Source organism: Sceloporus undulatus, chromosome 2, assembly GCF_019175285.1.
Source record: "Sceloporus undulatus isolate JIND9_A2432 ecotype Alabama chromosome 2, SceUnd_v1.1, whole genome shotgun sequence".
In the NCBI taxonomy this organism is placed as follows: domain Eukaryota; kingdom Metazoa; phylum Chordata; class Lepidosauria; order Squamata; family Phrynosomatidae; genus Sceloporus; species Sceloporus undulatus.
This window is the reverse complement of record NC_056523.1, coordinates 6037276-6109364: the sequence shown is the minus strand read 5'-3', so window position 1 is coordinate 6109364 and position 72089 is coordinate 6037276. Positions and strand designations below refer to the sequence as shown.

The 72089-nt window shown below is 43.5% G+C and overlaps 1 protein-coding gene across 1 annotated transcript; it reads right to left on the bottom strand.

The window, feature by feature from the left end:
* Positions 1-12558: 12558 nt before the first annotated feature.
* LOC121924277 (zinc finger protein OZF-like) lies at positions 12559-31082 on the bottom strand. The gene is made up of 8 exons (XM_042455593.1): positions 30933-31082; positions 26476-26583; positions 23304-23378; positions 21914-22000; positions 20706-20798; positions 19794-19877; positions 18908-18997; positions 12559-17023 (listed from the first exon to the last, which is right to left on the bottom strand). Exons 2-8 carry the CDS (start codon positions 26507-26509, stop codon positions 16095-16097), a joined length of 1392 nt encoding a protein of 463 aa, XP_042311527.1. The 5' UTR covers positions 26510-26583; positions 30933-31082; the 3' UTR covers positions 12559-16094.
* Positions 31083-72089: the final 41007 nt, after the last annotated feature.

Genomic DNA, 72089 nt, shown 5'->3' with positions numbered 1-72089 from the left:
GCTGAGTCAACCTGGAGCCCTGCAGGATTGAACTCACAATCTTGTGGCTGCAGTAGCAGCTGCACTACCAGGGCTCTATTGGAAACCAGCATTGATAAGTTGACCCTGGTTTTCATGGTTAATTTTTGACTAAAATTTCTCAAGTTACACATGAGCATATATGGTAGGAACTTCTGTTGGGAGGGTTTTTCTTTTGAGCCAGCATGGTGCAGTAGTTTAAGTATGGGACTAGGGTTCAAATCCCTGCTCTTTCAGCTCAAGAACATGATCTCCAAATGTCTTTCTCTGTTCAATGACTAGTATGCAAGGATAAAGAGAATTATTACAATGATCATTGCAGAGAAATAAAACAACAAAAAAGGAAGAATGAGAGACCTCTTCCACAAGATCCGTGAACATAAAGGGAAATTCAAACCAAGGGTGAGGATGAGCTACCATCAGAAGAAGAGCATATTAATTACATGATGATGATTAAATAAAAAGACGATAGAAGCAATATACAGAAGAGCTGTATAAAAGAGATGAGAGAACTAGTGACACATGGAAAGAAGAATTATATGAAGATGAACCCCAAATTTTAGAAAGTAAAGAAAAAGCTGCACTCAAAAAAATTGGAAGAATAAATCACCAGGAACAGAAAATATTCTGACTGAATTGCTACAGTCCACGCAGACAGAATCAACTCTAGTGCTAACTAAAAGCTTCCAACAAATATGGAAAACAAAACGGTGGCCAACAGACAGACTCCCTAGCCAAGCTGACACAGCTGGCCTTGGAGCTGGTGCTGGAGTTTCCCAGGCTTATGGTCCTGGGGGACCTCAACATCCCCTTTGAGGCTGACTTGTCAGATCTGACAGGTGCAGCTCGGGAGTTCATGGCTTCCATGACAGCCATGGGCTTGCCCCAATTAGTCTCAGGACCAACACATTGTGCAGGTAATACACTCGATGTGGTCTTTAGTATGGATCAGAGATGTCCGTGGGCAGAGGTGATTTGCATCTCTGCTCTGTCATGGACGGGCCATTTCTTGGTCAAAGTGGAGCTGAAGGCTATCACCCACATCCTTCTCGGAGGTGGAGGGCCTATTAGAATGGTCCGCCCTCGAAGGCTGATCGAACCGGTTAAGTTCCAGGAAGCCCTAGAGGGTTTATGGTTGGGAACGATGGCGATTCTGTCGAAGCCTTGGTTGATACCTGGAATGCAGTGATAGCGAAACTTTTACAGTTTGCATGCCAGGGGCAGGGCTTCTGCCCCCCTTTTCCTGGCGTCCAGCTGTCCAGAGAGCAGGGAACTTCTGTCCCCGAGGAGACACTTCAGGACCAATAAAGGCTCATGAGGGAGCCCAGGACATGGCAATCAGCCATTCCTGAGCCCCTCTGACTTTCTTCACCCAGAGCTCTCTGTTGGGAGGGAGCCCTGGGTGAGGAAGGGCCTGTGAGGGAGCCCAGAAGCCAGCACGCCGCTGTTGCTCCTCCCCATGGGCTTTCCTTGCCCCCAGCTGTCTTTCCAGAGACAGTTGGAGGCTGAAAAGGTCTCTGAGGAGAAGGAACTGGCACATGCTTTTGCAATTTATATAATGGGCACCATTATCCTATCCATTGTATTTAATGGGACTTGAACATCCATGGATTTTGGTAGCCACAGGGAGTCCTGGAACCAAACCCTAGTGGATGCCAAGGGCCCACTGTACATTCCCATCCATAAAAAAGGAGACACAAAAAGATTGCAGCAACTACAGGACCAATGCATTAATTTCCAACACAAGTAAAGTTATGCTCAAAATTCTGCAGCAGAAACTCCAAGCGAGAAATCTTAGAGATGCAAGTAGGATTAAGGAAAGGAAGAGGCACTAGGGACCACACTGAAAACATACAATGGATAATGGAGCACAACAGGGAATTCTAGAAAGAAATCAATAGATTACAGCAAAGCCTTTGACTGCACAGGTCATAAAAAGCTACATAATGTTCTTAAAGCAATGGGAGTGCCACTGCATTTGCTGAAAAGCCTGTACTCAGGACAAGAGGTCACTGTTAGAACATGGAGAAACAAAATGGATCCCAACTGGCAAAGGGGGTCAAGAAAGTTGCATCTGATTACCCTATTTGTTCAACTTGTGCGCATAAAATTTTATACGCAGGGCAGCATTAGACATGGAGGAGTGAAAATATGAGGAAGGAACATCAACAATCTAAGACAGGAGTGGGGAACCTACGGCCCTCCAAGAATTGGTTGTACTGCTCCCCTTATAATGGTACTACATGCATCATATATTTATCATAAGGGGAACAGCTACAACCAAGTCCTCTTGAGCCTAGCTAAAACTTCCCTTGGCTTGGCAGGTGGTGAGCCATGATGGGAATGGTTGTTTGTCAGTTCCCCATCCCTGATCTATTCAGATGACACCACACTAATGTAATAGAAAGCATTACAGATTTGAAACAATTACTAAGAAAATATAATTAAAACAAAAAAATAATAACCATGGAGGATTTACATAAATTTACCAACCTAGATGGTAAATAATTAATTCAATAGAAATAGAAACAGTTAAAAATTTCCAAACCTTGGACCAGAAATTGCAGTCAAGCGATCACAAGAAGACTAAAACTGAGAAGTGCAGCTATGAAAAAACTAGACAAGAGACTAAAATGTAAGATATATAACTGAACACTAAAGTTGGGATCATCCAAGCCAACTTGGATTACTATGTAGGGATGTGAGAGCTGCACAGTGACAAAAAGCAAATAATAAAAAAAATCAACTCATTTGAGATGTGGAGATGCTGGAGGAGAATGAGAATACAGTACTATGGATGGCCAAAAAGACAGACAGAACAGATCAAACATGAAATCTCCCTGGAAGCCAAGATGATAAAGTTGAGGCTGTTGTACTTTGGCCACAACAGGGAGGTGGCTATGTTTAGCCTGGAGAAGAGAAGGTTAAGAGATGATAAGACATCCCTATGTAAATATCATATAAGCAAGCTTGTTTTCTGCTGCTTCAGAGAATAGGCCCTGGAGGTGCAATCTACAGGAACAGAGATTCCACCTCAACATTAGGACAGTAAGAGCTGTTTGACAGTGGAACACACTCCCTTGGAGAGTGGTGGATTCTCCTTCTTTGGAGGTCTTTAAACAGAGGCTGGATGGCCATCTTCATGGGAGTGCTTTGATTGTGTATTCCTGCATGACTTTTGGGGCCTTTCCAGTTCTATAATTCTATGACTCCCTTTTTAAAATTATTATTTTATTCATGTATTATCACTAGAAAAAGCAATGCAGCAATGCTGGAGGGGAGCAGAAAGCAAGGAAGACCACACACCAGAAGGATGGACTCCAGGAGCTCACAGGACTGAGCAGTAGACAGGAGGGGCTAAGTTGGAGATGTTGCATTCACAGGATCCCCATGAATACATAGAGAGATGCATGAAATGGGCAGGATCCCCATGAGTAAAGGTCAGCTTTGTTGTTGTGTGCCTTCAAGTCATTTCTGACTTATGACTGTGGGGTTTTCTTGGCAAATTTCTTCAGAGGGGGTTCACCACTGCCATCCCCTGTGGCTGAGAGAGTGAGACTTGTCCAAGTGGGTTTCCATTGCCCTGGATTCGAACCCTGCTCTCCCAGAGTCATAGGCCAAACCCCAACCCATTACACCATGCTGGCCCTCACCTACAACTGCAAGGCAGTTAAGAACAAAAGCTTGGCCTGCCTGTGAGTAACTGAAAGTACAGGTATATAGTCTTCTGTGGCTGTAGATATGCAGAGCCAGCTCTAATCTTTCTCTGAGTGCCAGGCTATTAGAAGCCACTGAGCAGCTCTTTTCATGACAAAAAGGAGCATCTGCACTCCTCAAAGGTCTTCAGAGTTCACATCTGGCAACCTCTCCATGGCTGGAAATTTAACAGGAAACCCATTTGCCTCCTCAGGATTTTATTTTTTTTACATTTATATAAATCAGAAAAGAGGACCATCACCCCCATAATCTTTCCTTCTACTTAACAGTTTTATATGTATTAATTTGCTGAATGTCACTGAATGGTGTAGTGAACATCTAGGGGTAGCCATGTTGGCCATATAGCAAATCCAATAACATGTCATTTGATTTGCATGGTGTAGTGGTAGTTTGAGCTTTGGCCTCAAACTGCAACTCTGGAGACTAGGATTCAAATCCCTATCCAGCCATGGAAATCCACTGGGAGACTTTGGACAAGCCACACTCTCTCAGCCTCAGAGGAAGGCAAAGGCAAACCTCCTCTAACACCCCTGGCCAAGAAAACCCCATGACAGGGTTGCGTGGTGTAGGGGTTTGAGTTTCAGACTCTGGAGACCAGTGTTTGTGAGGTCGTAAAGAGATCTTGTGGCACATTTGAGGCTCACTGAGAGGAAGAAGTTGGCAGCAGGAGCTTTCGTAGGCTTATGTCTGCTTCCTCAGGTGCCTCTGCAAATGCATCTGAGGACTGAAGTCTAGGCAAGATCCTGTTGCCAACTTTTTTCTCTCAGTGAGTCTCAAAGGTGCCACAAGATCTCTTTACATACTGAGTTTACAGACTCACAAGGCTGTATCTTTGGATTCTTCCACTTGTGAGGTAGATCAGGCTGAAGGAGAAGAGATGATGATGTTGATGATAGTTTATATCCCACCTTCCTCCCAGTACAGGGACTCATGCTGGCCTAATGTCAGCCATAGTATTTCACAGCTCTATAGGGATTCCAGATCTCCTTATCCACCCAATATCCCATGCTGCTTTCTCCCCTTCTTTCTCCCCCTGGCCTGTCTCACCCACCTCTCTTTGCATCTTGCAGGTGAGCAACACCCAAAATCCATCCAATGGATCCTCCTAAGTCAGGAAGGCAAGGCTTACTCTCCATCTCACCGATGTGGTGCTTCCCAGCTTGTACACAACATTCCCCCTTAGAGTGAGGTGCAGCATTGCTGGTCTTCCTAGGGCTCCAGCTCCCAGGATGATGGGAGCTGCAATCCCAAAGCATCTGGTTCTTTAACCCTGATTTATGGATGGTGAGAGATCTTCTGCCCCTCTTCCCAGAGACTCCCTTGCTTTACTCCTCCAGCCCTTGGATGGGCTCTGAGAAGGGTTTCAGCTGGACTTGGGAGGCTTGCCTCTCTTTCTCCCTCCATCAACTCTCTCCCACTTTCCCTTGCACCCAAATATGTCAAATTGGAGGGGAGTTAAGACTCACCAGATTCCCCAAACTGAGAAAAACCAAGAGGGCCTCCCTTTGCAAAAGAGAGGCTCACCAAAGATGGGTAGCTTTGGCTCCTTTTTTTGCAAGCTGATCCCAATCCAGCTCCTCTGCAACCTCTGGCTTCTCTCCAAACTGGAGCTGTAGTAGAAGTGGGAGGGGCTTTGAGTTCAGAGGACACGCCCCTTTCTCTAGACCACGCCTCCCCAAATTCCCTTCCTTTTTGAGCCCCTTTGCAGTCATGATCAACCCTCTGCAGCAAAGGCTCCCAACATATATGGCCATATATATGTCTATGTTTAGGTATATATGGCGTCTAACATGTCCAAATGCATCTGAGGAAGTAGACTTAAGTCTAGGTTAAAGCTCATCCTGCCAGCTTCTTTCTTTAGTTAGTCTCAAACGTGCAACAAGATCTCTCTCTCTACATATATGGAGTGAGATCCCAGAAGCACAAGCTGGGTTCAGGTAAGGAAGAGGCACTAGGGATCATATTGGAAACAGACTCTGGATAATGGTGTGCACCAGAAGAAAATCCACACATGCTTTGTTGACTACGGCAAAGCCTTTGGCTACATAGATCACAAAAAGCAATGTCACAACACTGGACTGTCCTGCTGTTTTAGCCATCTATGGTTGTACTTGGAAACCTACGGTTGGAAGAGACCCCAAGGCTCTGTCATGCAGGAATACACAGTCAAAGCACTCCCAACAGATCAGAAATGTAGAGTTGGAAGAGATCCCAAGGGTCATCCAGTCCAACCCCGTTCTGCAATACAGGAATACACAATCAAAGCACTCCTGACAAATATTAAATATGAAACCTTTTACACTGGCATTTCGTTTTAAACTTACGATCCATCCTGTGGAATCTTGTGATCTGTAGTTTAGTAAGGTCTATCATCTTGGTCTGTCAGGAAGCTCTGGTGCATCACCAAACTATAAATCTCAATATTTTGTAAGATAGTCATGACAGTTAAAGTGATATCAAGCTGCATTAACACAGCTGTGTGGATACACACCCAGTGTTTATCTCCTCCTCCCACTAAAGTGGTGTTAAACTGCTTTAATTCCACAGCCTGGACCATTTCATAAGCAACTGAAAAAGCAGGACAATCATTGTGAGGATTAAAAGGTGGAAGAAGAAAGTAATGTGTGTTGTCTTGACCTCTTTGGAAGACAGGGAGGATGGAAATGGAAATTCCAGCATCCCTTGCCATTGGTGATGCCAATAAGGGCTGTTGAGAATTGCAATCCAACAACATTGGGAGAACCATGGGATTCCCACATTGCTAAAACACATACAAAAATGTTCAGCTTCTCTGAAGAAATATTGCCAAGAAAACCCCACTATAGGTTTAGCATAAGTTGGAAACAACTTGAAGGCACACAACAACAATCTGGAGGCAGCATATCTCTGTATATCAGATTCTGGAAATTGGAATCCGGAAGGATTCCCGGCAGAGTATTACAAAGTGTTCTCCAATGAGCTAATAGACCCTCTTAAACAGGTATTGAATAATATTCTGAAAGGGAAAGCTAACACATGGCTTGAATCTAATACAGCACTCATCCCCAAAAGTGAAGATGATATTCTTGAACCCAAAAACGTTCGCCCTATAGCTCTGCTTAATGCAGATTACAAGATCTTGGCGGCTATTTTAGCAAAAAGACTTAAAGTAATTCTAAAAGACTACATTAGCCCTGATCAGTCTGTTTTTTTTAACCTGGAAGAAGAATTAAAAATATTTGTCATATGATAAATTTAATTGAATTTCATGAGAAGTGTAATGATAGGCAGTTATCGCTTATCTTTTTGGACTTCAAGAAAGCATTTGACAGGGTGAATTGGGTTTTTCTAAAGGAAACATGTAAGAGAATAGGGGTTTTTCCCAACTTTGAGCACTGGATTGATCAAATTTATCAAAAACAATATATGAAATTAATTATAAACAGAGAAAGGACGAAACCTGTAGAAATTTGTAAAGGCACCAGGCAAGGGTGTCCCCTGTCCCCGTTGTTATTTATTTCGATCTTGGAGGTCTTTAATGACGATATTCGAAGCAATGTCGGTATAAGGGGAGTTAACTATAAAGGCAAGGAAATGAAGCTTAAGGCGTACGCTGACGACTTGGTGTTGTCGTTAGCAAATCCAATAGAGGATATTTCGATAGTTAACAGGGAGTTGAGTCAATCTGGAAATGTGTCTGGTTTGATTGTAAATAAAGATAAAACTGCGTTATTAACTATGAATTTGAATAAGGAGGGAAAAGAACAAATCCAGAGATGCTCTGGTCATCGAATTGTAGATAAAGTCAAGTACCTAGGACTTTGGATATCTACAAAGAACTCTGAAATATTCAAAAATAATTATCGTAAAGTGTGGCAATCGATTAAAACAGATTTACGTCGCTGGGATAACATTGGTCTTTCCTGGATGGATGGGGAAGATAGCGACTGTGAAGATGAACATTCTTCCCAGGATTATGTTTTTGTTTCAAAATATCCCAATATTAGTAAATGAGACTCAATTTCTACAATGGAATAGGGACATTTCTAGATTTATATGGGGGGGGGGGGAGAAACCAAGGGTGCGTTTTAAAATCATGCAAGACGATGTACAACGAGGTGGCATGGGACTCCTGAATTTAAAGACCTATTTCTATGCTTGTTGTTTTGAATGGATGGTTGATTGGTTTAAGTTAGAAAATCGTGATGCTTTAAATTTGGAAATGGCTGGAGTTGTATTTGGGACACATGCCTATTTGTTTTACGACAAGCTTAGAGCTAATAATGTGTTTATGCAACATTCCCTTATTAAGGTCTGGAACAAATTTAAACCATTAATATATAAGAAGCTTCCAATGTGGGCTTCTGTTAATGAGGCACTTCATAGAAATGATGAAATTCACTTGGAGAGATGGGTTACATATAAAGATCTTTTAAAAATAAATAAAAATACTAATGCTTTGACTATGAAATCACAGGAAGAATTAGAAGAAGATGGGCTAAATGTAAATTGGTTTTTATATCGCCAGATTAAAGAAAGATTCATGTTTGAAAACAATCAATATTGAGCCAACAACTCAGGATTTTGATAAGATAATCTTTGCAAATAACGTTGGGAAAATCTCAATTAATTTTAAATTTTTTTGTTAAAATTGGAAATGTATGAAGAAACTGTTCAAGTGCCAATGCTTAAATGGGCACAGGACCTGGGAGAACCCCTCGCCCCAAACCAATGGGAAAGAACTTGGTGCCATCGATTACAGTATACGGCTTGTATTGCTATAAAAGAAAATTGTTATAAAATGCAGTATCGCTGGCAATTAACTCCCCTGAAGCTTTCTAAAATATATAAAAACGTAAGCCCAAAATGTTGGAAATGTGGGAAGGAACAGGGATCATTTATACATATGTGGTGATACTGTGACTTCGCCAGAAAATATTGGATACAAGTACATGGAAAGATGCAATTGATATTAAACTGTAAATTTAAATTTGAACCCAAACTGCTCTTATTGAATATGATTTTAGATGTTAATTTGGAGAAAGCTCATGGGAAATTATTATTTTATATGATTTCTGCAGCCAGAATGGTTTTGCAACTCACTGGAAGGGTGCTGCTCAACCCACATGGGAAGATTGGATTACAAAGCTTCTTGATTTCATAGAAATGGACAGACTTACCAGTTATGTCAAAAATCTCAGTTGGGAAAAGACCAAGAAAATATGGAACCCATTAGTGTCTTTTATTTGTGTTGAAAATATAGCCTCTAATTTTGAATGGTAATATGGTTGATTCAGTAATCATGATATATAATATTGTGAGGCTAAAAAATAAGTTCGAAGTATATACATAAGATAGTAAGTGAGTCTAATCAAGATTTTGGTTCTTTATTTACCTCCTTTTGAAGGGATTGTAGAGAACCTAATTAAGCAAGGAGTGAAGGTAAAAAAATCTGATTTGAATGTATTAATGGTTAAAGCCTGGCAATTTTGTGTCTCACTGTTTCTCTTTCTCTTGGAAGTCAATTTGTTTTGTTATATGTTAGTTCGTAATAGGTTAGTTTGTTAAATTGTCAATAACTAATGATGTGTTTGTTACATGTTTGATATTGTATTTTTGTTATGTGTTTTTTATTCTTATCTATAAAATACTTGAATAAAGATTAATTAAAAAAAAAGAAAGAAAACAAGAGCAAACGTTAGTAATAAGGAAATACACACAAAACCACAATTTTAAGCAGGGAAACTCTGGGATTTATATACTGAATTAAGGAAAGTCTGAAAACGACGACAAATGATCCTAATCATAAGGACAAGAGTTTGCCTCCTCCTCTCCTCTTCCTCCTGCTGAGTACACACTACATTTGCAGGCCTGATTCCTACTACCTTTTAAACCAGATCGCAAATCGGTTTGAACCGGTTCAAATGACCCCGGTTCCCATTTGAACCAAATCACTGAAGCGATTCGGAGAGGAGGGTCATGCGTTAGATCCATTTAACCTGCGTCTTTTTGGATAAATTGATTCCGCGCAAGTGTGAACTAAATGCAGACTGGAATCAATTTAAATTTGCCCTTCGACTGGCTGGAGTGGGTCCATTCTGAATCAATTCATTTATGAATGTGAACCACAATGGGTTATTTTACAGGGGAAAAATTCAATTGGGGCAAATGTAGTGTGAACCACGCTCTCCTGTTGAATCAATCCATCAATTCGAATCACAAACCAATTTATTTGTAAGTGGGAATGAGGCTCTGAACTCAATCTGCAGCAACTGTAGTAAGCTGAGGATGAAGAGGGAGGAGGAGTAAGAAACTGGGACATTTGAAAAACATCTGAAAAAGTGGGATGACACAGGATTAACTGGAGCTGTCCCTGCTAAACCAGGATAATTGAGGGCATGCTTGTACAATCATTTACATGTAACATTCAGCCAGCATACCCTATACACAAAGTACTATCCACACACACTTATCCAATTAATTCACATATAATGAGGTATACATTTTTTTACGAAGGTTTCTGTTTGACAACACAATAAACTTTTGCCATCAAAGGGCATGCCTTCATTTGGAAGAGCAAGCAACAACATATATTAACTCTTGTATTGCTTTCATAATATTAAATGTTAAAACATGTTAAGGCATTTTTGGATCGTGAGTAAATTGATTTGATTTTCTTTTCAAAAATCAAGCAATGTCTGCATCTACCCATCCAAAAATACCACCGTGAAATGCTGAAAAACGGAATTAAAATGTGAAAGGCAGGCATACTAATCAGCAGGAATTTATTTGAAATTGAAGGGGAGAAAGAATGCAAACGAAACTACTATACAATTTAAAGTAATTTTCAAAACAAAGTAATAGGAAAGAGGAATTCAATACCCAGTTACTCACCAAGGCCTATCTACCTAGCCTTGGGGTCAGATTGTTATTTCTTGGCAAATCCCTAGAATAGTTTTTAAGGTGGAAGAGCTAAAGGCTGGCAGGCACATCATTTTGAATTTTTACAAAACTGTGAAAACACAGAATAGGCGGTATTAAAAATAATAAATCAACTGAAGGAGTTAACAAAGAGCCTACCACCAAGGCAATGACACAATTAGAAACAATATATTACAAAATCAATTGAAAGTATAAAAATTAACATATCAATACAGGGTTAAAAAAAATAAGCAAGATCCTATTATGTGAATGCAATGATAGTTATACAAACTCCTCTAATTCGTCTTCTCCTCCAGCACACTACATACTTGTGAGAACAAAAGCTGTGGAGAGGCATTAGTATGAACAGGATTAATATTACAAACCAAATACTCTGAAGAAAATTTTTAGTTACCCAGCCTGAGGTGTAGAGAATTTCCTGATCTACGACCTGGAGTTATGAGTGAGCAGTAAAGGGAGTAAGTCATCTGCTGATGCCCCTTAGGGTTGGGGGGATAAAAAAAGACATTTATGATGTGAAAGAATGGGAACTCAGTTGAAATTACAAAGCAACACAGACTGGGGCAAAAAGTATTATATCCTATCTTCATGATGGAATCTGAGCTTGGAATAATAATAATTTGGAATACTATGTACAGTGGTCCCTCCACATTCGCTGGGGTTAGAGGTGGGTGCATGACCCTCACTGGAGTGGGAAAACTGCAAATAATAATAAAAAAACACTCTTCTTTTTACCTAAGAAAACATCATACTAGGAATCTCCAGGTCCTTCAGTGTAACTCTTTGGACAGTATCTGTTTTATACCCTTGTTGTAACCCACTTTGATCTCTTTTGGAAAAGCGGGCTATAAATAAACATTATTATTATATTTATCAAATCTGCAAATGTGGAGAGGCAACTGTACTATGCAGTTTAGATCAGTAATCTCCAATTGCTACTGATATGGAAAAGGGCACGCAAGGGGTAACCAAAATTATCAACCAGGGCTAGCCATAGGGGTGGGTGAGCTGGGTGGCCACACCTAGGTGTCCAGCCAAGCTGTATTGCTTTGGATAGAATTGCCTTATAAACCACTGTATATATACAATGGGCTCTTGGTATCTGCTGCGTTTAGTTCTAGGACACCACTGGGGCCATCAAAATCCATGGATGCTCAAGTCTCACTATATTCAATGGTATAATCAAATGGTATCCTTTACATAAAATGGTAAAATCAAGGTTTGCTTTTTGAAATATATGTATGTTTTTAAATATTGTCACTCCATTGATACAGAGGGCTGGCTGTACATCCCTGTGACAGGTGGAATTAGCTGTCCTGAGCTAGGAAACTAGCTGGCAAACAAGGCAGTTGCTTGATGGGGTGGTTATTTTTATTATTATGTAATTACTACAGCTCTGTATTTTGGAGGAACGATAATTTCCAGTTTAAAGAAATAGTCCAGGAAATGGTAGCCCATGGTAGTGACAGGATTCCTTTAAGACTACTTACATCTAATTAACAATTTGTAAGCCGCTCCGATAGCCTTTTGACTAAAGAGCGGGATATAAATAAATTGTTGTTGTTGTTACACCAGAGTAAGAATGGTCTTGGAGTACTGGACTAGGATTCTGGGAGACAAAGGTTCAAATTTACACTTAAAAACGGTGTGTGACCGTAGGCAAGGCATACTCTCTCAGCCCAAAAAACAGGCAAAGGGAAACTGCCCCTGAAGAAAGCTTGCCAAGAAAACTCTAGGTTGCCATTAACTCAGGAGTCAATTTGAAGGTGCAAAGCAGTAAAGTTTATACAGGTTGAGTCTCCCTTATCTGAAACATTTGGGTCCAGAAGTTTTGGATTTTGGAATATTGGCATATATACACACACCAAGATATCTTGGAGATGGGACCCAAATCTAAACATAATTGTTTATATTTCTTATACCCATTATACACATAGCCTGAAAGTAATTTTATGCACAGTATTTTAAATCATTTTGTGCAGAAAATAAAGTCGATGTACACTGAACCATCAGAAAGCAAAGGTGTCCTTGTCTCAGCCACAGATGTGGAGTTTTGGAATACTTTAGAATTGCAGATAAGGGAGACTCAACCTGAATTTTCAGATCTGGTAGCATAGGTCATTTAGCTTTCAAGACCTGGTTTGGTACTTTGAAGCCCAGTATTTTAAGACCCAAGAGCCAGTGTGGTGTAGTGGTTTGAGCATTGGACTATGACTCTGGAGATCAGGATTCAATGCTCAGCTTAAGCATAAAAAACCCAGAGTGACTTTGGGCAAGCCCACTCTTTCAGCCTCAGATAAGGCAATGGCAAACCCCTCTGAACAAATCTTGTCAAGGAAACCCTATGGTACATTCACTTTAGGGTCACCATAAGTCAAAAATGACTTGGGTGGCCCACATAAACAAATTTTAAGGCCTGGTATCTTGTAGTGTACAAGGACCTGGCGTGATCAAATCTCCTCAGCCACAGAAACCCACTTGAGGGGAGGGGTCTTGAGTAAGTCCCCATGCTCTCAGCCTAAGAGGAAACAACTTCTGAATAAATCTTGTCAAGAAAACTGTGGGGTTCACTGTACAGTGAAAGAGTTGACCTGGAGGCACATAACACGGTACACCATCAAAGAGCCTCCTCATTGCTAAAGAGATTTCAGAAAGGGCAGTCTGCAGCAGGAGCCATTGTGGCACAGTGGTTAAATGCCTGTATTGCAGCCACTCACTCAAAACCATAAGGTTGCAAGTTCAATACTAGCAAAAGGGCTGAAGCATCGCTAAAACGAGTTACCAAATTGTTGGGAGCAATTAGCTTACACTTTGTAAACCACTTAGGGAGTGCTTAAGTGCACTGATAAGTGGTATAGAAATGTACTTGCTATTGTATATACTGAACAAAGTTAAGCACTAAATACAGGAAATGAGATTCCATCTCAACATTAGGAGAAATTTCCTGACAGTAAGGGCTGTTCACCAGTGGAACACACTCCCTTGGAGGAGGATGGAGCCTCCTTCCTTGGAGGTCTTCAGAGTCTGGATGGCCATCTGTCAGGGATGCTTTGATTTGGATTTCCTGCATAGCAGAAGGGGGTTGGACTGGATGGCCCTTGTGGTCTCTTCCAACTCTATGATTCTAAAGCACATAAACCTATAGCACCACAACAGTTATCCTGTGAGAGCCATCCCCAAAATAGGATCTAGTACTAGAGCTGGAGCAAAATAAGAAATCACTCATACTGACCCGTTAGGACCCTGCTGGGGACAAACAGGGCCAGGTACGCTGCTCTGTTTGGCATTTCCATGCTATATTGGATTAAGATGACAATGAATCTCAGCACTTAATTGGGGTATAACGGGATCATTTCTCTGACATGAAATATTTTACAGAGCTCTCTGTTCAACAGAACAGGTGTTAATTTGAGGATAGTAAAACAGTATCCCTTATATAAAATAGCAAAATCAAGGTTTGCTTGATGGAGTTTCTGAAAAATATTTTCAAGCCATGGATGCTTCAAACCATAGATACAGAGGGCCGACTGTATATGCATGTTGTGTGCGCATATTATTTGCTCCGTGACTCAAAATTCAGCAGGCTATAAAATGTTTTAATTGGGAGACTGCTGCCCAACTGTAAGTGTCGACTGCCAAAATGAAAAACCTTTCTATTATAGGAGCACCAGAGGTAAGTCTGGCCAGGCATGCTTATGTAGCCCAGGCCAAGGAATCCTGGTTACAGAGCTAGCTATAAAGCACTTCATAAAGCTTTATGAAGTGACTCTCTTGTCCAAGCAGATAGCCTGTTCCTGTCAGAGGAAGAATCCCAAGCCTGACACCAAAAAGAGACCAAGAGGTAACTGAGTGCAGCTTGAGATGCAACTGGAGTAATCTTCCATAGTAGTTACCACATAGAAAGGCATTAAGAATGGTGTAAGGCTGCACAACAGGGGAGTGAGAAGTGGAAAAGACTAGCACCAGGCCACAACCAGAAGACAAGCAAGACTGAGCTCCAGGGAGCAGAAACGCACAAGGAGAGAAGCAGTTTAGAAATCGAAGGAAGTACTTAGGGGAAGAGGAGCTGCAAGCCAGAATTCTGGATTAGTCCACATATGTTGACATTCCTGCCCCAAATGGATCAGCAGGACCACTGTACTACCTACCCCGGAGTCCACAAATCTGCCAAGTAGCCCTGCAAGCTATAAAGGGCCACTCAAAGACACTCCTTGTCCAGTGCACCATATTCTAAGTTCATCCCCAGAAGCAACTCACCTAATGAGGAGAGGTTGCAACGTCTGTAGCTGTTTATCTCGGGAAAATGGCAAGTAAAGGAAGATATGAGATGTGTAAAATTAGGCATCCCTTACAATACATGACTATTACAACCTTTTCTTCAATCCCTCTGGATCCTCCTTACTAGTGCTAAGTAGTTTATCCCACTAAAAGACTGGTTCTGTGATGCTCATGTTGTGATCAACTATATACTGAACAAAAGCGAGGCTTCAATATGCACTGGTAGACTGCACTTGGGCAGCATTTCCCGTTCCCCGTTATCGCTAGCTAGTTAGTGCCTTTTATTCAGATTTTCTGGTTCCTTTCCTCTTTCAAATCTCCCTCAGACCTGCTTCACCAACAACACAAAATGTGCCACAGAATTTCCTCTGGGACAGCATCAATGAGAAAATGGGTTGCATTCTGGGCAAACTCTAGGGGACTCAACTAACCCAGACCCATCCCACAGAGAGCCACTTGCAAATCTGCATGAATTTTCTAGAACAGAAATATACAAACTAACTCCCCCCAAAATACATGAAATAACGTGGTCATTGGTCATTCGCTGTACTTCAGGTGTAGGTGGATGTCTGCAAACTTCAATGACATTTTTAGAACAAGGGAAGGGGCCACTAACAGATATAACTTGAGAGCCTGCATGGTGTAGTGGTTTGAATGTTAGACTATGACTCTGGAGACCAGGGTTCGAATACCTGCTGGTCCATAAAACCCATTGGGTGACCTTGGGCAAGTCACATGCTCTGTCTCAAAAGAAGCCAATGGCAAACCTCCTCTGAACAAATCTTGCCAACATTATGGTAGGGTCATCTTAAGGTTGCCATTCAGTCAGAAATGGCCTGAAGACACACAACAACAAACGAAAGATACTGTATAACTTGCAGCCCAGAAGAAAAACAACACAGGACACAGCTGTATCATTGGAATGAATGAAGCACAGGAGGTTCCACAACATCAGCACAGACCTAAAGATATGGTAAGGGGTCCAGTGGATGCTAAGCACCCATTTGGAGGTATCAATTGTACTCTTTTACAGCAGGCAGTACATATGGAACCTGGGATGGCCAATTACTGGTGCGTGAGTCTCTCCTGCGTGGATAACTGGATGATTACTGGGGTTCAATATCCAGCTGAAGTTCTTTACACATTCCAGGTCTTGGCAGTTAACCAATATGTTTCCTCTGATGCAAAATTAGGAGTCTCTTCTCAGCATAGCCCTTTCCACACACAAAACATACATATGATTTTTCCCCTGAATGAATCATTTGGTGTCTACTGAGGTTTGACCTCTGAGTGAATTTCTTCCCACATTCCAGGCACTGATAGGGCTTCGCTCCTGTATGAATCAATATGTGTGCGTTAAGGGTTGATTTTTGACTGAAGGTCTTTCCACACTCCAAACAAATATAGGGTTTATTTCCTGTGTGATTGAGTTGATGGGTAATGAGGCTTTTTTCCTCAACAAAGCTTTTCCCACACTCTTGACATTTATATGGATTCTCCCATGCATGAATAGTTTGGTGTCTCTTAAGATTTGACTGATGACTGAAGGATTTCCCACAGTCTAAACATCTATATGGTCTCTCTCCTGTGTGTTTCACTTGATGTAAAATGAGTCCTGAACTGTAACTAAAACCTTTCCCACATTCCTGGCATTTATACGGCTTCTCTCCTGTATGAATTGTTAGGTGTGAATTGAAGATTGACTTCCGAGTGAAGCTCTTTCCACATTCCCCACATTTAAAAGGTTTCTCTCCTGTGTGATTCATTTGATGTCCAACGAGGTCTCTCTTCTCAGAAAAACCTTTTCCACATTCAGGGCATTTATGTGGTTTCTCGCCTGTGTGAACAATTTCATGTCTCTTTAAATGTGACTGCTGACTGAAGCTCTTGCCACACTCTTCACACTTATATGGTTTATCACCAGTGTGATTCATCAAATGTGCCGTGAGGTTTCTCTTCTCAGTAAAGGCTTTTCCACACACGTGGCATTTATAAGGTTTCTCGCCTGTGTGAACAATTTGGTGTCTCTTGAGGTGCGATCGCTGATTGAACCGTTTCTCACACACCTGACATTTAAATGGTTTCTCTCCTGTATGAACAAAGAAATAATAAACATTAACATAAAGAATAAGTGGAGACAGCACACAATACAAATGGAAACAAAAGTAAAAGCACAACATCATAAACACTAGGGGTGGGAACCATGTGGCCATCCAAATGTGGGATTGCAAGTCCCAACAGCGCAGCCAACATATCTAGTGGCAATAAATGAGGGGTGATTTAGTCCAACAACATCTGGAGAGCCACATGACTACCATCTTGATATAAATATTAGGTAATATTTTAAAATAAGCATTTTCAGTTACTAATTGTTTTTCAAATTTTTCCTGCACAGGGGAATGAAATGTTCAACAAGGCTCTCTTGAGTCATGATTTACAAGATACTTCTTTTTGAGACTTGTAAGGTTTTGCCATGATTAGAGGAGAGCTAGAGATGTTGCATATGACACCAAACCATTCCAAACGCATTTAAGGGGGAAGAAACATACCTTTGCTGTCAAAAGAGAAATGAAAAGGAGTTTGTTCAAAAAGTCCATTCCAAATTCCAACATTAGCCTTAGCCCTAGCCCCTTGGAAAAAGCAGGGTATAAATAATGGGAATGGAACAGAAAGTTCTCTACAATCTCCATAAGTCTAATACAGCTTCCAAAATACTGTTGTGGATTTAAGTATAAAGCAGAATTGGAAGATACAAGATTTGTAAAACTTTTCAGATAATCTTCTTAGTGAAATGGGAAAATCCTGAAAATAGGGGTAGACTATTTAACCTGGGCTGCAGGGCAAAGGTTCCCTGAAGGGGACAGAGACATAGTTACATAAAAATATAACGGTTGTATGTCCCTTCCAGTATCACAGGCAGAAAGCTTCTGTTGCTGAGAAGCATTTCCTGATGCCAGGCTTCCCCTAGGCAACTGATAGACCACTGTGTGAACAGAATGTTAAAACTAGAGAGGACTTTGGTCTGACCTAACATGGTGCAACACTTCTTAGGTGTTCATGACTAAATTACCTCTACCCAGTTCTCCACATTTCCAGTGAGGACTCTACAAGAGCTCACAGAGCCATAGCACTCTAGTTGCAAAAAGTGGAAGCAGCAGTGGATAATATCCGTTACTTAAATACCCCAAGAAAATGCAAGTCTAATGGGCTCTGAGCAGTCTGATGGAGATTTATTATACAGACTCTACTCAGAGGGTGTTTTAGGATTTTTCCCTTGAAAACTCTCCAAATATTGGAGAGCAGCATTTACAGATGCTGTGGGCAACTGTAGAAAGCTAGGGGGCCACATTAACTGCTTGGGAGACTCTGGAGGGCTGCACCTTTCCACTGCACCTGCAAAAAAATATTCAAAATTATTTTGTTCCCAAATGCTATTCAGGGGCATTGGGAGATTTCATCATGTTTTGGGGCCTTCCTGGGCCATTTTAGACACAGGAGAGACTGTTTTTTTAACAATAGGAAGCGAGTACAAGTAAAAAAGTTTCAGAAAAAGGCCTTTCCTGAGATATAAGGACTGGGAATCCAAAATGTGGTGGAAATGCACTTTAGAGGGCAAAACAATTCTTTTAAAGTTTTGAAGGTCTTTTTGCAAAAATTATTTTTAACTTCCGGGAAGTTTATGGGGTCTCCAAACGTGGAGGAAATGCCCTCCACACCCCTTAGAGCACATCTGGAGCATTCTGTAGAAAATTTTCTTTCTCCTTGTGGAGATCCTGGGGCCACAAAAACAGCCCAGGAGTCACATGCGGCCCTATGGGCTGCATGTTGCCCACCTCTGATTTACAGATAAATCAAAGAAAATGGGAATCTATATCAACAGGGGCTCCCACTAGATGTGATGCATGGCAAAAAAATCTACTCACAGCAGCCACTCCAGCCCAAGCAGGAGTGATCTGCAAAGATCCTAACCAACCTGTTTCCAGGAAATTCGAAATTGACTCTTCTGTGGTTGAGGAAGTTGGCTCCAGCTCTTGAGTCCCTGATTCAATGCAGTTGCTGCTATCTGCAAACAAGACGTGATTGTGATTGTTTTGCTTTTTATCTGAATCCTGGTGTTCATTCCGGGAGCGGAACACATAGGGAGCGAAATAACAAACTGCACAAAATAAATCAGTGGCTGACTCTGCATTTTCAAACTGTCTGCATTTTCAAACTCTCTTTTGCACCAGTCATGACTTCAGCATCCACTTAAGAAAGCCATCCTGTTAGCTTTGCTTCGTTGTCTTTAGTCACAGTTTATGCTTTCGAAAAGGATAGGGAAGAGAAGGAGCTATTCAGGAGAAATTACCATTAACCGCTGTAATTCTCCTGTAAGTGCAAGTCTGGAGAGGCTGTAAGGAGATCCTAGGACCCACACCTCATAATAGAGTGTTTAATATTGTGGTTATTGACTCTCTTCTTTATTAAAGCTGTCGGAACAGTGTTTTACACAACAAGTATAAAAACTGAAAGGGATTTATACAACTGGTAGGTTAAGACCAAAAAGGGCAATTCCAAAGCTCTTTCAAAGCTATACTAAAGAAAAAAAATCATTTCTGGATAGCCTAGGGTATATTTAAGAAGTTCTGGTGGCTCAGTAGTTAAATGCCATGAATAATTATTATATTTATTTATATTGCGCCTTTTCACCAACGAGGAAGCTTCAGATTGGAACCTTTCAGGGAAGAGTTGTTTCAGTTACCTACTGACTGCTATGTTAAGCTGTTAAACCTATCTTTTTACAACCCAATGATTTTTAAACGGCAGGCTGCTCTGTGGTATGAGGCGAGCTGCAGAAGGAGAGTTAGATCTCAACTCACCAAGTTCATCATCACCTAAACTGTCATAGGATGATTGAGCTGCCAGTGAATTGGGGGAGTTGTCTGACATGGTGATCACCTCACCTAAAGGACAAAAAGATGCAAAGGGAAACTTGTGTGATAGAAATCAATGGCTTTATGAGTGTATGCTATAAGATGTGTGCAGACACATTAATTTCACACCTTCAAATCACTTAATGACATTTTGAACAATGGTAAAAAACCCATCACAAAAACAGATATTGGAGATGTGGTTTACACAGTTTCAAGAATCAATGTAAGTTGATTCTATGTAGAGAGATTTTGTAGCACCTTTGAGACTAACTGAAAGAAAGAAGTTGTCAGCATGAGCTTTCGTAGACTTCAGTCTACTTTTCAGATGCATTTGGTAGAGTGGAAAGCCAGGGTCAGACCTATATATACCATTAGTTCTCACACAGATTCTCACACACTAATGACATATATAGGTCTGTCCTTGACTTTCCACTCCACCAAATGCATCTGAGGAAATAGACTTAAGTCTACAAAAGCACATGCTGGCATCTTACTTGTCTGTATATTTGAATTCTACTGAATTCTATGTTGTTATTGTGTGCCTTCAAGTTGTTTCCAACATATAGTGAACCTATGGTGGGGTTTTCTTGTCAAGATTTGTTCAGAGAGTTTGTTATTGCCTTCCTCTGAGACTGAGACTTGCCCAAAGCCACAAAGTGGGTTTCCATGGCCAAATGGGAATTTGAACCCCAGTCTCCAGAGTCATAGTCCAACACTCAAACCACTACACCATGCTGGATCCTTTGAGATTCTAAGACAAGTGTTTAAACTTTACTTTTTACAGCCTAATTCCTTTCTACATGGATCAAAGTGGAGATTTGAAACAAGTTGAAGAATTCTGTTCAGATCTTGACTTACCTGGTCCTTCATCACCAAAACTGTCACAGGAAGACTGAGCTGCTGGCGAAGTGGGAAAGCTATCAGACACAGCACCGAACACATCTGAAGGACCTAAAGGGGCAAAGGTAAACCTAACATAACCAACAAACAATATCATTATAGCAATGCTGCATCAATAACTGGATGATGTGCATGGGACTGGACCAAAATTGTTGAAACAAGCTGTTCCAGAGTTTTTTGTGGGTTTTTCTTTCTGATGTTTTGCCAAAATCTGTGGCTGGCATCTTAAGAGAACTATGGATGCCGGCCATGAAAGCCTTCAACTTTAAACTGTTCCAGTTTTTACAGATCTTAATGTACAGCAGGAACATTAAGATCCAGGTGTTATAGAAGACTATATATCATCCAAGCTGGAGGATTTAGAAAACAGAAACAGTAGAGTTAGGCGCTGTACATATTGGTCATTAAGGCTGGCATGGAGGGTGAAGTCGCGCCATAGCATCCTTATGATGCACACCCCAAATCAGCCCCCCAAGGTGCTGCGATTCCATGCGCCACTCCACATGGTGCATGGCATCATTGTGCTGCGTCCATACGGTGCAGTGCCAAAGGAGCACCATATAGCATGGCACCGTGGCTATCACACCTTTTCCAGGGCACAGAAAGAAGCTGCTTTTTGCAGTTCCCTTTCGTGCTCTGGAAAAGATGGATTGCGGCCAAGGCGTGCAGTTGCCATGGCCCTGATCTGGCTGAAGAAGGGCGGCCTCAGGGCTGCTTGTGCAGCCCCTTAATTTATGCTTTGGGGTCCTGGAGGGAGAGGAGGTGGCACCATAATCCCTTTGTTTTCCTCAATTGCTGAAACATGCTATGATTCAAAATAATCAGCTGATCTTGATTTCAACCATAATGGATTTGGTTCCCATTTGCAAGTCTTTAATCAGGTTAGGAACACTGTAATACATTTTGCTGGATATAGAAGAAAAGTTTGGGGAGGGGGTCAATAAAATGCCTAGCACTGTATTGTATAACTGTAAATCTTGTAAGATGTTTATTGTGAAATTCTGAAGAAGTGTAGGGGCATAACATTCCTTTCATTGAAAGATTGTGAGATAAGAATACATTACCAATGGCTTTTCTCCATTAAATTGCTGGTTTTTCATGCCCCCCTGAAAAAGTTTATTGCATATAATATGTCCCAAACAAAAGAAGTGAAGTGTTTAATATACCATTTTTAAAAACTCGAGAACCAGCTCTTTCATTTGGAACTTCCCAAACTGGGTTTCTGAACTTAGAGCCATGGCGGATGACAGTTCCTGTCAAACAGAAAAAGTAAATAAAAATTAGGCTGTCATGTTTTAGGTGCCGCTAATAAACTGGCAGTTGTTCTCTCAATACAGCTCCTAGTAGCTGTTCTACATTATGGATCGGCAAAGAGATTTTTGATTAATGTAATCAAGTCAAGTCAAAGACTTCATCTTTGTTCTGAGGCATGGACCTTAGACAGTTTGGAATTTTCCTATAAGATCTTGTCCTTCCTCACCTAACACATGAGAGGTAAGCAAGAAGCCCCTATAAAGCGCAATCCTATCCAAGTAAGGCCCACTGAGTGAGGACTTCTCTATTCAGAGGTGGTGTCGTGAGTTTTCCAGCAAAACTAAAACTGGAAAATCTTCCAGTGTTCTAAACTATGTTATCTCATGTATCACTTTTGGTTATTATATTCAAACACACTGAAAATTCTATGTGGCAATTATTTTACTGGAATATTTATAAGAATGTAAAGAGAACAGCATATACTCCCTTTACATTTAACAATGAATTACTACATCTGAAAGAACATTTCTAAAGGTCACATACTTAAAAAGAGCTGTACCTGATAGATCTTATATCAACAGTTTAATTTTCTTTTGCTGAGGTATAACTGTAGTACCTTCAGTGTCATTTAGTCAGTATTTGCACTACTTATCAGTCCCATTTCAAGGGGAGAAAAACCAATTTAAATTCAATTGCTTGAATATTTTACTTATATCAGTGAGCACAGTTAACGTATCACATTTGTACTACTTGCACATGTGACAGATTGAGATTTTGTAAAACTGAAGCAAGCTTAGCAGTGTAGTCATTTGTCAATGTACTCCTCTGCAATGCTTGTCTCTAGAATATTAACTAAAATGTCATATCTTTTAATTAGAGAATATAACATGATTGAGTAAAGTACAACAGCCCAGACAACTATGGATTTTCCATGAAGAAATATAGCATTGGAAAATCTGCCACTGCTCAGAGCAAGTATGTCCATGAAACTAGCTCCTCAGGAACATCAACCACAGATGAATCATGGGATGATGGAACCATAGTTTGCCAACTGACAAGACAACTGCTTGAGGCAATAGCTCAGCTCAGCCAATTTTAAAATTATCTTTTTTTGACTGCACATCACTTCCCAAGTTTCACCTGACTAAGGAAATGAAATGCTCAGTAATGGATTACTTCAGTAGTGGATTTAGCACCAAAGGGATTTCCCTTTCAGATTAACTGTGATACCCAACACACACACCACTTATAGCAACTATTCTGGCTCAAGCAGTTGCAGTATATTCAAAGCCTTTGACCTACTTGTATTCAGAGAGTTAGAACATGGCTTCTCTGCTGTTGAAGCTAGTGCCACCTCTCGGATTGGATAGCCAGCACCTGGAAAGAAGAACAGATTAATAAAATTTATTTTTAAAAAAGAAAGAAGAACAGATCAATTCACCATGCTTTGTCTATTACCTGAGTCTTTGTCAGTTATGGAAAGGAAAAGCTAGAAGAACAGGAATACGGTATGTGGCAAGTTAAGAAAATCAGCAGCCATCTTTGTGCTTTTTTAGATAGTCTTTCTGTGCTAGTGAATACTTCAGCAACCACTTCACAAGTCTTCTCAAATGGATCTACTGTAGTGGGCTTGCATCCATTCACTTGAGTCAAGGCAGGCTGGATTTACTATTAGGGGGAAATCAGTCTTATTAATTTCAGTTCCCCTATGGGTTGGAAGGCCTGAGTTGGGTATCATACAGAATGGGTATCATGCAGAATGAACACCTTACATTCACCCTCTCATATTGATATTTTTAGTTTCGGCTACTAATTTTTCAGTTTGTTAAAGATGTTTAGTTATCAAGATACAGAATTTGGTGATCAGCATATACTGAGATATATACAAAAGTTGGAAGTTACCATAATTTATTCAGTTGGCAGGTTGAACTAATGTTATATTTTCTTTCAAAATTATACTAAAAAAATTACACACAGAGAGAGAGAGAGAGAGAGAGAGGTGAACATTAATACCTGGACAGAGATGTCAGATAGATACAGAATTCTAATTATTATTAGTGCTCTAGCTTGCAAGAAAAATATGGGATAAAAGTGATGCCTTCTCCTCTAATACTAGGGTATTGACTCAATCATATACCCTTCAAATTAAATTAATCCATTTATGAGTAGGTGAGAAAGACATGACAGGGAGAGTGTGTGACATTTCATAGGGGATCACCTATGATGTTGGAGAGCCAGAAAGTCAAACTGGAGGACCTGAAGGTTTCCCAGCTTCAGAAAATGAAAGGACTGACTCTGAAAGGGATTCACCACAGAGAAAAGGAATATTTACATCACTGACCTCTCAATTATTGTGTATCAGATATCAATATTATTAAGGGGTTAAATGTCAGCTGGCTGGCTGGCTACAGGTGTATTTGGAATATTTGTCAGGGTGAAGTTTCTCTGGGAGATGAGATCAACTTGGGAGCTGAATTCATTAAGCCAAAGTAGAATAAATTGAGTTAATTGTCCCATGTCCTGGAGAATGATTTGAATCAATTTTTAAAACAAGTTTCTCCTGCCTGTTGGAGAAATTGTGGAGACCCTGTACACCATGTACTGTTCATCTTGCTGTACATGTGGCCTCTGTAACTTAAAGTAATTTGTTTTGGAGACCAACAGTAAACTTAATTGGGAAATTCTGATGGCAGAGTACTAAATTTATAAAGTTTTGCTCCTCCTGTCAATCTTTCTAGGGATAGTGCTTTTGGTAGCAGTTCATTTCAAAATCACTACTGAATATTGCAAACAGATAGAGGAGAGAAAAAAACGAGAACAGTGCCAATGGTGTGAATTGTAGTACCAAACAAATTACTACACTTCCAGAATAACCAGGGAAACAAAACATAAATTAGAGGGTGTCCACATAATGTGGTGGTTCAAGGTTTGCACAAGGCATCTCAAATACCACTTTCTGAAATACTAAAAAACATGAGATGGACCAAAATCCAACCGTGTCAACTGTAGACTCATTTGCAATCATATTACCAACAGTTTGCAAGGTTTCATCAAAAAGCACTGGCACACAATTCACCATACACCAAGTTGTCAAGAAAAGCCCCAGGTTTCACTTAGAACATCCAAAAACATTACAGGTGTTTTGGTGAGTAGCAATTTCAGGAAACAGAAACAAAGGGCTCGTAAAGACAGGCCAAATTAAAGCTGATTCGGGTCACTGTGGAGGTTTGCTGTTTAAATGACACACGCATCTTAAGAGGCCAGAAGCCAGCTTTGGCATGGCTTCAGGACTCTTAGGACATATACAACATTCAAACAGTAAACCTCCAAAGTGACCCAAATCAGCTTTATTTTGGCCTGTCTTTACGGGCTCAAACTTCCAGAACACTCTGATGGGTACTACTAGATACACTGGACATCACCCCCCGTGGCCACTGTGCCTGTTGCATGTACCTGTATACAGTGGTCCCTCCACATTTGTTGGAGTTAGGGGTGAAGGACCTCTGTAAATGTGGAAATACCGCAAATAAAAAATGCTATTCTTTTCACCGAAGAGAACACCTCTTTAGAAATATCTCTAGGCCCTCCAGTGCAACTCTATGGTCAACATCTTGTTGGAAATTGATCATAAAATCATGCTGGAGGACCTACAAATGCCAAGGGAAGTGTTTTCTCTAAGAACCTCTAGAGTCTAGATTCTCCAGCACTACTCAATAGTCAACTTATGCAAGTGTCTAAAAACATACATAATACCTTTCAAACTTAAGAAGCAATAAAACAGGTGCTCCCTTAGTAAGTCATTCCCTAAAATTCTATCATCCTGAAATAGACTTCAGATTTTACACTATAGAAGAAGTGACTAATATTCATGAGAAGATTGTATTAAAGAAATCGGTAGGGTGGATTTTAAATTAAAATATTTGGCCCCTAAAGGACTAAATGAGGATATTGATCTCTCGTAAATTTCCTCAGAGTTCTTTTCAATACGATTGTTATTGACACATCGCTGAAGGCTAACTCCCTCCTTTCCCCCCACTTTGAGCCTACTTCACATTTCTTTTTTGTTCAGCAAATGGAACAACATTATCAGCTTCAGAAATTTCTTCAAATTCTGAATCCATCTGTAAAGGCTCTAGGCAGTGTAAAAAGATTAAAAACCTACTATGTATGTTTTATGATATAATTAAGTCTTGTCCTTTTATATTTATTATTTTCATGTTTTTATGTAGCCCCTGAAGAAGGTCATAAAATATATATAAAGACTGAAATGTTTTGGGCTTTTTCTGCAATAAAGCAGCCATCTGTCAAGCATGTTCAGATGTGCCTTTTGTTTTTCCTATGGAAGGAAGCCCAAGAACCAGCAAGACTGAAGAAGTAGGCTCAGGGTAATGAACTAGAGCAATTCTGTAAAAAGATAGCGCAAATATTTTCTGCCACTTGCAAATTGACTTTACTGACCAAGTTGAATCCTTACCAAGAGAGACCATTGCCCCATCACTCTCCTCCATGATTTCCCTGTGCTGTTGGTTCCAGATCACTACTCCTCCTTGATAAAATGCACAAACACTTCCTCCAAGTTCACCTGAAAGAAGAAAAGATTATCTGTTTGTAGATAATTAAGGTCATCCTATTTCTAAGCAGCCTGCAAAAGAATATCTGAGTGGAAGCACTGGGGATTTTAACGAAAGATTAAAGAACAGCATTCAAGAACAGCACTCCCAGCCTTCTAGGTGGCAAATGTGAAAAGATGCATGAAGAAAATAACAGATCCTTCTTGATCAATGAAGGTTTGCAGAAGATAACCTCCAACAAATCCCTTATTCTTTTTTAAGTTTTAAAGATAATACTGGCCATTGGCATGCATGTCAGCACTCTGTGCATACAATAAGCTTTGGGACAAATAGAAACAAATGCTACTTTAAAAAGAATGCTCTCTAGGATGTAAGGATGTGGGATTTGCAAATGACCCACAGTTTATACTGTGGCCCATATCCTCAGGTCCTTTTTTTAAAATCCCAATTTGGCTACTATTGGCCCGGATCGGCTTACCTTCTTATGCTACTCTCTCCTTGCAGTAGGATTTAGCATGACCCACAGCTTATTTCAGATTGTAAAGACTTCACTGCTTATTCTTTTGGAACTAGCCTATTATTGGCATGTGTTGGCACACCTGACAATGCTCTGCAAATAAAAATTTTTTTAGGATGGATGGGTGTCAGTGCATCCTCATAGAGAATAATCTCTTGGAACTATGGGTACATCAGGTGCCTCACACTTATTTTGGAATACAGAGCCCACTGCCTTATTATTTGCTTGCTAATACTGTATGGCTATTAGTGGCAGCAACATAGCAGTGACTTTCCCACACATACAAGATCTGGGACAAACGAGGATAGTGTCATCTCTGTATGTGCATGATTTCAGGTGGCACGCAGCTTATACTGGTACAAAGAGAGACAGTTTCTTACCTGTCATTATCACTGCATTGACAGGGCATGTTTTTTTTTTTAATTAAAGTGTTTTTCCACTCATGGCGATATAGATCAGGGAGCATTTCACAATTTAATGTGACATGCAGTGACATATGAAGTTCTAGTCCTAACAAATCTTAAATCTTGAAATGTGTTCTAGGCTTCCAAAGAGGGAACTGGGAATAAGAAATTTCAGCATTGCACCATGTAGTCAATGACAACAGGTGTGAATAAAAAAAGGAATTTATCAAGACTCTGGATGGAGGCCCCCTCCTTTAGACTTCATTGTTTTTTTAAATGTTTTGATCATGTTTAACTTATGAGCTGCCGTGGGTTCCTTTTTGGGGGACAAAGACGGCATAACAGTGAAATAAATAAATAAAATACTTCTCTCTATCCTTCATATCCAGATTCTTCCCCATATGTGCTGAGTGTATGTATGGACAATGTAATGGTTCCTAGTTCATTAACAGGGTTTTTGCCCCCAAAGACATGGGTATTTTTTTCTCAAGAGTCTCTAGGCATTTTTAAACTCTCCCCCACGGCCATCTGTACTTCACCTGAGATATTAAGCCTCAGTGGCACCAAGGCTGGGCTATGATGAGAAGGGAGCAAAATGATAACATTGCCCCCAAATAGGAATTCTCTCCCCATTAAATTTTTCTTCAGTCCCCAAATTTGAAGCATCACAGTAATTAAAAACTTCAACTGAACATTTAGAAATGCAGTCAAGACACTCAAAGGAAAAGAGACAGGCAAAGCGACCAAGTGGATGTGAATATCATCAAATATCCAAAATCCACACAATAGTTACACTTTTGTGAAGTCAACGTCTTTCATGGCTGGCATCCATAGTTTTTCTTGAGTTTTTCGGGCTATGTGGCCAAGTTATAATATAGCCAAAAAACCCACAAAAAACTAAAGTTACATCTTTATTGGGCCAACCAAAATGCACAAACTACGTAAGAAAAGCTTTGGAAGCATCATGAGTCATTCAAAATACATACATACATCCTGTATGTTATGCATTTTGGTTGGCCAAAATGCTGTTCTGTGGATTATGGATGTTGTTATAACGTCGCTGTATGTCAAAAACAGCTACCCTTAGATATATCATCAAATATGAGTTCTAGGTGTGAACCATTTTCAATGTCTCACTCGCAGCAATGCTAGAAATCTGGAGACCCATGGAAACTTGGACTGAGGCTGCTGCCATGCTGCACAATTAAAGCAGTTTGGCATCGCTTTAACCACCATGGTTCCGTCCCATGGAATCTTGGGATTTGTAATTTGTTGTGGCACCAGAGCTCTGACAGAGAAGGCTAACTAGCCCTCAAAACTATAAATCCCAGAATTTCATAGCACAGAACCATGGCTGTGAAATGTTGAGAGCTAGCATGGCGTAGTGGTTTGAGTGTTGGACTATGACTCTGAAGACCAGGATTCGAATCCTGACTCAGCCATGGAAAGCCACTGAGAAGCACTGGGCAAGTCACGTTCTCTCAGCCTTAGGGGAAGACAATGGCAAACCTCCTCTGAACAAATCTTGCAAAGAACCCCATGATGGGTTCACCTTAGGGTTGCTGTAAGTCAGAAAGGCCTTGAAGGCACACAGCAAGTATTGTATATTCTCATGTAGAAAGAAGTCTAAAGATTTTAGTCAAAAAATTGATTCTAAAGCCCTGTATCTACTTATCCATGGGTCAATGGATTTCCTCTTATATAAAAAGGGAACCATCCCCTGGTGAATGGCAAGAGCATAATCTGTCCTGGAAGCACTGACCCCCTTTCTATTCTCTTATCTTATCTTTAGGATGTGCACAAACAGTTACTGTTTATACTCATCTACAAGTCTAGAAATCCACAAACGGATTGGAATCTATTCAAATTTGCCATTCAGGGCAAGTGTAGTGTAAACCACGATCCAATGTTGAATATATCCATTGATTCAGATCACACACGGATTTATCTGTAAGTGGAAATGAGGCCAGACACTCCCAAATTCAAGGGAGGAGGCAACTCTTATGGAGGGGGTTCTCCCCACTCAGGGTGACCAGAAGGCATCCTAACTGCAAAGAAAGACCAGGCACCGCAAATTGTAACACATTGAAGAAGAAGGTGGGACTGAAATTCCCTCTTCTACACAGCCACTAAACACACAAGCCTAAGGTGACCTCAACCCAAAGAAGGACAAGACACAAGACAGTCAAGAAAAATGGAGTACATGACCAAATCAAAGCTGCAAAAAAACCATGTGCTTCTTGGTCCTGGTCAAAATGGAGGACATCGTGGAACTCCTCCTGGACAGAAGGTGGGAATGGAGGGCAAGTCCTGGAAAAGGAGGATGTCTGGTCACCCCTGGCTGGATGTCTTCACTGCAAAGGAGCGCAAGGGACCACAAAATGTACAACACTCAAGGACAAAATGTAGGGTATAATCAAATCAAAGCTGAAAACACCAATATAAATGTAAATTCATGCTTCTTGGTCATGCTCAAAATGGAAAATATGAAACTTCTCCTACACAGGAGGTTGAAATGGAGGATAGGTCCTGCAAAAGGAGGACCTCTGGTCACCCTGACCAAATGTCATAAACCACGAAGGAGGGCAAGGCACCCACTCAAAATGTAGGACATTACAGAAAAAAGGAGGACACGACCAAATCAATGCTTGGAAACACACATATAAATATAAATTCATGCTTCTTGCTTGTGCTCAAAATGGAGGACATTTTGATAAGTTCTCCTGGACAGAAGGTGGAAATGTGGGACAAAGTCCTGGAAAAGGAGGGCAAGACACTGCAAAAAATGGAGGGCGTCCAAGGGAAAAAAAGGGCTGACAATCAAGAAGCTGAAAGCATATAAACATAAATCCACACGTCTTAAGTATGCTCAAAATAGAGGACATTTTGGGAAAGTGAAGGACATTTTCGGAACCCCTCCTGGACAGAAGCAGGGAATGGAAGCCAGGGTCCTGGAAAAGGAGGGCAAGGCACCTCAGAAATGGAGGACATTCAAGAGAAAAATGGAGGACACACCCCAATCCTTCCTGGAGAGAAGCTGGGATTGGAGGACAGGATCCTGGGTGAAAAGGAGGACGGGGCCCCTTAGGAACAATGCTGAGCCAAGCCTTTTTCAAAAGCAGCAGCAGCAGCAGCTCTCACAAAATGGCTGCCGCAGAGTCCCTCTAGGAAATGGCTGCCTGGCTGAGCAGAAGGGAGGGAGAAACCCACAGAGACGCCGCTCCTGTTTCGTGGGATGAAAGCTAAGGGGCCTTCCCAAAGTCCTGAGTTCGAGTCATGCGCTCTTCCGACGCCCCCAAAATACACTGTTTCCCCCTCCCAGCCCTTTCAGCCCTTCTTCCCTTCGCCTTGTCCCAGGCACACACACACACACACTCCCCGGGGTTGTTTATTGTTTGATTGGAGGGTCCCAAAGGCACAAGGAAAGGCTGGGACTCACCAGAAAAGCCCTTCTGGGGAGAGAAGGACCCAATGGCCCCCAAAAAGGAAAGGAGGGCTGGAAGGAGAGACAGAGGCAGCTCACCTCCTTCTTCTCCTCCTCTCCAGGAGGCTTTGAGGAGGAAACCGGAAATTGGGGATAGAGGACATAGGCCACCCTGGCCGCTCTAGGCATCAACTTCCGGCTTCTCCACAATGAGAGTCTATGCGCAGGGAGAGAAGGGTTGGCTGGGGCTCTCTTTCTCTCCCTCTCTATGGAAGGCGCTCTTCTTCCGCTTCCGCCTTCCAGCGTCCTTCTTCTCTAGGAATCCATCTCTGCTGTCTTTCATTTTAAACCTTCCAGTGGGGGTTTCTCAACCTTTGGGCCTCAAATTCTTTGGGAGTTCAGTTCCCAGAATCCCCAGCCAGCAGCCTTGGCCAAGGTTCAGGAATTCTGGGAGCTGAAGTCCAAAACTTTGGTCCTCCAGGTGTTTTGGACTTCAGCTCCCAGAATCCCAGCCAGTTTGGCCAACAGTCAGGAATGATGGGAAATGAAGTCCAAATCACCTGGAATACCAGTAAACCAGTGATCCCCAAACATTGGTTCTGAAGATGCCAGCCACAGATGCTGGCGAAACATCAGGAATAAACTCTTCTAGAACATGGCCCCATAGCCCTAGAAACCTACAAAAATCTGTATATTTAGTTTTTCCCACTTGCAAGGCCTCATTCAAACTGGCTTCCGGGCAGGTTACGGGGTTGAGACGGCCATGGTCGCCCCTTGGTCGATGATCTCCGTCTGGGCATCGACAGGGGAAGCGTGACCCTGTTGGTGCTCTTGGACATCTCAGCGGCTTTCGATACCATAGACCATGGTATCCTTCTGGGGCGCCTGGCAGAGGTGGGAATCGGGGGCACTGCGCTCCAGTGGTTCCGGTCCTACCTCTCTGGGAGGTCCCAGATGGTGCAGCTGGGAGATGTGTGCTCCGACGAGAGGCCCCTTAAAACCGGGGTCCCTCAAGGGGCCATTCTGTCTCCCATGCTATTTAACATTTACATGAAACCGCTGGGAGAGATCATCCGAAGACATGGGGCGCGGGGTTATCAGTATGCTGATGACACCCAAATTATCTTCTCTATGTCTCTGACTGATGCAGTGACTGAGGATGGCATCTCTCCTCTCGTGGCCTGTCTAGAGTCAGTAATGGGCTGGATGAGGGAAAACCGACTCAAATTGAATCCAGAGAAAACTTGTGATAGGTTCCCCTGGTCCAGGAATGGCAGTAGTTCCACCTGTCCTGAATGGGGTCACGCTCCCTGTGAAGGACTCCGTGCGCAGTCTGGGGGTGCTTCTTGACTTGTCGCTTCACCTGACTGCTCAGGTGAATGTGACGGTCAAGAGCACCTGTCATCAGCTTCGGCTTATTCGCCAGCTGCGCCCATACCTGGCCCAGAGGGACCTTGAAACGGTAGTACATGCTCTGGTAACCTCGAGATTGGATTTCTGCAATGCACTCTACATGGGGCAACCCTTATACCACACCCGGAAGCTGCAAATGGTTCAGAATATGGCAGCCAGGCTGGTCACTGGAACTTCCAGGGCCAGCCATATTACACCGGTGCTTAAAGATCTGCATTGGCTGCCTATTCGCTTCCGGGCACAATATAAGGTGTTGGTGATGACCTATAAAGCCCTAAATGGCTTGGGCCCAGGATACCTGAAGGACCGCCTCTCCCCGTACATTCCGTCCCGCACCCTCAGAACATCTGGGCAGCAATTACTTAGGGTGCCAGGGGCTAGACTGTCCTCCACTACGAGGAGGACATTTTCCATCGCTGCCTCGGCCCTTTGGAACACGCTGCCCCCAGAGCTCCGCTCGGCCACCTCCCTGGCCCAATTTAGAAAGGATCTAAAAACCTTTCTATTTCAGCTTGCATTCCCCAATTAAGGTCCAGTGGCAAAGAGGATTGGCTAACGGGGGTTTTATGCTGTTTTTGTGTATTTGTTTTAATTCTGATGTATATGTTGTGTTTTTATTATGTTGTCAACCACCCTGATCTTTGGAAGGGCAGTATAAAAATAAAATTTTTATTTATTATTTTTATTTTATTCTAGCCTCAGAGCGTACCACCAGGAGCGACACTGAGGGACAAACCTTTGTAACTGTTGTTCCCTGATCACACCAGATTTGTTGAGGGGGGGGGTTTCCCTTCATGTAGACAAGTCATTAAGTCTCCAACATCTTCTAGTTTCTTTCTTTCAATAAAGAAACAGTTTTGATTCAGTATAACAAAACAGAATGCTGCGATGCCCAGAGGTATTCTGGAGAAAGTAGCAAGACTGGGCACCTGGGGCTTGTTTTTTAGTCACCCATGGGGTGAAAATAATGTGAGAGAGGGAGTGCTTAATTGGTACTCAGAAATATGCCACGGTCATTATGCCATAGAGTTCCCACCCAAGGTAAAGATAGCCCCTTGACATGAATGTCTAGTCATAACTGACTGTAGAGGGCAGTGCTCATCTCCATTTCTAAGCCAAAGAGCCAGTGTTGTCCAAGGACTGCTCTGGTAGTCATGTGGCCAGCATGACTACACCAAATGCTATTACCTCCCCACTGATATGGTACCTACTGTATATACTCATGTATAAGTCTAGAAATTTTAGCCAAAAAAATTCACCCCATGGGTCAATGTAAATACTATACTTTAACTCTTATTAAAAAGGGAACCATCCCTTGCTGAAATGCAAGAGTGCAATCTGTCCTGGAAGCACCGACATGCCTCTACTCTCTCTTCTGTCAAGCCTTTAGTGTGAGCCAAAACGGTTATGCCTGCCATAATATTGTAGGTTCTTTGGCATTGTTTGCCTTTGCTTCATCGTTTAGATCCTTTGTTGCATGTCCTTAGGTTTTACCTTCGACTTATCCATGGCTTATATCAAAATCCATAATTTTGGCCTCAAAACCTGCCCTCAACTTATACATGAGGTCATCTTATAGTGGATTAAAGAAAGGCAGACAAACCAATATAAAGAGGAAGGAAAAGAAAAGAAAGAAGGAACATAAAGGGGAAAATTGAAAATAAAATAATATAAAAAAATAAAAAATATTGTAATGACTAAACAGCCCAGAGTGTGATAAGTGTGTGTGTACAGATAGATAGATAGATAGATAGATAGATAGATAGATAGATAGATAGATAGATTTATAGGCTATAGATTTACAGAAAATAAGATACAATTAGAAGATCAGCTTGTACTATAATTAGAGAATTGTTAATGGGTTTAAAAATTGATTGAATTTATTGATTGGCTTTGTTTAGAATTGACTGGGGAAATTGACTGAATCCTGGAGACTGAATTCTATAACTGATTATTGTTCACTGATTATTGTTCATTTACCATGGTTTGGAGGTCCTATTGATAAGATAGAACTGATTAGTACTACAGAAGTGTAGTGGGTGGGGATAAATGACCTTAAATAAAAGAAGAAGAAGAATGCAGTCACAAATGCAAGGGAAAAGACACCATCTCTTGAACCTATGGAAAACATAGAATCCAAACAATTATCATAGAATCATAGAATCATAGAATCGTAGAGTTGGAAGAGACCACCAGGGCCATCCAGTCCAACCCCCTGCCCTGCAGGAAATCCAAATCAAAGCATCCCTGACAGATGGCCATCCAGCCTCTGTTTAAAGACCTCCAAGGAAGGAGACTCTATCACCCTCCGAGGAAGGAGTGCATTCCACTGTCGAACAGCCCTTACTGTCAGGAAGTTCCTCTTAATGTTCAGGTGGAATCTCTTTTCCTGTAGCTTGCATCCATTGTTCTGGGCCCTGTTCTCTGGAGCAGCAGAAAACAAGCTTGCTCCCTCCTCAATATGACATCCTTTCAAATATTTAAACAGGGCTATCATATCACCTCTTAACCTTCTTTTCTCCAGGCTAAACATCCCCATCTCCCTAAGTCGTTCCTCATAGGGCAAGGTTTCCAGACCCTTCACCACTTTAGTCACCCTCCTTTGGACACGCTCCAGTTTCTCAACATCCTTTTTAAATTGTGCTTTTTGGCAGTTCACATTAATGAAGTTATTTCTATATCAAAATATTAACAAAGTTTTCTTTCTTGTATACCATACCAGCCAGCTCCTTACTGCAGGCTAGACAGATTTTCTGGAAAGGAGAAACACTACCTCTGGGATCTGGCTGGGGCTTTCTATAAGATTGCCACATGCACTTACGTGACTTTACCAGACTTCAAAGACCTATGTCCCTGATCCATTTAACAGTTCCTTTGTCTAGCCCACATTTTACAAGCTTGTTTGCAGGAACCTTGTCAAAGGCCTTAGTGAAATCAAGATATACTACATCCACAGCATTCCCTTCATCTACCAAGCTGGTAATTTTATCAAAGAAAGAGATTAGGTTTGTCTGGCATGACTTGTTTCTCTGAAACCCATGTTGACTTTTTGTGATTATGGCATTGCCTTCTAGATGTTCACAGACTCTCTGTTTAATGATCTGCTCCAGAATCTTTCCTAGTACTGATGTCAGACTAACTGGACGATAATTGTTGGGATCCTCTTTTAATTAATTAATTTTGGATGGACTAAAGAAGATGAGAGCAGAGACAAGAATGGAAAAAAGATTTGAAAAAAGAAATGAAATAGAAAGACTAAGAAGAATTTAAAGCAGAAATAAGGAAACAAATAGAATGCTTTAGACAAGAATTACAACAGACAGAAAAAATGGAAACAATCAAGACAAAAGAAAAGGAAATACAAGAAAAATCAGAAAACCTAGAGGAAAAAACACAACAATTAGAATTGGTAAAGCAATGAGAAGAAATTCAGATAAAAATGGTTGGAAACCAAATCCAGTGGGAAATGCATAAGGATCAGAGGTCTAGCAGAACAACCAAAAGAAGATTTAAGCATAAGATTAATTCCGCATAGCCCAGTGATGGCAAACCGTTTTTGGTCTGCGTGACAGAGGAGGTGGGACTTAAGACTTAAGACGAAGAGGGTGCTGAGTAAAGAACAATAGGTCTTTTATTTTGGTAAGACTCAGAACCAGTCTAAGGAGAAATAGGGACTGTTCCTCCCTGTCGCATCACTCTAAGTTGGAAATGACTCGAGGGCACAAGAACAATGGGGTCCAAGAGATTTCTATCTCAGTACAGCATGCAACATAATGCTGGTTCTCCATTCAAGCTAACTAACCCTTCCCTTCTCTTTCAAGGAAGGCCTGGGCAAATGATGGTAACCACTTCTTCCAAGCCCTCTCATCACTGGAACATTATGCCTTTCTATCTTTTGAGGATTCAGTGGAAGGGAAGGGACTTAGATACCCAGTAGGGGCCAGAAAGGAAGATGTGGCTGCTTTCTCCTTCTGTCTTCTCACTTGTCCTTAAACAATCCAGTCTTATGTATATTATTGTATGTTTTTATATGTTGTTTGCTGCTTTGATTGTTTTTACAAAAAGCAGGATACAAATAAAAGTTTTATTTATTATTTATCTATTTAATTTTAAGGGCGGCTGAATGGGGCCACAGCAGCAGTTGGAGAAGGCAGATCAGACTTTTTTTTGGGGGGGGGGATACTGCTAGTGGGACTCCCAACATCCCACGCAGTGGTCCAAGATTAGGAGTCCACCTGGACCTCAGTGACCTTGACTTAAGATCTGCTAATGAAGGGCTTCCTGGGAAGAAAGGCCAGAAATAAACAAAACTAGGGAAAAACCACTCAGCCTGCTAGAATGTATCAAAAGTGAAGAAGAGCTCTCAGGGTTACTCTTCAGCACTTGTATGCTCACAAGAAATCACAAGAAAGAGGGAGCTTTGCCTAGAGAAGACAGGACCTCCAGATTCTCCTCCATCACTGCCCGATGAAGGGCCCTTTGGCCTGGGTAGGGTTGCCATAAGTCAGGATCTCCAAACCGAAACAAATGTAGGACAAATGCAGAACAACATTTTCAAATGTAGGACACACGAAAAAATTGATGCTTTTTAAAAATGTTAATATAAATGCATGTTTCTTAGGCATGATCAAAATGGAGGACATTTTGACATTATTCGTAGACAGATTGCAGAAATGTACTTCCCTTTCTGGCCACCCCCCTCCCCATTCCAAACAACACATTTGAGCATTGAACATGGCTTTATTTTAACATTGCCTCTTGCATATTTCAGAGGCTTATTCCACAACCAAACCCTTTGGTTTTCCTTCATTTTGACTTGTTTTGTCTGTATTCCTCCCCACTAAATAAAGGAGACATGAAATGGAATTAATGGGTACAAGTTGTTAAACAAAAAAGTCTTGTGAGACTCTGTAGGCAAGAGGTGCACCATCTTAAGAACTGCATTAAGCACACTTAGGCTGCTGCCACACTGCTTTCACTCTCATCACTCCATCCTATGGAATCCTGGGATTTGTAGTTTGTTGTGGTGCCAAGGCTGGGCTTTGAAATCTCAGGCATAAGAGAGCAAAAGGCTTGGACTGCATCTACGCTGGAGAAATAATCTGGTTTGAGACCACTTTAACTGTCTTGGCTGAATGCTATGGAATTCTGGGAATGGTGGTTTGTTCCAGCACCACAGCAGAATGGCAGTTTACCCCTGGAAAGCTCTCTGACCAAGGTGACCAATGCCCTCACCCCAAAATGTAGGGCACCCAAGCAAAAAAAATGTAGGACATGGCCAAATATAAAAGCTAAAAACACCCATGTAATTATAAATCCATGCTTCTTAGCCATGATCCAAATGGAGGACATTTTGAAATTTGACAGAAGAGAGCATATCCTGGAAAAGGAGGAGGATGCCTGGTCACCTTGTCTCTGGTCCAAAATACACTGCAGAAATAAAACAATGCTGGACTGAAATGCCCAGAGTTCCTCACCAAAACTGCATCCACACTGAGGAATTAATCCAGTTTGAGAGTGACTTAACTATCCTGGGTTAGTGCTGGGGAATGCTGGGAATTGTAGTACATTGTGGCCCCAGAGCTATCTCTGACAGGGAGTCCCATAACCCTCCAAACGTAGTTGAACTGCAGTGCCCAGAATGCCTCCCCAGGTGCATCCACACTGAGGAAAAGTTTGAGACTGCTCAGTGCTGGGGATTCCTGGGAATTGTAGTCTATTGTGGCCTCAGAGCCATCACTGACAGAGAAGTCTCAATGTCTCCCAAACACTAGCATTCCCAGGATTCCCTAGCATTGAGTTAAAGCAGTCTCAAAGTGGGTTATTATTCCTGCAGTGTGTGAGAGAGACATAAAAGCTAGGGACTGGATTCATTTGGAGGATCTCTGTGTCCAAAACACACTGCTTGGACTGCCAGGGCTCAGTGCTATGGAATCCTGGGAATTGTAGTTTATTGTGGCACCAGAGCTCTCTGACAGAGGCCAAATGCCTCACAGACACCAGAATTCCAGAGCATTGAGCTTTGGCAGTTAAAGGGGTCTCAAAGTGCAGGGGGGGGGGGAGAGAAAAGCCAGGGAGTGTGAATGAGCAGCTCACCTCGGCTGTGGCTACTCTGAGAGGAGGAGGAGGAGGAGGAGGGAGGGAGCCAAGGGAAGTGGCCAGGACCACCGGAGGAGCCCCTGCTTTTCCTCATCATCGCAGCCTCCTCACTGCTGGCAGGAGGCTCTGCCCCGAGGCAACGCCTCCTCTGTGGACCATTCAGCCTCCTTTTGTCAAAAGAGCTCTGGTGCCACAAGAAACTACAATTCCCAGAATCCCATAGCACTGAGACATGGATGTTTAAGGGGGGGGGTCAAACTATTTCTGCAGCCTTCTGCTACCCCAAAGCCCTTCCTGTTTACAAGGCAAAATCTCTTCCTTCACCAAGCCATTGAAAAGCAACCCAAGTGGAGGGCTGATTGCTTCTTTCTCATTAGTCAGCTTTGGGAGAAATTTGCATATTACAAGTAAAGGTGTTTAGGGCCTCAAAAACGATCCTGTGATCAAGAATTACAAGAATACCGACGCGGTAGACATTTAAAAGATGAGGCATTTAGACTCCCAGTGAAGCATGAACGATTTATGGCCTTTTTTTTTTTTCTTTTCTCACTGTAACCTGGAAAGTAAGGCCTCTTGCAGGACATATATACCAATGTGGGTGGGCAAAAGCTCTGAGTGGCAGATGTCCTGAAGATCTGCTCTCTAGGCTACGCCAGTGTTCCAGGTGGGGAGAGTGGCGCACAGCCGCGCAGAACGGCGGGGAGGAGGCAGGGGAAGGCTGAACCGGGGGCTAGGGGCCAAACCGGACTGGGACCGGGAGGGGGGGTGCCGGGTTATGGCATCCCTAGGCCTGGGTCCAGTAGGGCTCACTCCTCCTCCATGAAATACACAGCCAAAACCTCCTCCTGGTAGACAAACTGTCTGAAGTGCTGGCGCTGGACCTCAGAACTGAGCATCTTCCCCCCAAAGCTCCTCTGCATGGCTCTTCCCAAAAGAAGAATGGAAAACAAGACATCCTGTGAATGAGATGTTCTAAAGCAGTGGTGGTGAACCTATGGCACGCGTGCCAGAGGTGGCACTCAGAACCCTCTCTGTGGGCACACATGCTGTCTCCCTAGCACAGAGTTTGCCAGAGTTTCTTACTAGAAAGCCAGAGGGATGTGGCACTTTTCAATAAATAAGTGGGGTTTGGGTTGCAGTTTGGGCACTCGGCCTGTAAAAGGTTCACCATCACCATCACCATCACTCTCTTCAGAGGAGATTTTTACAACTAAATCCACATCACTCAGATTCTCACTGCAGCATCCCTCCACTTGCTCTGTCCCTATTGCCTTGACCCATATTTTAGCAAAGCTCTGTCAATAGCAATGGGGTGGTTTTTTGATCTTTAAACATTGCTTACAAGACTTTTTGCTGCCTGAAGGAGAAGGTAGCACCCCATAAGTCAGGATGACCTTTGGAATACAAGGGGCTCCCTTTTCTCTCTCCCCCCAACAAAAAAGAAGGGAGAGGGACGGTGCACCCCTTTGAGCTCCATCTTCAGAAGGGCTTCTTGTGAGAACAGGGCCCAACTCTCTGCCTGGACATCACTCTCCTTTCTGGCTTAGGCTGCATCAATAGAGGTATATGAGCCCTGATGGTGCAGTGGTTAAATGCTTATACTGCAGCCACTCAAAACCACAAGGTTGCAATTCAAGGCAGCTTACAGCCATTTAAAAATTACAGTACAAATAAATAAATAAATAAATAAATAGTTCTTTTTAATAATTCCACTTCTCAGGAGAAGAAGAATCCAAGATAGGGCTGCTTAGGGTCGCTTTAAATCAGAAACAACTTGAAGGGACACACTAACATCCATAGTTAAAACTGGACTTGCTACTTCATTTCCATAAACAAAGGATTTTGAATTTGAATTGACATTCTCACATACCAATGGCATATATACGTCTGCCTCTAGAATCATAGAGTCGTAGAGTTGGAAGGGACCACAAGGGCCATCCAGTCCAACCCCCTGCCATGCAGGAAATCACAATCAAATCATCCCCGACAGATGGCCATCCAGCCTCCGTTTGAAGACCTCTAAGGAAGGAGACTCCACTACACTCCGAGGGAATATGTTCCACTGTCGGACAGCCCTTACTGTCAGGAAGTTCCTCCTGATGTTGAGGTGGAATCTCTTTTCCTGGAGCTTGCATCCATTGCTCTGTGTCCTAGTCTCTGGAGCAATGGAAAACAAGCTTGCTCCCTCATCAATATGACATCCCTTCAAATATTTAAACAGGGCTATCATATCACCTCTTAACCTTCTTTACTCCAGGCTAAACATCCCCAGCTCCCTAAGTCATTCCTCATAGGGGATGGCTTCCAGACGTTTCACCATTTTAATTAATAATAATAATAATTTGTTTTATTTATATACCGCTATTCCAAAGATCATAGCGGTGAACAGCAAGTAAGCTAATTAGCAAGTAAGCTAATTTGCCCCCAACAGTCTGGGTACTCATTTTAGCGACCTCGGAAGGATGCAAGCCTGAGTCGAGCTTGGGCCCTTTTGCTGGTCTTGAACTCGCAACCTTGTGGTTTCGAGTGAATGGCTGCAGTACAGGCATTTAACCACTGCGCCACCAGTGCCCTTCTCTGGACATGCTCCAGTTTCTCAACATCCTTTTTAAATTGTGGTGCCCAGAACTGGACACAATATTCCAGGTGGGGTCTGACCAAAGCAGAATACAATGGCACTATTACTTCCCTTGATCTAGACACTATACTTCTATTGATGCAGCCTAAAATCGCATTGGCCTTGTTTTCCACTTTCTCACAGTTTAAAAGGTTTAACAACTCACTCAACCAAAATGGCCACAGAGAATCAGCTTATGCAAGGAAGGAGTCAATTGTGTGACAAGGCAGCTAGAAAAGCCAATGCAATTCCAGCCACCGTCAATGGGAGTACAGTGTTAGATCGAGAGAAGTAATAGTACTGCTCTATTCTGCTGTGTTCAGGCCTTCTCTGGAATACTTCAATAGTTCTGGGCAACCCAGTTTATGGAGCATATTGATAAGCTTGAGCATGTCCAGAGCAAGTTGACCAGAATGAAGAAATGTCTGGAAGCCATGTGGAGCAGCTTAGCATTTAGCCAGGAGAAAGTAAGGTTAAGAGGTGACATGATAACCATGGGGGTTAAATATTTGACCATCTTGACCAAATGCAGGTGCAGAAATAACACTGTCATCATATACAGTGAGCCTTCTCCTAACGCAGGGGATCTGTTTCAGATCCCCCCACATAAGGGAAAATCCACCTATGGTCAAGCCCTATAGCAAATAATGGGGAGTGTGCATATGGCAGAGTGGCCTTTCAATGCTGCTGCACACAAGGAGGAAAGAAATAGTCCCACTCTATTCTGCTTTGGTCAAACTTCACTTGGAATCCTATGTTCAGTTCTGGGCACTACAATTCAAGAGGGATGTTTACAAGTGGCAGTGGGTCCAGAGGAGGGCGACCAAAATGGTGAAAGTTATGGAAACCATGACCTGTGAGGTTTAGGGAGCTGGGTACTTTTAGCCTGGAGAAGAGAAGATTAAGGGGTAACATGATAGCTGTGCTTAAATATTTGAAGGGTGTCATGTTTACGATGGAACAAGCTTGATTTTTGCAACTCAAGACTAGGGCATATAGATTCAAAATAGGATAATAGATACAAACGGTGGGAAAATAGATTTCACCTAAACGTTAGGAAGAAGAGGAAATCCTGAGGGCTATTTGACACTGGAATAGGCTGCACTGGAGTGCATTGTAATCTCCTTCTTTAGAGGTTCTGGAACAGAGGATGAGTTGTGTTTTTGTTGGGGGGGGGGCTTTCATTGTGTCTTCCTCCATGGAAGGAGTATCAATCCATTAAACCATCATACAGAGTTGAAAGGAGCCTCACGTGCCATCAAATGTCAACTGATTTCTGTAAATCAAAGTGAATGATGGACTGGATGGTATTTGGGGTCCCTTCCAACCCTATGATTCTAAGTTGTGGTCCACTGCAACCTTCTAAACCACAAAGCTTCCTGGGGCTTGAAAAGCCAGCTGACACTTAGCTTCATTTTCTCATCCAGACTCAAAAGTCTAGCACATCCAGCAGAGGCAGGACTAAGGCTCTCCATCTCCAAAGGGCTGGTAGGGCACTAGAACTGTATTGTTCTTTTAAACTGTAAACAGCCTTCAGTCCCAATTTTTGGAGAAAGTGGGCATATAACTAAAAATAGATTCACCTTATAGGTGAGAGTGATATGGTTGGGCTTCATTAAAAGAGGTTTGGCCCCAATGGTAGAAATAAAATGGAAATAATGGGGATAGGTTCTTTTACCGTAAAAAAGGAGCATTGGGTCTATGAGATGTTCGTTTTCAGCGATGTAGGTGGAAACATCCTATAACGTGGGTTATTCCATCTCTTGCTCCGAAATAGGCAGGAAAAACAGACTTGAAGGATTCGCCACCAGAGGGAGCAACCCCCATCATCCCTCAGTCAATATTGTAGCCGAGGATAGAAAACAAGCTCAGAGAGCATTCAATGCAAATAAAAGATAATGAATAGACACTATCATAAAGTCAAACTAAAAATAACCCTTGCGGAGCCAAGAGAAACAGCCTCCTCAGTTCTGGGTGGGGAGGATATTCCCACCTTCTTCTTCTTGACTTTACTTCGTGAACAAAGATTCAGGAAGGACTCATCCATGCTTTGTACAAGCGCATTGATGACATTGGATGTATCCTTTGAGCCTGTGCAATGGATTTTTCTGGTGGAGCGCAGCGTGCACAGAACTGGCCTCACCCTTTAAACCAGAGGTTTGTCTGCTGAGGCCTTGACAAGCATGGACAGTGGCAGCGAGGTCCTCAGGTCGTAGGTTTGATCAGAGTTTCCTTCTCTTAGATGGTTGACCTTACAGGGTTAGACGAGCACCATCTGCCCGGGTTTGGGATTAGAGTTTTCCTTCTCCTAGGATGGTTCCCATAAGGCTAGAGAGCCTATCCTGCCCTTTGGCACTCTTGGTCAGACCCTTCGGTTGTGACCTGTCTGGCATGGGAGGCCCTGCCGGTGGCTATTATACCACTGCCAGCATAGCTCACAACATCATTAGGGTACGCAAGCCTCTCCCCGACACAGTCAGAGCATAGCCGGAGGGGAATAGGAAGCCAGAAGATGATAGTTAAGGAAGGAGGAGCCTCTTCCTTCAGGCTAGCTGTGACGGAGCTGCATCTGCCTGATCACTCCCTCTCAGGCCAAGATGACAGTTAAGGAGGGAGGAGTCTCTTTCTTCAGGCTAGCCCTGATGGAGCTGGGTCTGCCTGATCACTCCCTCTCAGGCCAAGATGACAGTGAAGGAGGGAGGAATCTCTTTCTTCAGGCTAGCCCTGATGGAGCTGGGTCTGCCTGATCATTCCCTCTCAGGCCAAGATGACAGTTAATGAGGGAGGAGCCTCTTCCTTCAGGCTAGCCCTGATGGAGCTGGGTCTGCCTGATCACTCCCTCTCAGGCCAAGATGACAGTTAAGGAGGGAGGAGTCTCTTTCTTCAGGCTAGCCCTGATGGAGCTGGGTCTGCCTGATCACTCCCTCTCAGGCCAAGAAGACAGTTAAGGAGGGAGGAGTCTCTTCCTTCAGGCCTTGGATGAAGCCATTTATCTGAAATCAATTTCAAACTGGTTAGGACAGGATGGGGGGAGACTGCCATGGTCGGGTAAAACTGAGACCTTCGTCTGGGCATTGACAGAGGGCGCGTGACCCTGTTGGTGCTTCTAGACTCTCAGCGGCATGCGATACTAAAGACATACATGCTCTTGGAACGCATGAGAGCGTTAGGAATCGGAGCAGTGCATTCCTTCTTTCAAGCAGATTCCAGAAGAAATCCCGGGTATAGTTGCTCCTCAAAAACGAGCAAATTGTGGCACCCCCAGGTTGCCATCCTGTCCCCGATGCTATTTCATGTATACATGAAGCCGCTGGGAGAGATCATTCAGAGACCTGAGGCGGGGTGTTATCAATACGCTAATGACACCCCAATATATTTTGCCATGTCTGGGCGATGACGACAAATGGCATTTCTCGCCCCCAATCAAGGTCTTGAGGCAGTATGGACTGAGAGGGAAAACAAACTGACTGAATCCAGACAAAATGGAGGTACTTACAGTAGGGGCCCCCAACCCAGGTTCAGGTTGCAACCTCCAGTTCTAGAGGGGCTCACACTCCCTTGATCCGTCGCTTCAGATGACAAATCAGTGAATGCAATGGTCAAGATGGCCTGTTATCAGCTTCCGCGGATACACAAGCTGCGCCCTTCCTGGAACCGGCAGACCTCACCCTTCCAAGTCCCGCGTTCTGACGACCCATCATTGGATCTTGGCCACTTTTTTCTCAAATGGCCCACACATTCTTAACCACTCAAGCAAAAACCTCAGACTTATATTCAGGAGATAGAAGTGTGGGGTGTCAATCTGTGTTTCCCAGGGTGGTAACCCATTTAAAGGAAAGGAAAACATGCAGGTATGAAAATTAACTTGTTAGAGTTCAGCTTTCATCAGCAGGCAAAGCAGCAGAAATATGGGTCGGACTATTATTTTTAATACACTGTTCCAAAGAACAAAGACAACGGTATTTACTACTTTGTGTTTGCATGCTTTTGAATGCTAGGTTGGCAGACAGCTGGGACTACGACAGGAGCTCACCAGATCATGCAGCACCAGACCTCAATGGCAAACCTCTGAGCTTCCCGACATCAGAACTGGCGTCTTAACCACAGGCCACTGCATCCCTTCCCATTTATCCCCAGGGAAAAAAATAAAGCCATTCCCCAAAATGAAACACCTCGCACTAGAATATTTGTGTTTTATACAACGTTTGTGAGGTCTTTCAGTGGTTACTGAACCTTAGAACACATTTCTACGATTACAGCAAATTTGGCTATTGCATCAATAACCAAAGATGCAAACAGAAAACTTAATTTACACCACCCTGGATAGGTTCTTTAATGAATCCTCGGAATGAAACGCTTTCCATATTTCACAAGCGATGAAATGGTTCCACTCCTCCCTTTATCTTGTTTAAAATTCCACAGTTTGCACATACAAACAACAAATGTTGAGATAAGAGAAAATGGCTAAGAACAAGGATAAGAACCAAATGTATGCATTCCATGTAAGCCCATGTACAGAGTAAGCAGATGGAATATGATAAATTCAAAGAGAACACTGAGGTCCTCAGATGATTGAAGAAGACAGAAGATATTTCTCTTTCCACACTCCTCTACGATCATGAGGCCTCACACAACTATTGATGATCTCTTAATGACTACACCACAGACCAGATGACATGCACTTCTACAAATTTCAACCACATTTCTAGAAGAAAACATCAATTTTTTTGTTGATCTCTTCAATTTTGGGTTGGAGGCACCACATATAGAGCCTATGCTGTGGGTGGTTTCTCCTTTGTGTGAACAGTTCAGTGTCTATTAAGGTCAATTCAGCGTAAGGCTCTTTCCAGACCCAGACATGTACAATCGGCCCGCCTTATCCATGGATTCTTTATTCACAGATTCAAGCATCCACAGTTGGAAAAATATTCAAAAAATATATAGATTCTTGATTTTGCCATTTTATATAAGAGGCAACCATTTTACTATTGCCATTGTATTAATGAGACGTGAAAATCCACAGATTTTGTATCATGGAGGTCCTGGAACCAAACCCCAGTGATATCGAGGGCCCACGGTATTTTTTTTTTTCCTCCATTGTGATTCAGTGAAGCTTTTTCCACACTCCAGAAATATATAATAGGCCTATTCTCCAGTATGGGACTCTTTGAGGTCACTGAAGGTTGATTTCAGACACAAGCTCTTTTCCACACGCTAGGATGCATGTGGTTTCTCCTCCAGCAGGATGGATCTGAGCCCAAGGCAGTTCCTCATCTCAAAGCGTTCCCATAAATTGGGGGAAAACGGGAGGGGTCTCGGAGGAGTACGGAGAGGTGATTTGTGAGAGAAGCCTTGCACACTCGGAGCATTTTATGGTTTCTCACTATGGTGTGTTCTCGGAGGGGTGACTTTGTCTAGTCACTGAGCTCTGTGCCACAGTCTTTGTTCTAGGGCTACTACAGGGTCCCTCTCTGTATAACGTACTTGCTTTGGTGTACAGAGGTTCTTTTCTGCGATGTAAGAAAAGCTCCCCGGCACTCCAGCATTGAACGGTTTTCTCCCCTTGTGGATTCGCTTGTGGGACTAGTGAGGCTTGGTCGTAACAGAAGCTTCGTTCCACACTCCAGGCACTTATGGTCTCTTCCCCGGGGGGTCCGTTTTTGATGGTCTCTTGGGGACACCTGTACAGAAGCTCTTTCCACACTCCATGCATTTGAAGGTTCTTCGCCAGTATGAATACTTTGATGATGGCCTAGAGATGCCGCCAATGGAAACACTTTCCCAACACTGTGTACTTTTTCAATATTTTTTCCTCAGGAGGCTTTCCTCATTAGCATAAAGGCTTGATTGCCAAAGGAAACATTTCCAACACAGCACCTTTTCCGTTTCTCCGCGCTTCCGCTGGTGTCTTCAGCTGGAATTTCCCGATTTCGTATCGTGGTTTTCTTCGTCCCTCCATTCTTCCTCTATTTCTATGCTTTGTTCTTCATCTTTCTTTCCACTAGCTTTTTCCAACATGTGAGGCGTGGGCGGCGTCGTTTTGACGCTTCTGCTTCATTGCACCTTGGATGAAGAGAGACAACCATTAGAATGAAAGGAAGAAAGTATGGAATCATGTGCCAGAACATTTAATCAATGACTAATGAATGGAGAGGTGGACGATCATGAAGACCACCATAGATCGTGGTCGTCAACTGCCCACCAGTCCTAGTCACATAAACAGATTGAGGGGTGATGATCAGTTCAAAGTCTGGAGCCGCCAAGGTGCCTACTCTCAATGAATAAACGTAATCGAGGACGACCCAGCACTGTGTTACGTTGTGGGTTGGTACAAGAAACTGGAGCTGTATTGTCCATTTATGAAATTCCCGGGCCAGCATGGTCAGCCAGTCTCTCTGCACGGTCCCTCTAAGAAGTTGTTGTGCGAGCAGAACAGAGCCATAACAGTGCTTGCTCTAACCTCCAGACAAGACAGAAGCAGAGAAGTGTGGTAAGGGGGAGGTCAAAGGGGCCATTTGCTCAGAAACTGTGCTGTCAGCCTTGAGGCAGGACGAACAGGTGTCTGTGCTAGTGGACAAAGTGCTGTGAGGGGACGGAGGAAGAAATGGAGAAGAGATTAGGATAGCATCAGGTTCCTACCTGGGACAAACTCAGGCCATGCCGTAAAAGGCTCTGTCTCTTTCCAACTGCATTTTCCAGCCACAGTAGACTTGGTGCCTCTTCATTTGAGCTCTCCTGCTCAGGACCCGTGAGTCACGGCCAGGCCTAATGGCTGTCGGCCAGTCTGGCGGGAGACGCGAGGGGCTGTGGTGAACAGGTATGGGGCAGACAAGGTGGGTAGGAAAGGGCAAGCCCTTGGTGTTAAACCTAGGGGTCAGTATTTAGTTTGCCATAGACTCTTTCCCCTGCCCCATTTTCGCTTTTCTAGCGTGTTAAAGCTGTGTTTGTTTGTCGTTGTGGGTTCGTTGGTTATCCTCCTTTCAATTATTTATTGATTTTATTGGAATTGCAAATTGGTTCCCCATACCTAAGATCAAATATTGATCTGATGGTGACTACACACCCAAATGGAAAGGGCAGAAATGTGAGGCGGATGAAAGAAGAACCCCTCCTAGAGGTTTTTTAGCACCTTTCGCACATGTTTGTTTCTAGACAAAAAGAGGGGATACATGTCCGACTTGCCTCTTCGCTGGGTAGTGCAGGAACTTCCATTAGTGTCTTTCAAGCCTATTCTGCCCCTAGTACAATTTTCCATTAAGAAATCAGGCCCAAAACGTACTGACTTTGTTAACTGCCGTATGCTTTGGTCTGTGAAGAGGGGCCCCTTGAAGCAGCAACGGTGGAAAGTCTACATCCTGCCGGGGAGATTCCCCAGTCAGCCAAATGTGAATTTCTATAAATCAGGGAGGTGTGATTGTTATAGGAATAGGGCTGTGGGAGAATCTAGGGGCCCTTTTCTGTCCCTGCATGTCCAGTTGGGTGGGTTACACGACAGCCAACAGGAGAGCAGGAAAATGTGTTGTTGAACTAAAAAGAGTGGCTCGCTTCTAGTTTAAAAGGAATTTGGGGATGTGTAATATAAAGGAGGGTCCTGTATCAGTGAAAGTGACGGTCACTCATGGAGGGTTACCAAGAGAAGTAGGTTCATCTCCTGTGCTCTGTATGATCCAAGCCAATGCTCTCTAAAGAGCCTCGTGACAAGCAGCCGTGAGCAGCCCACGCCACAACCAAGGGTGTTGAACAAGTCTGCTACTGTGGTTTTAACATTTGGCTGCAAAGAAAGCCATCATTCCAAAGGAAGCCCAGAAGCAGCCAAGGCCAAACAGAACTCCACAGGTTGCTATACATTAGCCAAAATTAAAAAAAAGGAAATGGCAATATTTCCTGTTCTTACAACTGACTTTTTTACCGCACTCAAAGGATTCGTACCAAGTGGAGCCGTTCTTCGCTCCCCAAGAGTGTCCACCAGGGCGCGTAATCTCTCTTCCATGGACTGCCTTGTGCAAGGCCCTTTGCTTCTGGATCAGTAGGGGCCCACCTTCCGCCTCATGGAACCCGACAGCCGCTCCTCCATGGTAACCGGAAAGATATACTTCTGCTAGAGATCAAGAGATGTATTTCCATTTCTGAAGTGAATCCACGAGAACCTGCATGTGGGAGGATTTTTAATAGGGGGGAGGTGGGGGGGGGTGTTTTGGCCTCGTTGGGAGAAACATTCAAACCCTTAAATGGCAGCAAACATAGACAGAACGGCAGCGGGGAAGAGAGTGCTTTTCAGTTCAAGCAGAATAGGGATGGATGAAGATCAGTCCCCTGCCATCTCTGCAGCAGCTTTTCCCTGTACCGGATTTCCTTGTGGCAGAAACCGACTTCACCTGGATTAAGAGAGATACTGATGACCGCTCATCAGGTTTTTAGGCCCATCTCGCCTTTGAGAGGAGGAAAAACGATCAGAAAGAGGCACTTAAATTAATGAGCCAGAGCGTACTGCTGGCACCGTTATTACTTACTTCTAGGGCACTTATAGAACATGAGGATGGAAGAGACCACGGGCCATCCAGACCAACCCATTCGGCCAGGCAGGAACTGTCAATCAAAGCATCCCCCGACAGATGCCATCCAGCCTCTGCTTAAAGACCCTCACACCATAAAATTATTTCATAAGCCATCGAAAGTAGGTTTTCTGATGTCTTAGGCGATCCCTGTGAAAGGGTCATTCTACCCACAAAGAGGTTCATCACGGCTTAGTTATTTAGGCCCTATTTGCTTGTTTACCTTCCTCAGTCCAGTTCTTTAGAAGAGAACTTGACTGCGCAGCAGCCTCCAATGTAATGAATTGGTAAGTAAGAAATTCTTTAATGTTTTGTTTTGACTCTTCTTGTTTCCCCATGTTTATTAAAAGATACATCTGACCCATTTGCCTAAGAACACAGCAAGATCACAAGATCCCGTACATGCTGTATAATAGCACATTATGATCATGCATATGGTCTAAAAGTACCTGGTAACGACTGGTGTCCAGCATCATTCAAACGGTCACAGATTCCCCATCCCCAATGAACTGGAGCTCACTTCCTCAGTTGTTGAAACGAATGGTGGAATTCCTTTCGTCCTTGTCTCAAGCTGAGTCTGTTTAAATATCACCACTACCACCCAGGGTGAGTACCTGGTACCAAAGGGCCTTGCCGAAGTTGTGTTGGGTTTTGGAACATTGGCATAAAAGAGAGAATATGGAGCTGGGACTCAGTCTGACGGGAAAGGAGTTTATGTTTCGTTATCCGATAGATAACCTGAGGTGTTTTCTATACAATTTTTTGTCAGTGTTGTGCATAAGTTGTGTGTACACTGATTCCACTAGTAAGCAAGGAGAAACGATATCTTTGTGGATTTGCAGCAATGTGGATTTCCCATTCTGGTAAGGAGACTACTTACCCTTATATTTATTTACGTCTATTATGGTACTTAGTTTAATTACTTTTTGACAACTTTCTCTCAGTAGGGGACTCAAGCAGCGAGATTAAACACTAACCAAAAACACAAGACCGCTTAGTCATATCCAATATTTACAGACAATTCACTTTGGGCCCTTGGTATCTGCCTGGGTGTGGGTTCCGGCCCGCAGGAGATCAAAATCCATGTTTTGCTCCAGCCCCCTTATATACATTCCTGTTGTGTCAAAAGGAGGTTTCTTTTTGGGGATGTATATCTTTTTGGGATATTTTCCCAACCCTGGATGGTTGAATCCAGGATAAAGACCTTTGGATATAGAGGGGGCTGGCTGTAGAGGTTATTGCGGTTACAAGTTTATAAAAGGTTTATAAAATTAACCAAAAATTAAAGGCTTATGTTAAACCATTAAGAACACCATACCATTAAATCCCTCCCGAGTCAGTTTTGCTTCACGCCTGACCGATAGAACTGGAGTCCCCCCCTACTCAAGGAGTGTGCTCCACCGCGTTTAGCTTGTGGCAGAAAAACCAAACTACTGCTGTTCTGCATAGTCCTGTAATGCAGAAATGGCTTTGTTTTAAACTGTATTTTATTATTGTTGTTGGGACTTGCTTTTAAACATTTAAAGAGGAGTCTAATGCATTAAAAAACATTGTTTTTGTTGATTCATGCGCAGGCACCCTGTGGCTTGCAGGCAATATAAACGACTAACTTAAAACATAATAAATAACTAAATAAGAACAGTTTGAACATACATACTGTACATTTAATTTAAATTTCCATTTCCTGCCATCTTGGAAGCCTGCCTGGGGTACCCACCTCTTTCCTCTCGCAAACTTTCCACTCCCCCTAAACGCCTCTTCAGAAGTTGCCTGTGGTTTCCTCAGGCCTCAACGGATGTGTCCTGTCACCCTGCACTGCAGGAGCTGTCTTCGCAACTGAAACCCGGCAGGCTTTGTTAAGAATACGTTGGCATAACTAACAGCACAGCCTGAAAGTGACTTTATAAAGCAAGTCATGGGAGCTTGTTATCCCCCACTGGGGTTTTGCGCCCATTATCCCCCGGATAACAAATCCATGGATGTGCAGGTCCATTAATTAATGACAGACAAAATGGTGTCCCTTTACATAAATGTAAAATCCAAGGGTTTCTTATTTGGAAGTATACTCTTTTTGAATATTTTCAGGCATAATGTTTGAATCCATGATAAAAAATCCCTGGTAAAGGGGTCAACTGTAGTTGTCATGACAGGTCAGGCTCAAAGTTTATCTGTTACGGGTTGATGTTGTTTTCAATAAAGTCGCTTCACTTTTCTGTTTCACAACATGCACTATGAGTTTTGTCATGGTCCCCTGGATCCCACTTTTGTGCTCCTGAAGCCTAGATCCCCAGCACGCAGCTCAAATACCGTGCCCAGTCACACTCGGCCCCAGCTCTAGAGGAGGTATCGAAAAGGACCTCGAAATAAAGCGTGCAAGAAAACACATGTAGATACCCTGAAGAATCTAGAAATTTTAGCAAAAGTAACTCAAAAACCTAATTGACTTATCCATGGGTCAATGTAGTCCGTCCTGTGATTCGTATAAAAGAGGAACCACTCTGGGGAAAGGTAGCAGGGTAATCTGTCCTGGAACCACTGCCCCCTTCTGCGGTCTCATTCTCCGTCTTTAGGGTGGAGCAAAACAGTTGCCGCCTAGATTTTTAGGTGCATAGAATCATAGAGTGTGAAGAGACCACAGGGCCATCCAGTCCAACCCCCTGCCATTAGGAATCCAATCAAAGCATCCCACAGATGGCCATCCGCCTCTGTTTAAAGACCTCCAAGGAAGGAGACTCTACACTCCGAGGGAGTGCATTCCACTGTCGAAGCCCTACTGTCAGGAAGTTCCCTCCTAATGTTCGAGGTGGAATCTCTTTTCCGTAGCTTGCATCATTGTTCCAGGTCCTGCTCTCTGGGCAGCAGCTAAAACAAGCTTTGCTCCCTCCTCAATATGACATCCTTTCAAACATATTTAAACGGGTCTTTGTGGCATTGTTTTCCGTTTTGCCCCCCGCCTTTACATCCGTTGGGTACATGCCCTACGTGTTAGCCTTGACTTTTATACCAGGTCATATCAAAATCCTATTGTTTGCCCCAAACCTGTCCTCAACTGATACAGGAGGGCACGTACAGTCTAGTATTACAGTAGTCCAGAATGACTTGAAGGCACTCCACCAACCTGTGTGCGCACAGAAGCAAGCGGATGGTGCCGGAGGCTGTTTTTCGGAAGGAACTAGTAAAACCATCTCGGCTTGTCTGTGTGTGTCTCTCGCTCTGCTCTTTACGCGTGCAGAACCAGGGAGCTGCTTGGGCGGTCCTTCTGTAAAGCTCTGGAAGACCTACGCCTGGTAGAATGCTTGGAAGCCATTGCATTCATAGCTGCTGCAGTGCTCATGAGCAGGAAGGCGGCCGCTACCTACTTGGCTGAGGTGGGAACAGAAAAGCTTGGATTTACATCCCTACCATAATAGGACCTAAGCTTGCGAACCAAGCTTCTCATGAGCAGGAGGCACGTAACTGTGCTGCACTGAGATGAGTTGTATGCAGCCCCGGCTACGTTTGTTGTGACTCTCGTGGGGTGGAGGGGAGAAAACCGGGGCTCCAGTCTCAGCTTCCCCTTCCAGCGGTTGCTTTCAGTGGTGCTGCAGGAAAGAAATGCTTACTGGGACCGATCCACACTGGGGCTGTAGGTGTTATCTTGCTTCTTCAAGCCTGAAGCAGTCTTTCTGCCCTGGTCTGAAGAATGTCTCAGTCCCCTGCATGCCTGGAAGTTCAGCTCTTGTGGTGTTGGCAACAGCTGTTGCTTGTATTTTTTTTTGGTTTTGTTTCAGCTTTATCTCCATCTCCTAACAGGCTGGCACTTGGTAGTGTAAAGAGCATCAAACAAGTGATTTTCCTCAGCGCAGCGTCTGCATTACTCCTCCATTGACTCTTATTGGAGGGGGCAGACCTTGGATATTACTGGTTCTGCCCTCCAGCCTATGAGAAATGGGTCTAGAGTGGGTAAAATGGCCGTCTCCATGTACGGAATTCCCACTTGGAGATCTCCTGAAGGAACAGGAGAAAGTGGAGAGTCGTTCTTTCTATGTTATTTGCTAATTTGTTGAAGCAAGAGGAGAAAGAGGAAAGCTGACCTGTAGGCCGGGAGGTATGAATGGAGGTTGACCTTACCAGGGGTTTGGGTTTCACTCAGGGGTCCCGCCCTCAAGCGCTGTACCATCCTGCTTAGCGGGTGAGAGGGAGAGCACCCATCTCGGACGTGCAGCCTGTTCACTGCTGGGAAAGCCTTGTCGCCTTGTAGTCCTTCTCAAAATGTCTCACCGTAATTTTACACCACAAGCGGTTCCATCTTCTATGTGACATTCCTTTAGATATTTAAGATGGCTATCCTGTTAAATTTATGTTTTTCCCTCTTCCCTAGCTAAATATCCCGTCCCAATACAGTCTTCAAATGAATTTCTTCCTGATCTTTTTACCAGCTTGGAGTGCATCGAAGCTGTAGAAATAATGCAGTTTGGCACCACTTGAACCTCATTGCTTTCCATCCTACAGAATCCTGGTGTGTGAGGAGTTTGTGAAGCACCAGCACGCTTGGAAGAAATGCTGAAGACCTGGTAGAACTATCAAGCCCAGGATTCCCAGGTTGCTGCTCAGTATGCAAGTGGCATAAGCTGTATTATTTAGCAGTGTATATGTACCCTCGGTCACAGAGGTAAATGCCAACAGTTACTTTATCGTTTTGTTTTTTTTTTTTGAGAAGGTGGGGTGGGCGTGGCTGATTACAGTGTCGCATCCCCCTGTGGTAAATCTCTTCTCTTACCCATCGAAGAGGACCTACTATCGATCCTCATTTGTAATCTCTCTGTTTTTGCCTCTCTCCAGGTTCGTGGACGTTCTGGACTTCTAATGTCCCATTTCCTTCTTCGAATCAGGTGCCTTCACCTGAACAGCAGTCCAGGGAATACAGGGAGAAATTAAAAGGAAGAATACTGGCAAAAGATGTGTTTGTTGTGGTTTGTTGTGTTGTTGGTTGGGGGGTTTGGTGTGTTTTGGGTGGGTTTTGGTTTTTGTGGATTTTTTTTTGTTGGTTTTGGTGTTTGTGGTTGGGGGTTTGTGGTTTGTGTGGGGGGTGGGGGGGGGTTTTGGGGGGGTGGGGGGGGGGTGTGGGGGGGTTGGCTGCCCCTGTCCCTCCTTGGATGATTTACACTGAATTGTGGGGGTATTAATGGGACTTTATTCTATCTACCCTCCATTCTCATCTTTTCAATGATTAGATGAAACTTCTCACCGTCTCCTCTTCCTGCTCTTCAGTGCATCTGACTCAGGTAAACCTTCGGCCAAAGCATCCTCTTGGGACTGGTTTCGTGGCTCACATTCCTTGACCCAGCGTGGCCTCTCCAGATTAGGACCAGCCATGGAACTGCGCCAAATGACCAGGTCCAGGATCGGAGCTTGGTGTGTTGCTCGGGCTTTCAGCCACTGTCGGCAGAGAGTGTGGAGGCGGCCGCAAACCTCCCGTGGTCCTGGCTGCCCAATAGCGGATCCTGAGCGCATCGCTGGCCGTCCAAGCAGGACTTTCTTCGCTGGGCTTCTGGTCATTCTTGCCGCCACATTCCCCATTCGCAGCTTCGGCTGTAGCCCACCGTCTCGTTCTTCGGCAGGTCCAAATGGTCTCGTTCCCTCCATCTTTTGCCTCTGGGCTCAGGCAGCCACCGACAGGAGAAGGAACTCCTCTCTCCTTACTTGGTGGTCAAAAAGTAAAGAGTGCTTCAGAAAGGGGATGATGAATGATTTGATGAGGAGATAGGATGATGAAACCATTAAGATACACCATAAAGCTATTACATATTAAAATGGCATACTGAGTAAGTGCTGCTGGAAGAGAAATGTCGTTAATATGTCTTAATTCGTTTGAGAGGCAGTTAGTGGCTCAACTGTTGTAAACTCTTCGCAAGGCATTCACAGTCCGTTGGCAGCAGCCATGTTGTCAAATTCTGGGGAATTCCCGGAAATCCAGGGAATTTAATTAATTTTCTTTCTGGGGATGTTGACGAGAAGAATATAAATATTTGGGAATCCAGAGAATTTGATTTTGGTAAAACAATTCAAGGGATATCTTTGAGCCCCTGTTGGCAACACTGCACAGCAACAAAATTAATGAGGTCAAAGCTTATGGAATCCAACAATCAGATTGTGTGAATCAACTCTTACAATGCTCTCGAGCAGAACAAAAGGTTTATTTTATTTGTTTAAATTTTAAAGCAATTTGGTATATTAACGTTTCAACACAACACACTCCGGACAAGAAACAAACACTACGCTCACTTCATCTCGTCGGTTAAAACAAACCTTCCCACGTCTCTCAGATGTATCTTTTTCGTTTACTTGCAAATTTACCTTTTGGTATAACAGTATCCTATGACGTTTACTATATATATATACGATAACTATATAAGGTCCTAAAATATAAACTAGACAGCATTATTATGCTTCAACTAACCGTTGGTTAAAAAATTTGTTAAACCACATTGCTTTCTACACTACAAAAAAATTATTAGAATACTTGTTCTTCATATCCTAAATAAAGATCGCTCTTCAGTATCCTTCTACTAAAACGTAGAAAGTTCTCCATGTTTTTAAAGAATCTCTGGTGTTAGTTAGGTTTTTCACCTCTGCATTTCCATTAGTTTTTCCCCCCTATGTCGATACAATCTGGGATAATATGTGTATTTTCAATATCGCCCCCAGACGGTCGTAGAAGTCTCTACTATATATGCTAACTAAATTGCGTTGTTTTAATTTAACCAAACCCCTTTATCCTCGTCAAGTATCATATTAACAAGAGCAATGTCGGGTTCAGATTCAATGTAATCGAGATCTTGTAGCCGATTTATTTATTTATTTTAAACCAGACCGTCTTACTTCTTATGTTTTTTTCCACCTCATAAGGAAAATGAACCAACTTTGTTTTCCGTCATTTCCAGCATATTACAAGCCTGTTAAATATGCTTCAACGCCATTTTTTCTGAGTGAGACACCATTTGGACATCATGTTATACAATTTTCGCTGAAGTAATACAAGATCCACCCCCCTTTTATACAGTGACTCCATTGAAATATTATAGCCCAGTTTTTTACGCCATCCAGGTCTAGCACAGCAGTTTATGCCAGCTGGAGTTTATATTTGTATTTGTTTTAGTTTTTTTTGGCATTGTTTCCTTTGCTTCATTCAATCCTTGATGCAATCCTTTGTTACATGCCCTAAGTTGTATTCTTGACTGAGGTCTAGCAAAAAACATAAAGTTGTGGGCCCCCAAATCTCAGCCCCTCGCTTTATACTGATTGAACTTATAGGAGGATAGGGCTTCCGAGTTCGTCTTGGCAGTAGTTGTCAACTTCTGGTCCTCCAGACGTCTTTTACGTTCAGTTCCCAGATTAGCCTTCCATGCTGCCAAAAGGCTTCTGGTGCTCAGTCCAAACAGCTGGAGGATCAAAGGTTGAGGACCTCTAAGTTAGACAAGCAGGGCACCAGATGTTGCAGAGGAGCCGACTAACAAATTCTAACTTGTTTCGATTTTCACAAAACCTCTTGCTTATCAGTCACAGGTAGGGGTGGGACAAAGGAAATACGGTACGTTTCCTTTTCCCACAGACTCAGGAACCAGCAGGGCATGTTGTACTACACTCTGGAAACGAGATGGGAATTCCCGTTTGCCATGAAACCCACAGGGTTTACCTTGGCAAGTCGTAATTCTCTCAGCCTCAGTGGAATACCACTGTCAAAAAGCCCTCTAAACAAATTAAAATCTCTGCCAAGAAAACCCCATGACACTCGCTTTAGGATCACCCTAAGGGGGAAATAAGTCACCGACCACAAACAAGCCACAGACTCAGGTAGAACCCTTAGTGAAATAAAATGGTTCAACTATCTGTACTGAATCAGTTTTTTGTAACTGAAATGCAACTGATTAGGCAGTCAGAAGTGATGAATTAAGATGAAAGCTACAATAAAAATTCCATAATTTTATTGGCTTTGATTTGCACTTTGTCTAGTTTTTCACCTGCCAATAAGGCAAGTGGTCCTATTCCTTCGGCACGAATAATATCCCTCAATATCAGGTTCCGGTAATGTCTCAAACAGAAGGGTAGCCCGCAACTCTACACAGGTTGCTATTTTTCAATATATGATTTTTAACATTTTGCTGATGAAGAAGCAGCAACTTTGTGAAAGAGTGCAACTATGTGATGCTTTGGAGTTGGCCACTAAAGGCTCACTGCTTGTGGTTTTTGTGGATTTTGTTGTATTTTCCTTCATGGTCCAACATTGGCTACCTCTGAATATTTTTCTCTCCCTGAATCTGTTATAACCTCTGAAAGAATAAAACGGTTTGGTAATCAGATATATCAGGTATGGCTCTTTTTTAAGTATGTGACGTGTTGTTAAAAAATCACATTCGTTCAAGTGTGGTTATTTTTTTGCTAATCTAAAGGAATTAATGTGTATGTTTTTTTATGATTAGAAATAGTCTAGATGCAAAATAATGTCCACATAAACTTTTGAGTTTTTAAAAAATATAATATTTAAAAACAACCCTGCGACCAGGTAACACTGCTCCTAAGTACGTAAAACTGTTCGTGGGTAAAGATTTTCAGTGTCTTCCCGTATCCAGAAATCCAAGACCCGAAATATTCCAAAATTCCAAATTGTCAGCATGGATGGCTGAGATATGACAGCTTTGTTGTCTATTCTGATGGTCAGTACACACAAGCAGCCTTTCTGCATACAAGTTATTTATAATGTGTGTAAAATTTACCTTCGCTAGGTGTATAAGGTGTACACAAAACATAATTTAACTTCTGTTCAAGCTGGTCTCACTTCATCTCCAAGATAATCTCATGACCCCCCCCCGGTAGATCATATTCCAAACTCTGAAATGAAAACACTTCTGGTTCCCAAGATTTCGGATAAGGTAGTCTCAACCTGTATTATTTTAGCACCAAAGAAGGGACTAGTGAGTCAAGGGACGCAAACACGAGCAAAGAGAAGAGTTCGTTGGTATGAACCATTTGTCCAGTGTCTCACTCGCAAGGCTACAAACTTGAAAACTGAAAGGAAATTTCATTAGGGGACAGAATTACCATTTGGGAAGGGCAATGCTCCAATTTTGCCCGCTTTAATACCAACAACCTTGTGTGCATCCCAATTTGTCCCAACCAGAAACGAGCCCTCGCACAAAGCACTTTTTAAGCTGCGGGTAGGGAGTTAATTGAACATTGCCCCTGGTTGAGCTCAGTCCTGTGGGTTCTGTTTACAATTGTGGGGATCTGGGCGGGGCCGTAACACTACATCTACACTAAAAATGGTATTCAAAATCACTGAATGCCAAAGTCAGTATTGGGCGTGCACTTCCTTGATCAGTTTCTATGAATGTCTGAGAAAGCTGGACAGTGAATAAGGCGACAGGAGAGAAGAAATTATTTGAAATGGGGAGTTCTAGTGTGTGTTAAGCGTTGACCAGGAATTCGGGCAACCAGGGTTCAAATCCCACACTTGGGCAATAAACCCATAGTTACCTTGGGCAAATCACAAGTTGCTCAGCCTCGCTCGCCTCAGAAGGAGTCAATGTCAGACCCCCTCTTAAGAAGCCTGCCAAGAAAAATCATATGATAAAACGCTCACCTTAGGAGCACCATAAGTAAGAAACGCCTTGAAGAAAACACATAAATATAAATCTATATATATATATATATAGAGAGAGAGAGAGAGAGAGAGAGAAGAGAAAGAGAGAGAGTTTGTGAGTTGTTTTTAGAGCTATGTGGCCCACGTAGCCCCACAAAAACCCACAAAAAAACCCATGGATGCCAGCAGGAAAGCCTTCGATTTCGACTTCACAGAGATAGAGAGAGGAGAAGAGAGAGAGAGAGATTAACACAACAGCAGCAGCAGCAACAAACAACAATATATTCTCTGAAGACCACCACAATGCCGTCGAAACATCATGATAAACCTTCTAGAAGGTGGCCACAAGCCCAAAAAGCACAACAAGCACAACAAAGAGATCCCATGGAGCATCATGGTGTAGTTGGCTTGAGTCACTAACAGACCCGCAAGTCAAGGGTTGATTTCCGCTTAGTCAGGACATCATCAGTCTACTCTCTCATCCCCAGGAGAAAGGAAAGGCAAACCACTCGTAAGAAGCCGGCAAAGAAAACCCTGTGATATTGTCACCTAAATTAGAACACTTGAAGAACCATAAGAACAGACAACAATATCCCTAGGACTGCTAAAAGACAGATAAATTGGTGGCCCATTGTATGGACTGATTGTTGGCTAAGACACTGTAATAACCATGGTTTGAATCTCTGCTTGACCACAGAAGCCTACTGGGAAGACCTTGAGCAATTCATCACACTCTCTCAGCCTCAGCAAAATCTGATCAGGAAAATTCTGGCCATAGGTACCATAAGTCAGATGACCCTGAAGGCATACAACAATACAACAACAAACGAGCAGATAGCCGCAAACTTTCCACCGAAGGGAAGCTAACGAAAATTCAGATCGCACTCTCAGTCACTCGGCCCAGGAAGGCAAAAAGCAAACCCTCACTGAAACAAATCTACCAAGAAAACCCTGCCACAATTGGAAATGTGTACCCAACCCTGACCATAGAAAGATCTCTCAAGCTAAGAACAATTTAGGCAAGTTAAAAAAAAAAATTCATCAGTGTTTTTAACATTGCAACATGCTGAATACACCAATTTTGAACTATTGCTTGTGGTCACTTTCTGTCATGGGAAAAAAACCTCTCCTTAGCTAAAATTACTGTCAGGAGGGTAGCAAAATGCAAATATCCTCCATATAGACTCCCGAAGGCAACTTGAAGGCCCTTTAAGGACAGTGATGATGATGAGTTCTGGAGCCCAAGCAAAACATTGTGTTTTGAGGGTTGGCTGGGACTCTGGAGGCCACAAAACGCACTGGCTAAAACCTGGGCAAACGTCACGCTCTCAACCTCTGAGGATGGCAATGGCAAACCCCCTCGGACAAATTCTGCCAAAAAAACCCAATGAGAAGCTTGCTTTAAGGTCAACATAAATCAGAAACGACTTGAAGGCACACCAGAACTCCCACCCTAGACCCACAAATGGCCAGGAGTAAAAAAATTTTAGTGGTTTGAGTGTTTGGACTCCAAGCTGGAGACCAGGATGGGATTCCATCCCCTGCTTGGACATAAAAAACCCACGTGTGATTTTGAGCAAGTCACACTCTCTCACCTCCAAATGACTGGAGGCACAAACAACCAACAAAAACAACAACAAAAACATGTGGGACTGTGGGACCATAGCAGAGACCCTTTTTCTCACTCCTGACGCAGCCCGATCCAGATTCTTTCTGCAGAAAACTAAAGTGTTTCACATTCTGTCCAATTTTAATTGGCCCGAATTCACCACATTGAGGCCAGCACATGGTAGTGTTTGGGGCTTGGGCTAGGACAACTGGGAGAGCAGGGTTCAAAATCCGGCAGCTTGGCCATGGAAACTGACTGGGTGACCTTGCAAGGCACACTCCTCTCAGCCTCATAGACGGAATGTCAACGCCCCTCCGAATAAAGCTTGCCAAGGACCCCCAATACCATAATTAGTTTCGCCGGTATGTCTAAATAATGACGTGAAAGTCCACACCAACAAGATCTCCACACATTCCCCAGCTCCCCTTGTTCCATTCTCTTGCTTAAATGACATAGAACAAAATTTAGTATAAGGAAGCCATTTCTCAGGAATACTTTAGCTTTGGATTCCTGCACTGCCAGGGGCTGACGATATGACCCTTGGGACCCCATTTTAGGCTTCTATAATCATAACATCAAAAATCATAGAAGCAAGAGTTGGAAGAGACCACAAGGGCCATCCAGTCCAACCCCCTGCCATGCAGGAATCCAATCAAAGCATCCCGACGAGGCCATCCAGCCTCTGTGAAAGACCTCCAAGAGGGAGACTCCACACACTCCAGGGAGTTGTTCACTGTGAACAGCCCTACTGTCAGGAGTTCCTCCTCCTAATGTTCAGGTGGAATCTCTTTCCTGTGATCGCATCCATTGCTCCGGTCCTGTCTCTGGAGCAACAGAAAACAAGCTCTCCCTCATCATATGACATCCTTCAAATTTAACAGGGCTACATATCACCCTCTTAACTTTCTTTACTCCAGGCTAAACATCCCAGCTCCCAGTATGTCCTCATAGGGCGATGATTTCCCAGACCGCACCATTTTAGTTCCTCCTCCTTTGACACGCTACAGTTTTTCTTTTCGCAACATCCGTTTTTTATTGTGGCTATGAATGTGTACTACTAGCTTGAAGGGGCAGCTATGGGAACCCATTCCAATCTATCGCCTTTAGTACAGTTAAGTTTTGGGCAGAACGGACATGGCCTGGGCGACCAAGTGGGGACTTCCAGCAGTCTTTTAGCACCCATAAAAGCTTTCCCTCTCTCATACTGTCAAGAATGAGGGATGAAAGGGGATTTTAAAAAAGGAGAGAGCGGCACAAACACCCGCTAGCAAATGGTCAACTTTTGGCTCTCCGGGGGCCGATGTCGTACGACACAATGATAAGCACCGTTAGTCCACCTCAATTGCCATGGCAGGCGCCCTAGGGAATCCGGGGATTTAGAGGTGATAGATATGGTGTTACAGGGCATAGACCAGCAAAAGTTGCACCAGAGACGGCCGAAAGAGGAGTAAACAAATAATTACAAAATACAAAAGAGATGAACACACAAATAAAAAGAGAAGTAAAAACGAATGCAGAGAAGGCATGTTTCCCGAGTGATATACTCACAGGGATGACAGCGGTAGGATTTGCATGTACCCTGATCAGAAACATCTGAATATAAGTTACAAATAAGGTACAAAGATCATGGAATCCTGGGATTTGCAGTTTAGGGAGGCACTAGAGCTCCGCTGACTGAAGAGTCCCTAAATGCCCCTCTTCTAAATCCAAAGGCCACGGGATGTGTTGCCAGGGTGTTAAAGTGGACGATAAGTCTATAGCGCGTAGTGGCGAAGGGGGGTGTTCTTAAAAGGATCCACTTCCCCAAAGCTCCAGCCAGAGATGGATGGCTAGAGGGGTCCAAGGACAAACTGTCCTCCAACTCGCCCCGATAGGGTTGCTTAGCTGCCTTTCTCTCCTCGCTCTAACTTGCTTGCCTTTTCGCTTTCAGTCCCTGCCCAAGTTCCAAAGGGCAGGATTTGGGGGCTCTAAACGCCCAGAAAGCGCCAACCAGCAACAGCCAAGGTATATGGCTTGTAGTCCCAAGGACAACTGATCCGCTCAATACCTTCTGGTGGGTGCGGAGGAGAGGCTTTAGCGTGCCGTTCCGCTCAAGGGCTTATGACGCGTCGGCAACTTAGAAATATTACAGTGTTGCCACTTGCCACTTCTTAAATCTGCCATGGATCTAGCTATGAAATCGCGGATCTGTATTTTGCTGTAGCACCCAAGCTCTCCGACAGTGAAGGTTATACGTCGCACAAAACTACAAATCCCAGATTCAGTACATGGGAAATCATGGCAGGTTAAGCAGTGTCAACGCATTATTTGCTGCAGTGCGGGCAGCCTTGCTTCCTTACTCTCTTCACTCCCTGGCCAAGGTCTGAGGGGGAAGGACTTTGGGGCTCTATCTCCCACATGAATGATGCTCCAGCCAGAGAAGAGGGACTACGTAGTCCAAGGACACTGTCCGCCAACTCCGTCCTGATGGGTAATGGGGGTGATGGGGGCTTTAACCTTTGCCTTATCCTCTTCATCCTTATCTAAGCTCGTGGGGGGAAGAATGGATTTGGGGGCCTTCTCCAACCTCATAAGACCCCGGATATGTGCTAATGCAGTCCAAGGACACAATACCCTGTGGGTATGGAAGGGTGCGAGGCTTTAGCTTGGCCTTTCCCTCCAAAGCCGTAACTAGGCTCGGGGAGGGGGGAGGCTTTTGGGGGGGTGAAACTCAAGAAACCCAACCCAGAGATGATGGTTATGTAGTCCAGGACACTGCTGTTGCGTAGCGGAGATGTGCAGGTTAGCTTGCCTTGCCTCCCCAATCTGTAGCGAGGCGCTGAAGGGGGGGGGTTGGGAGGGTCCGCCAAACAACAGTGATTGGGCTAATGTTAGTCAAGGACAGCAGATACGGTGTGGTGAAGAGAGGAAAGGCTGCATCCAGCGTGCCCTTCCGCTCCTGTGGACCGAGCCAGGAGGAGAAGTGGAAGAGGGCGTCCCCACCCCGTTCATTTTCTGGGGTCCCTAGAGTAAAAATAGAGGGAGACTCACCAGCAGTGCCTTTGGGGGGGGACCCCAGAGGGGGCTGAGGCGCGTCCTTCTTCTCTCCCGCGTGACGCCTCCGCCTCCCTTGTCGTCGCTCGGGGAGGGAGGCAAGGGAAAGGCTCCAATAAGCAGGATGTGAGCACACCACTCCTCTTTGTCCAATGACAAAAGCCGCGCCCAAAGAAGAGCAGCCGACCCTGGGCTCTTTTGGAAAAGGACGGAGAGGAGAAGGAGGGCAACGGAGTCCCTGCTCCTAGACAGGCCCCCACCGCCGACCCTCCACACCCAGCGCCCGGATGTCGCCCCGAGACAGCACTTCCTTTTCTTGTCTCTTTCCCCCTTCTCCCAGTGGCCAGGCAGGCAAAGGATTCTGGAAATGTAGTCCCACCAAGGAAGTTAAACTACGGCACTGCAGGATTGGATGCAGTAGGTTTGACCTGGCTTTGAACAGCCATAGCGCCAAGCTATGGGATTATGAGAGGAGACTACATAGCGCACAAACGTTATGCATCCCAATAATTCCATAGCATTGAGCCACGGACCAATTCAGAGTAGTGTCCAAACTGCATTATGTTCTGCAGTGCAGATCAAACTAAGTAGAGTACAGTATATATATATATATATATATAGATATATATCCCACAACACGCACACACACATGAAATATTTATATATATATACACCACACAATACACACACACACTATATTAGATGTGTGTGTGGGTGTTACTTATATAACTGTACACACTCATCCCCTCCACATTGGCCGGATTGCCCAAACCCAATTGAATATGGAAAAACCACAAAATAACAAAAAACAACCATGTGTGTACCTGAGAGGACTCCTCTCTAGGAATCTCTAGGTCCCTCCAACCACACCTCTCATGGTGTTGACTCTTCCGACATGGAACATAAGAGGCACTGGAGGAGCTTCAAGGCCTAATAAGATTATCTCGTAGGAATCCTCTAGGTCCTTCGTGCAACTTTGTGGTTAAAGTTGACCAACATCCTAGATTATTCCTTATATAGAGCAGATTAATAAAATCATGAATAGCCAAAATCTGGAAATATCAAAGCCGTTGTACTTCGTTCGTGTTTGTGTGTGTGTGGGTGGTGTGTTGGTGTGGAGAGACCTTGTAGCACCATTGCGACAACTGAAAGGGGCATCATTTATTTCAGTTAGTCCTCAAAGATTTTCTACAAGATCTCGCTACATACTGATTCTACAGACTAACATGGCTATACTTTTAATCACACACCCACACATATATTCTATATTCTCTCTCTCGCTATATAGATAATGTATATAATATACATAGATTCCAGATATAATTGCTTCTCGTCTTCTCTCGTCAATTCGCCGGTCGCATGCCTCACCTCTCGTCGCGTTATATAGATAGGATAGATAGATGAGGAAAGATAGATAGATTACATATGTTGTTGGTGTCCTTCAGTCGTTTCTGATTTAGGCTGCAACCTATTCCTGGGGTTTCTGCCAAGATGTGTTGAGAGGAATTTTGCTATTGCCCTTACCTGAGGTTGAGTGAGTGTGGTAGCAATGGTCAAGCAGGAAATCGGACGAACCCTGATTCTCTATAATATTAGTCCAACACCCAACAAACACGCTATGCCACCCGAGTCCTCATATATATTGTGTTGGGTGTTGGGTGTTTCCATTTTTATTTCTGTTCTGATTTTACACAAGGCCATCCGTCCACCCAGTCTTGCCCATCAGGATCTCCACAATCATAGCAGAACCAACAGATGCATCCAACCACTCGTTTAAAGACCTAAATGATAAGAGACTCCAGCTCCGCCAAGGAGCTGTCGTCCACTGTCGAGCAGGCCCCTTACGTGTCAGGTTCCACCTAATGTTTTGAAGTGGACTCTTCGCCTGTACTTCGGCGTCCGAGTCCTGGAACAGCAGAAAACAAGCTTTCTCCTCTCAAGGTGTCACAAATATGGAGTAACCAGGGCTAATCAGATCAACCCCTTAACAGGTCTCTTCTCAAAACGAAACATCACCATATCCCACACTCCCCTGAGTTGTTCATTTCTAGGGCGTGTTTTCCAGACCCTGTCACCTTTAGAGTCGCCCTCCTTGGACACAGACCCACGCCAAGTTTCCAATATCCTTTTTGAATTGTGATGCCCTTTATGTTTTGTAATGGCCGTGAATCCATCAGGGCAAAAGGCAGATATAAATCCTTTGAAGAAATAAAAGAAGTAACATAAGTAAAAAGATGTCCTCGCCTATTTCTTGAAGTCTCCACATTTGTGGGCCTTGTACTTCCTTGGCAGTGACAACATATAGGTCAGCCTTGGCACACAACCAAACCGTGCGCGGTTTCCTCCCCAACATTTTCCCTCATTGGGAGATGATCACACTGGGAAAACAAGTTGGTTTTTAGCATACAATTACACAATTGCGCCATGTATTATCACACGACATGGAGCAAAATCCTTAGCTGCAGCAGCAGCAGCAGCAGAAGAGAGCAGTAATGTTCATCAATGGGGACGCCGATGATTCATGCACGAAAGCAGGGATGAATGCAACTGAGAGGAGAAGTCAATCGGACGGCAGTAACCTGCTATTGAAGGAAGCAACTCGGATATCCAGATGCATTGCGGTGGTACAAACGTTCGTCAATGTGCCAGAGTCCGTTTGCATGGGTTTTCAGGCTTCTTTTGAGGCTGTGGGGCAAAGTTTAGTTAAACGCCTTGATTAAAACAAATGTGTGGAGTAATGAAATTTTTATTTTGCGGTCTTTGTTCTGTGGCAGTCCGGGACATGATTAGTAAACCTGCACAGTTTGTGGCAAAACAAAATCAATGGCTATACTAAATTCATTGGTGGGGGTGTTGGTTTTTGGGCCTATGTGGCCATGTTCTAAGCAGAGTTTTTATTCCTGACATTTTGCCCAGCGAGCCTCTTTCGGAAAGGCCAGCCACAGAGGCTGGTGACACTTCAGAACAAAGGCGGCTAGAACAGGGCCACACTAGGCCCGAAAAACCCACAAAAATACGAGGGATGCCGGCCATGAAAGCCCTGACTTCACATACTTCTACATTCATTTGTGGGATTGAGGAAATGGCATGTAATATTATTTTCAAGTGCAAAACTGTGGCAGGGATGGCCGGTGGTGAAAGGATTCGGTGGAATTGTATGATTGCAGCTCCCAAACGGCTTCTTTTCCCCTCGTGTAACAATCCATTGGGTAGGAGGACAGGGGTTGTAAGATGGGTGTCGATGGGGGAGCCTCAGAGACTTGGTAATTTTGCTTGTTGGTTTTTGCATCTTTGGTTGGCCTGGTGAGTGCTGCCAAGATGTGTTTGGTTTCCCTGCTGAAAGGTTGTTGTGTCGGATAGCAAAGGAGCTTTAATTTAAAGTATCCAGAACTAGCGAATAGAGGAGTCTGAATGCGCCACCGGAGCCGCAATTCTGGAGCCGACACGGGAGAAAAGCATTTGGGGACTGGGGCCCTTTCACACTACACCAATTAATACTAGTGATTTTCACGTTAAATCTTCCATGCAACAGCCAATGGGAGTCCCGAAGGTGTGCGGGTTTCAGGAGGGCGTATGTTACAAATGACTCGAGTGCCGGTGAGTTCTAAGGCGCCGTCAACAATTGCAAAGCCCAGAGGCTTGTTGTCCATGGCAAGTGGAGCAGACTCCTGGTGGCTAAAATATGGAGCATTTAAATTTTTGTTTATTCTGTGCATGAGTTTGAGCTCACCTTTCAAACTAGTCCTAGTGTGGCTAAGAAACAGCATAGATAAATTCTTCTTCTCATATGTATGAACCAAAGACCGAACAAATGCATGAAAGGGATAACAGAGTAAAGTCAAAGAAAAGGAATTAATTATATGTGAGGGAATTAAAAATTCCAAGATTTTCTTGCTGTCGTTCTTTCTTCTCTTTCTTTCTTCTTTCTTCTCTAAAAAAAATGTTTCGCCAAATCGAGCATTTCATAGATGCATAGAAGGATATGTAAGAAAGGCTGCATCAGTAGTTAATGGTTTCAAACCAGTTATGGCGCAAATGCAGTGAAGCAGTTGTCTGCTAATCTTGATAGTATTTATTTATTTATTTATTTATTTAATGTATTTTCCCCCTCTCTCAGGTTTCAATAATGTGACATAGAATGCTTGGAAGAACGTAGAAAAGATCTTTAATGGGGGAAAGTGTCTGGATGAACGTAAGGGTCAGATTATGACAGACAGGCTGCAGAGAGAGAGAGAGGAGAGAGAGAGAATATGCCAGGTGTGACATTGAGGCCATTGCCTGTAGCGCCCACATCAGAGTGGAATCTGAGTCAAAAACCTGGGGACCAAGAAACTAAAAATTTAAAGAAAAAAGGCTGAGAATATACTACCTTAACTCTTTACTGCTGCGGGAATCTACAATTCCCAGGATGGCACAGGATGCATCAATGGTACTTAAAAAGAGGATCATAGTGCTACAACTGTGTAGTGTTGAATTTCCCCCATATTTTTCTCGCTTAAAAATCCCACTGACTATACTGAGCCCTGGTTATAGCTTCCTCTTCAAACTAGATATCCTAAAAGCGTAGAGCCTTTCTAGTATTGGAAAGTAGCAGTCAGTAAAGTGTCGATGGGTGCCGGAAGCTATATTTCAGAGGAAGGAACTGACAAATGACAAAACCACTTCTGAATATTAATTGCCTAAGAAAAACCCGATGCGAATTAATCCCGGTTGCTGTAACTGCAGGAGACTTGAAGAGGCCATTACATAATCAGCCAGTAAACGTACAATTCACGGGAATAAACCGTGCAAAGTGAATAGTGCTATGTGTGGGGATTTATAGTTGGGAAAAAGGTCAGCGAGCTGTGCCCAGCCAGAAGTCTCCACTTGAAGTCTTCTCTCCACACAATCAGTGGATTCTCTCAAAGTTCCGGACCTATTGGGAACAATGTAAGACTCGCTAATATCCAGAGAATTGACCTGGAATGCATTTGGGTGCCATTTTGCCTGTTATTGGACTGTGATTCATTTTGCAATAGGTCAGTGGCAGGAATTGGGAAAGATGTGTACTTTCCTCTATGCCAGACATTGGAGATTATACGCAATCGCGTTCCGAGAACGTTATTGGAACCCGATAGGAACGACACTTTTAACTTTATAACCGGGGCCACGTTCGGGCCCCATCGGGTTTACATTGCGTTCGACATACCCCTCAAGCGCGCCTAGGGTTCCTCAGGGGAAGGGATGAGAAAGTGATCAACTGGTGGAAATGGTTTTTAAACGTTCAAGAAATGTGAGAAGCGTATCTACGCTTTCTTACATCCGTTCTCAGAGTCTGCCTTGTTTTGATAAGAAATAATAATATAAATAAATTATTATTTTATAAATTATATAATACCGCCCTTTCCAATAGAATCAGGGCTGTTTCACAGAAAAAGCAAATAAAACAATTAAGAATACATAAAACCACAAAACCCCTTCTCTCCTGACCCCCGGTCGCCCCCCCCCCTGGTAAAAAGCGAACCACAAGCGGCAAGACAGTACTGCCGCAGGTTCTGGGGAGCTTCTTCCAGGTGACATGGGGGGGGGGGGGCAAGCGGCAGAAGTAGCCCCCACCAGCTCTCAGGGCATCCCTGAGGTTCTGGTTCCTGCCTTATGGCTCCCTCGTGAGGCCGAGATGACAGTTTGAAGAGGAAAGGGGGCCGCTTCTTCAACAGAGGGCAGTCCCTCGATGTCGCGGGGTCCCGGCCTGAGTGCTTCCCGCTGAGGGCCAAAAATGGACAGTTGAAGAGGGAGGGGTCCTCTTCCGGGCCTGTTTCCTTAGAGAGGGAGGAGGTTCTGCCATGGCCTTCCTCTGAGGCTGAGAGAGTGTGCCTTCTTGCCCAAGGTCTCCCAGGGGGTTTCCTGGCTGAGCTTGACAAGGGACTTGGACAGGGGACAGGACTAAGGCCCCGAGCCTCCTTCTGCCGCGTCCGCAACATCAGCAGCCAGCTCCAAGTCAAACTGGGAGGATGCCTGTGCCTTTTTCCACCAAGGAAACAACAGCTGAGGCTATTCTCCTTGTTTCATCAGGTCTGATATCTGGCAACAGGGTGCGAAGGGGGTGACTGAAGTGACAGTTAACTGAAAGCTCTTGCTGGGAGAACTGCAAGTCCAAAACGACTGACTTTCTTCAGCCCCATAACACCCCGTTCTAGATAAACAGAGCTAGGAATGGGCAGGAAGCAATAGTTGGACTATAACAACGGGAGTGAAGTAGTTTACATATTGTTCCATACTTTTCCTTTATGAATACTCAGATTAACAACACGACTCGACAGATGGGATATGAAGGGAAAGAGATGGCCGAGGATTAAGCGGGAGCGGTAATTGAGGTTGTACAGGGCAAAGGAAGGTATGGCGACACCTAGGTGAAATTTTGTTACAAAATAAGGCGAGATCGATGTTTGAAAGCAATCCCGCCTTCAGTTCACTTTGGGTCCAAACAGACAGGCCAAAATAAAGCTGCTTTGGGTCATTTTGGAGGTATGCTGTTTAAATGGCACATGCATCTTAAGAGTCCAGAAGCTGCACCAAAGCTGCACTCCACTCCTTAGGACTGGAGCAGGGCTTTGGCGCGGATTCCAACCTCTTAGTATGCATGCTTCATTTAAACAACATACCTCAAAAGTGACCCAAAACAGCTTTATTTTGGCATGTTTGTTCAGGCCCTTTGTTACCCAAAATAGGCTGGGGAGCTTATCAACCGTGCCACAGAACCTTACTTTGCTCCTTTGCAAGGTCAGTTAAAAACAAATTTCATATCATCTATGACCTCCTTCTGGATAAAAAGCCGACCTGGCTTGCTTTACCTGGCTGGGAGAAGATAGTGCCATTACTTGAACCAAGGTCTTCCAGCTCAGTATTCTGTCTTTGAGCAGGTAAGGGAAAGTGGGTGACAGGGCTGAGTGGCTCTGTTATATAGAGACAATCTTACCGTGATCAGGATACCTATCCGGAAGATGGACTGCTTCGAATATATGTACTTAGGCCTGAAGACCAGGAACAGTATAGGGATTCTGTTGGTATACCGACCACTCCATTGCTTAACAGACTCGCTATCTGAGCTGATGCAGCTGGTCTTGGAGTTGCTGTTGGAGTGGCCAGGACTTTAGTTCTGGGCGACTTCAACATCCCACTCGAGACCAGCTGAACAGGTGCGGATCAGGAGTTCATGGAATTCATGACAACCACAGGTGTGTCCCAACTTGTCAACGGGACAACACATTGTGCGGGTCATATCCTCGTGGTCTTCAGTATGGTGCAGGAATATCCGTGGGCAGAGGTAGTTAATACCTCCGCATTGTCATGTACGGATCATTTCCTGGTCAGGGCAATACTAAGAGCCACCGTCTGCCCTCTCGGGGGTGGAGGACCTATTAGAATGCTCCACCCTCGAAGGCTAATGGAACCAGCTGGGTTCCAGAAAGCTCTAGAGGGTTTAATGGCTGATAATGCCAGTGATTCTGTTGAAGCATTGGTGAATATGTAGAACAGCGATCTTACTAAGACTATCGACACAATCGCTCCCAAGTGTCCTTTCCAACCTGCTTCTAACCAGAAGCTCTGGTATACCAGAGCGCTAAAGGACATGAAGTGGGCAGGACAACAACTAGAGCCGAAAACTGGACTCTTATCTGACAGATCCCGTCATAAGAATTTCCTTATGGCAATGGATGCAGCGAGGAGATCCTCCTCTTCTGCACATATTGCATCTGCAAAGTCCCGGCCGGAAGAAGTGTTTAGGGCGGTGAGGGAACTGATGGTAATGCCACCTACCCAGAACCCTCTACTTAACCCGACAACAGCCTGCTGTTATGCATTTAACAACTGCTTTGCAGATACAATCTCTCAAATAAGAGTTGACTTGGTTGCCAGTATTATAGCAGATTCGACTGATGAGGTGTCCAGTAAACCCATTACAAGATTAAACTGGATCAGTTTGAGTTTGTGAGTACTGATGACATTAGACAAGATCCTAGGAAAGGTGAGGAAGACAATGTGCCCCCTTGATTCCTGTCTATCACAGCTGGCTGTCTAGGGAGGTAATGCTTTGATGGCACTTCTTAGACATGTCATCAATGCATGCCTGGGGGAAGGTTACGTACCATCGTCTCTAAAGGAAGCGGTCATTAGCTCATTCCTGAAAAAAAACTTCCCTTGACTCCCTGGATATGAAAAATTATAGGCCAGTTTCCCATTTGCCATTTCT

Coding starts and splice junctions, on each gene's coding strand:
- LOC121924277 (XM_042455593.1), bottom strand. CDS start 26,509: ATGGAGGAGAGTGATGGGGCAATGGTCTCTCTTG. Junction 18,998..19,793: donor TTTAGGTGATGATGAACTTG/GTGAGTTGAGAT, acceptor TCTTGTTTGCAG/ATAGCAGCAACTGCATTGAA. Junction 17,024..18,907: donor TTCGAATTTCCTGGAAACAG/GTTGGTTAGGAT, acceptor TTGTTCATACAG/GAGAGAAACCATTTAAATGT.